We start from the raw sequence: 72,089 nt of genomic DNA, 5'->3' as shown, positions 1-72,089 counted from the left end.
TCTGGCATATAATCAACTATGTATCTTGTTACAGTGGTTCATGCAGTTAACTGAGGCCACAATGTAATAAATTCCAAACGTACACACGCTAGTCCAGCGCTCATGTGGAACACTCACATTAAACTCGTCTTCATAAAAGCCTTGAAAAGCATAAGTTAAGCAATTTTATACATCTCAATGATTCATAGAAGATAACAAACATATACTAGTTCATAGCAAAAGACAAAGTTGTGAGAAGGTCTACAAATCAGGAAAAAACAAGCAAGGCTTCTCTGAGCAAAGGGCCTCCCGGCAGGCTTAAATTTCCTGGAGTTCACTCTGGTTTTTTCTTGTTGCTACCATTCAGGGTTAGGTTCTCTCATTCCAGAATAACCAATTATAATTGTGGTCTCAGCTGGAATGCTGAACTGAACCATGCAGTGTACTGACCAGCTGAAATGCTTGTGCATTCCACTAAATTTAAGCACCGCTATTTGCAGAAATAAGCAGACCACAATGCCTCTTGTCCGCGCACCTGTCCAAAAAACCGCCGTGCAGCCGTGCCAGCTAGTCCTCGGTCCATGGATGAACTGGTAGAAAGTGCATTCCGGACTAGGATGCAGTTGTTTTCGCTCGTCCCTGCACTGCAATCAGGAAGTAAAACGTACGAATCAACTTCTTTTAGATTGCGTTCGTCATTCTACCTTAGTTACTAGTACCAATGTATGGATACCTTGAAGACGGGAGGTTAGACAACGACAACGAGGGATAGCCATCTCATTTTGCGCAGTTGTACTAAAACTGAGGTGTGTGCTTTTGATTGCGTGGATAGAAACAATACGGAGACAGACATCCCGAAACGATATGGAGATAGACATCCCTGTTTGCGCAAATACCAAATACAGTTATTTAAACAGTGACAGATATTACTACTTTCCCCCGTTTCCTCTTAGAACCAAGTCCTAGATTCATGCTACAGCTTTCCCACTTTCTTCCCTGTTTGAACCAACGCTTTGAGTCGACTGTATGAACTAGCTTTACTTGTAATAATAGTAGAAGTCTAGGTGGCTTTGGAACAGCGGACAGAAGTAGAAAAGGATCAACACGAAGGGAGCTGGGGCAGTAGAGCAAGGCAGGTTTCGAAGGAATATATACCTGAGGGTCGTCGGCATGTGGTAAAGACGGCGTTGGGAGGCCGCATCTTGGCCACAATACCGCAGGGAGGAAGAAGCGGTCGGAGGCCCTCCCGAGCCGGCGCTCTCTCGGAGAGAACGGCACGGCCGCCGATCGGGACGCGCGGGCAGCCGTTGGTCTCCTCCCTCGCCGCCGACGACAGCGTGAACGATGCACCTACACCCCTGCCCCGGTCGAGGTTGTCCGGCCGGATTTGTGACAAGTCGTGAGCTGAGAGAGAGTGTGGCCGCCTATGTGTTGCTTAGATCTGGAGAGCATGAGAGAGTGAACGAGAGGAACCCTAGTAAAGCAAGCGCTAAGGCTCCTGCTTTTATATATAGTGGGGTGATTTTGTTGTACCAGCTTTAAAAAAATGCGCTCCTATGTGTACCCGCGAGTGGGTGTGAGAGAACTAGTGCTTGCGTGCACCGCTTCTCTTTGTGAGAGTACAATATACTATGCCCAAAGAACGTTCGCCGCAAGAGTAATAGTATAAGTGTGCGACGTGTGAGCTAAAAAAAATGTGCGCGCCGTCTTTTGTTTTTTAGAAGTTCTGAGGGTAGGGTGTGAAGAGCACATATGTGCGTGACGTCTACCTGCAGATAGAGGGTGGGTGCGACGTGCGAGTCTGCGAGAGGACTCGGGAGAGTCGTGACTCGTGAAGGTGCGTGTGCGTGAGAGAGTGGGGGCACGTATCAATGCAATGCATGTGTTCATAAATCATTATCCGACAAACGTTCGCCACAAGCCTTTTCCTGACGAACGCCGTAAGAACCATTAGATCGGCATCCGACAGTGTCAGTTTTGCCATGTCATTTAACAGAACAGCCACTCCTCCTACACACAAATCTTCCACGTGAGTGTTAGCAACTGCCGTATGCTCCCTCTGTTCTGAAATGCAGTGCATATAGCTTTATTGAAAATTCGAACCTCGCAAACTTTTACCGAGTTTTCGTGTACCAAATTGCACATGTAGAATACCATGTATATATCATCTCATTCATCTTCGAGAGGTAACTATAAAGATGGGTGAGGAGTCTACAAAGAAAGACCATCGTATCACCCGCAGCAATTTCAAGCATCCTTTAGTGTCGAGGAATATCATAGGAACTCTATATGATATCATTTTTATAGGATTTTTTTCCTTTAGAGACAATTGGTTCATAGGAATAGATTCATATACTCCACATTTCAAAGGAAATAAACATGATATCATTTCTATAGCTTTAGAGCCACTTGGTTCATATGAATGGATTCCTATACTCCCTTAATTTCAAAGGAAAATAAACATTAGCGTATATTCAATAGAAAAGTTCCTATGATATGAACCAAATTACATCTCTTTTCTAATCCCTCCTCATAGGAATTGAGATACATGTCATCGCTAGATTCAATAGAAAATTTCCTATGATGTGAACCAAATGACATCTCTTTTCCAATCCCTACTCATAGGAATTGAGATGCTCCATGTCATCTCTTTCCATACAACTTCCATGTATACATCTTCTATTCCTAAATAGATAGTACAACCCACTAGTAGCTTCTTTCAAAAACATGCAACTATGGCACAAGAACTATATAGTGTGCCAATAACTTTGAAAGATGGTCGCTGGATGAAGCTAACCCGACAGTGCAGAGATAGGCAAATCCGAGCACTACTGGCCGTTGGATATCATCAACATTCCACCAGATCTGCCACATGTACAATTTAGAAGACTCCATGGTTGAACTTAAGCATAATGCACAAACCTCAAAACACAAGCACTTCTCCTTTGTTCTATAATCTTCTGTATCATAATTGATTATTTTTTTCTAAATGAATTGCCATTATTCATTTTTTACTTTATGATTTACAATGCACAACCCCATGAATCTTAACATTTTTATAAAACTAATTGATTTTGAATGAGATGAACTATAAGAACTAAATGAACATCTACATCATGCATATATGACTCAAAGCTTTACATGCTATAGTGTGTATTTGTTTGTAATTTGGTTTCGAAATCTCATGCGTTCAATACATGTGCACCTTACTAGTTTTGAGTAGAGTAGCAAATTTCACGCGGCCCCGGGTATATCAAAATGCAGGGCCCATGCATCATTGCCTTTTGGTCGAACCTACGTCCACAATTTTTTGTACGTACTATATCTCCACTGGTCCCCGAACCCAAAATGCTGCCTCGTTCCCGTAAAACCAACCGGCCCACACATATTTAAGGCGTCGACTCGAACCCGTTTACTACGACGTGGCCCCGCACACCGTAGTACTCCTACAAACCCTACCGCCGCACTCATCATCGGTTTTCTTCAAGAGGACGAGGGAGAAGCCGATTTGTAGTGGAGGCGCTTTCATAAAAAAAGATCTGTAGTGGAGACCCCTACCCTAGGGTGCCCTAGGTCGCTGCCGCACGCATCATTGTTTTCTCTTTTCTTTATGCTCTTGCGCCCTAGAGTGAAATGATGGTTGCTTCGTCTGTCCAGCTTAATGCGGGAAAGGTGGGGCTTTGTGATTTGACCCCTGCGGCGCTACGACCGGGGTGCCTCCAATTCCAACCGCTGCTCCGAACTGTACTTTGGTGCATCGCACGTGGAACAAGACGGTGGATGAGCCACATGTCAGCCAAAGGGGTCCTGTTAAGTGTGTCACCATTTCGTGTGCGGACTGACCCTGCTTGAGTTGCTATGCCAGCACGACAGGAGCAGCCTACCACTTGGTTTTGCTCCTTGGTGAATCCCGACTATATTGATCAAGAAAGATACGTGCTGAACTACCCTCTCCGTCTTGGTTTTTTTATTTTTAGGCATCTCGGTTTATAGGGCCTGCACGTAGTTCTAGGTCATCCATTTGACTAACTAAATATGAGTTACTATGTCACAAAAAGTATATCATTGGATTCTTAAGCGGATTTAGTTGTATTTAAAAGTCGAGGGCGGGGCTTTTCCTGCACGGTACGCGGGGCAGTTCCGCCTAGTCGGTTCGACAGAGACGCGAGAAGATGAGGGAGTAGGCTGCTGCAAACGTAGGGCTGTGTGATTTGACAGCGACTTACTGCTGGACAGGTGGGCCCCGTGATTTGACTTGCCATTATCATTTTAACTGCGGCGCTACGACCGGCGTGAGTCTCCCGATTCCTGACCACCTCCATACAGGTGCCTCTCCCAATGCTCCACCATGTAGTAGAGGCTGGCTCTTGCATGAGAGCCCACTTCTCCACTTTTTCCTTGCCTCTCTTTCCTCCACATATGCAAAAATGCCATGTAAAGCGCACTATTGTACTTACTTTTACTTGCTCCTACAAGTGCTTAAGCTTGCCACATAGGCATAAAGTCTGATGTGGCAAGTTAATCAAGAAGAGAGAGACTAGTTTGGTGACCCAAGGAAGAAACGGTGCTAAGCGCGTGTACCTAGGTGAAAAGACAATTTTGAGTCTATAGCTAATTAAATGAAGCAAACTTAGCAACACCATTTCATTGGAAGAGGTCACTCCTTGGCAAATGTAATAAATACTAGCAGTCCCTGTGTCCCATAATATAAGAACGTTTTTGGCACTACACTAGTGTCAAAAACGTTCTTATATTATGGGACGGAGGGAGTACGAAGAAAGAGATAGAGAGGAGTAAAAAAAATACACTTATAGCCAACCTTATAGCCAACCTTGTTGTAGTATGTGTGACTAAGTGATGACTATGTATGACATGCCAACATCAGATAGCCTAACGCACCGTGTTAAATCTCCAAGGGCGCGACCGCGCGAGCGACGCGACGGTCGTGGTAGGCGCGACCATGATACGGGCTGCTGGCAGCCCTTGGATCTGAGATCAAACAGTCGCATGCTAAGTTGCTGAAAATTTGCAGAATAACCCTCCAGGATAGGATATTCACCCATAGGTCTAGAATCGCGCCATGCAACCGTTCGATCTCAGATCTAAGGGCTCTCGAAAGCCCGTATCATGTGAGATTGGAAAACCACTACCCTGCTGTTCGCACGCTAGCAGTTCGCTCCTACTCGTCCCCGCATGTCCTTCAATACTACGGCGGTTCGCTCCTAGTCGTCCCGCCCATTCACATTACGGCAGTTCCACTAATCCTAACCCTCCTCCCAAATCCATGGCGTCCCAAATCTCCACGATCGGCGGTGAGTACAAGGTTAGAACCATCACCGGCGATGAGTTCGACGTCATCTATACCCGTTCTTCCGCGACGGTGAAAGGATGCCTTTCTCGCTTCAGACGCATGTTCGAAAACTCAGATGATGAGTGGGTCGCTGGGCTAGATGTTGAGTACACCACAGTCCTGGGACGAGAGAAGGATCTAAAGGACGAAGAGAGGAAGAAGCCCGCCGTGAACCAGGTTTGCGTACATAACGTTTGCTTGGTCTACCAGATATGCCATGCCGATGTTGAGTGCCAGGATTTTAAGAACTTCCTCAAGGACAAACAGTGAAATTCGTTACTGTAGACTTTAAGAACGACAAAGAAGTCCTGGGTCGGATAGGCCTCGTTGTAGGCAACCGCTTCGACCTCCAGAAGAATCGGCTGGTGCCCTCTCGTCAGCCTTCAATGCTGACCCTGGCAGGAGCCATGGTTCATCCTTCGTACCATAAACTGGAGAAACCTCATTACAAGTTTCATCGACATGCATGGCAGCGGAATGTACTAGATATAGACCACATCCACTACGCTGCAATGGATGGCTACCTTTGTTTCCATATCTACAAGGGTTGGATGAAGAGCAACAGCCAAGTGTGCGGTTCAAGCAAAGAAGTATCGGCCAAGAGGAAGAGGGCCAAGGACGAAGTCGAGGACGTGGACGAGGACTCCGAGTAAGGTGGCAGTGTCGTTGCTCATGGTGGTTCTAAACTTCTAATGCAGTGTCTACCGGATTAGTTGCATAGTTTAATTTCAGGTGTGCTTAGTTTAATTTGAGGGGTGTGTTGTGCTGAGCCCCCAGCAGAACTATGCTATGTTTCTTCTCGTTACTTTAACTCTTCAGTATGTACATACTACTAGTATTTCTTTAATAGAATTTAGCACCCCAATTAAGCACATAGTAGCTTTTTTAATAGTACTATATGCATAATTTGGCGACGAGCGCTCTCTATATGTACCACCTTTTTTTTTAATTTCAATTTTTGCTCCATGGCGCAATCCATCGATAGTACTACTGTACAAAAGTATACATTTTTAAAAGGCTAGAGTACTATTCATCACATATATAGCCAGTTAAATTCTCAACCTAGAACGACGTGCATGCCATGTAGTAAACCGATATGGAGGAAGTATAGTAAAAATGAGGTGATTTTACCGAGCGATCGGCGGGGGGGCATGGCCTGTCATGCGGTCCCACGTGTCATGATGTACCAAGGCGATGCGCGTGTCCCTGTTGAGGCAGAAGCAATACTACGTGGTTTGAGATGATGGCGAACCGAAGTGTGAAATAATGGTTGCTTCGTCCGTCTGGGAAGGTGCGGCATTGTGATTTGACGTCTCATTGCTTATTACTACTACTGGGCCGGTACGAGTGGGGTGCGTCCCCCCGGCTGTTCTGCACTGTTATTTGGTGCTTGACACGTCGACCCGGTTGCTATATGTCCCACATGTCGGCGACAGGAAGTACATGATTCATGAAAGGGAGCGTCGACGGAGGAGTATACTACATAATTCATGAAAGGGAGCGACTTAGTTTTGGAAAAATCTGTTTTTACGGAGTATGTACCCACTAGGGTTTATAGGGCTCATCTAAAAAACATTCGTTTTTCCGTTTGACAAGTCTCAATTCTACTATACTAGTAGTAGTACCATTACATGTTGGATTTCGAGGTGCGTTAGATCACCCGACGCAAGCAGTGTCAAGCGGAAACTAACCAATGCATGTACAAGTTCATGGAAATTTAGTGCTCATTCATGCATTCGTTCTAATTAATGCCTCGGTAAACATAATTTCTTGAGAAAAACGAGCATACTAATTACTTGTGCAAACTACGAAATTAATTCGACCACTCACCGTCTACCTTGGTTGGAGAGATTTTGAAATTGAGCCATAAACTGGAAAGGAGGGAGTAGTAACTTGTTTCTCGATTAGTATTTGTGGCCTTGTATAGATGCAAAATGTATTTTTTATAATGGCCTTGTATAAGTAAATGGAGGGAGTACTCCGTTCCAAATTACTCGTCGCAGAAATGGATGTATCTAGAACTAAAATACATCTAGATACATCCATACCTGCGACAAGTAATTCGGAACGGAGGGAGCACGTAGTAGGGACGAGGAGTAAACGGAGGGAGTAGTAAAATTTTCTCCTCGTGCTGCGAGCCACCGCGCGCGTGGGCGAGGGAGCGGGCGTAAAGGCGTACAGTAGTAGTAGTACTACTACTACTCGTAAGCAAGCTTCACCTCATCCTGCGAGCCACCGCGCCCGTGGGCGGGGGAGACGACGTACTAAGCAAGCTTCTCCTCGTTCTACGAGTGGACGGGACACATCAAAAGTACTCCAGTGTATAGAGCCTTGCCTCTAAGGTAGGCCCCACATGGTTTGCCTCTTTTGTTAATTTAACATAACGCGTCAAGTCGCAATTTGTTTGTTCACCCATGGTAGACGATCCTCCCTCCACCAAGTGGACAACCAATACACGTGCCAAATTACCACGTGGGCTGCCTTTTTCGTACAGAAATGAGCTCCACCGTGTACCCGCGCGGGTGTGGTTGGGAAAGAGACGGGAGTACGTGCGCCGTGCGTGCACCTCTTCTCTTCGTGCACGTCCCCCACCTACGTGGTTGTGTGTGTGAGAGAGATACAAACCTAGACATAATGCGCCGTCCATCCCCATGCCTCCGCCAAGTCCGACCACCAGTCACCACCACGCCCCACTCCTCCTCACCTTATCTCTCATCTTTCTCCCTCCATTTTTATATACAAGGGGCCACTATCAAAATTACAATTTGCAGATATACAAGTCCACTAACACTAATCGATGCAATATTAATGGTGTTTGCCTCGTGGTACTAGCAAAGGAGGACATTAATTATCCCTTGCATGCATGCGGGAGTTTGTAAAAAAATGCATCTTGATGTTCCGTGCAATCCACGGGCATCTTGCTAGTCCATGAAAACAACACATGGCAAAATTCCACGGCGAACGAGGGATTTGAATATGTTGGGAGGGGCTGTTTGCATCTTGCCCGGGGTAGCCAAAATATTGGCGACCCTTCTGTCCACCGGTGCCTTTGCCACCGATGAACGACGAATGGCTCGGGTGCTCATGCTGTCATGCATCCTCCAACGCGCACGTTGGAGACGAGCTCGCACGAGCTGTGTTTTTTTGTCCCACAACGCCGCCCGAGCTGCCCGCAGACCGACCAGCGACCAGCAAATTACGCCATCCAACCGAGCCGCACACATTATGACAGCAACTCAACCAACCGGACGAAATTCACGCAAACACGTAGACAAACTGATATTTCATATAAACAATGACGGAAATCATATAAAATACCGGATTTTCATACAAACATGACGGATTTCATTACATTCAAATGAACTACGCGGTGCTAGTTCTGGACAGCACAGGTATATAATACCTGGCCTAAAAGGTCGCCCGCCGATCAATTTGTGTTCCTCATGTCCGGCAGCACGATCACCGGACTGCCGGGAGCCCCGGAGGTATATGCTTCAGCGCAAAGGATGGCTCGCTTCCCCACTGCCCAACTGATATCATTGGCTAGTGCCGAAGATGATGGTGGCCGGCACCGGTTCGAGTTCATCACGGGCCACTACTTCGAGATGGCCGGCACCGGCTCGAGTTCATCCTAACATTCCCCTCTTCCGTGGAGCCCATGCAGGGTCGACGAAGGTCCTCGCAACAAAAGGATCCGGCAAGACACTTGCTGTGTACGCCGGCGTCGCCTCCGCGGTGGCCTTCATGGGACCCAAGCGGCGGTGGCCTCCCATGTTCTACTTCTCCTCGATGATGGCGGCGGCCGCGGAGGCGCTGGCCACGGACTCGTCGCTCTCCGCGCACCCGGCTTCTATCGCTGCTTGCATGGCGCGGCCGCCGGCATGGGAGTCTCGGCCACAGAAACGGGAGACGCGGTACGAGGCAGCGGCGTGGACGGCAGCAATGATGCCCGTGCGCCGCTCCTCGTCGAGCTGGCCTGGAGCGGCGAGTTGCTGAACCGCGCGCCGGCTTGGGGCGGCAACTGGCTCCGTCGGGCGAGGGGAGCGAGGTGGATCAGCGAGCTGCATAGCTCGTATCCGGCGGGCTACCCAGCCGGCTTGGATGCGGAATAACTACTCTTCGTAAGCCATTGTAAGAGTGGACAAAATGGTGGAGGAGATAGGGGAGCGGCGGAGGTGTGCGATTCTTGGCCGTCGTTTGGCCTCGTTTAAATAGGAGATTAAATAGACGGCGGACGGGAGGAGCTTGGCCGGCGTTGCGTTTAACGCCGGCCCGGTCATGAACGGACGTGTGTCCAGAGTGGGTTTCTCGGCTTCCACACGGGTGGGTTTCATGGAGGCGTTTGAATGCGGCATGGAGGCGTGTTCAGCCGGGCGTGCCGCGAGTGGCGCCCTTGACTCTGACCTAGGACACCGCACCGTTCTTCCACTGACGTGTGGGCTCTTTGGGTGCATGGCCTGCATGTTAGTGACCCAACGCAGGCAGCGCACAACAAAGGAACCTTTGGTGGGCCAAGGCGGTCAGAAGCGGGCATTGCAAAAACCGATGATTGTTCATTGAGTGTGACGTCATCTTTTTCATGTAGATAGCCCATTCGATACGTTGTGATTCATAAAGACTGCTGCAAACATCAATGTTCTGCTTATCACAGATAAGATTGATTAATACCCGTAACAATCCATGTCCCTAACAAAGGGTGCATTGTAACGCCCACGATGCGGCTATATCTCCCACGTGTCGAGGCACGACTTAGAGGCATAACCGCATTGTGGTTTTGTCGCAAGAATGGTCATCTTCACACAATCCCATGTAATGAACAAGAATGGGATAAAGGGTTGGCTTACAATCGCCACTTCACACAATACATAAATATAATTCATACATCATCCAAAATACACACATAGACCGACTACGGTCAAGATCCAAATGAAAATAAGATAACCCCAAATGCTAGGTTCCCGATCGTCCCAACTGGGCTCCACTACTGATCATCAGGAAAAGACACATAGTAACGACCACGTTCCTCATTGAACTCCCACTTGAGGTCGATCCCATCATCTGCACTGGCATCGTCGGCACCTGCAACTGTTTTGGTAGAATCTGTGAGTCACGAGGACTCAGCAATCTCACACCCACGAGATCAAGACTATTTAAGCTTATAGGGAAGGATGGAGTAATGAGGTGGAGCTGCAGCAAGCAATAAGCATATATGGTGACTAACATACGCAAGAGAGAGCGAGAAGAGAAGCAACGGAACGGTCGTCATCTAGTAATGACCAAGAAGTGATCCTGAGCTCCTACTTACGTCATTCATAACTCAAACCGTGTTCACTTCCCGGACTCCGCCGAGAAGAGACCATCACGGCTACACACACAGTTGATGTATTTTAATTGGGTCAAGTGCCAAGTTCTCTACAACCGGACATCAACAAATTCCCATCTGCCTCATAACCGCGGGCACGGCTTTCGAAAGATAATACCCTGCAGGGGTGTCCCAACTTAGCCCATCATAAGCTCTCATGGTCAATGAAGGATAAACCTTCTCCCGGAACGACCCGATCAGTCTCGGAATCCCGGTTTACAAGACATTTCGACAATGGTAAAACAAGACCAGCAAAGCCGCCTGAATGTGCCGACAAATCCCGATAGGAGCTGCACATATCTCGTTCTCAGGGCACACCGGATGAGCAGTCCGTACAACTAAAACCAATCCTCGAGTTTCCCAAGGTGGCGCTGCAAAGGGCTCTAGTTTGGACCAGCACTCAGAGGAACACTGGCCCGGGGGTTTAAAATAAAGATGACCCTCGGGCTCTAGAAAACCCGGGGGAAAAAGGTTTAGGTGGAAATGGTAAAACCAAGGTTGGGCCTTGCTGGAGGAGTTTTATTCAAGGCGAACTGTCAAGGGGGTCCCATAAATCACCCGACCGCGTAAGGAACGCAAACTCAAGGAACATAATGCCAGTATGACAGAAACTAGGGCGGCAACAGTGGAACAAAACACCAGGCATAAGGCCGAGCCTTCCACCCTTTACCAAATATATAGATGCATTAATTAAATGAGAGATATTGTGATATCCCAAAATATCCATGTTCCAACATGGAACCAACTTCAACTTCACCTGCAACTAGCAACGCTATAAGAAGGGCTGAGCAAAAGCGGTAACATAGCCAAACAACGGTTTGCTAGGAAAGGATGGTTAGAGGTTGACATGGCAATATGGGAGGCATGATATAGCAAGTGATAGGTAGCGCAACATGGCAATAGAGCGAACAACTAGCAAAGCAAAGATAGAAGTGATTTCGAGGGGTGGTCATCTTGCCTGCAAGGTTCTCAGAGTTGTCGAAAGCTTGATCCTCGTAAGCGTACTCAACAGGTTCCTCGAACTCGTCTCCCGGCTCTACCCAAGACAAGAACACAAGCAACGGAACCACAATCAATCACGAGAAATGCACAAGCAACATGATGCAAAACATGTATGATATGCGAGATATGATATGCGATGCATATGCGTGCTCCGGAAGGAAAAACATGAAAAGCCAGTAACTTGGCAAACCAAGCATGCCACTGGAAAGATGAGATGATTTCGGTCGAAATCGATATAAAGATCACCGGAAACGGATGCACGGTTTGCAAATGGCAAGCAAAACAATAATGACACGAATCTGCGATTAACAGCATGATAGCACTTAGAATGCAACAAGTAACAATGCAACAGCACTCCAACATAGCAACAAAGCACATGGCAGTAATCTACAGGAGAAGCTTGACAAAAGATGAACACAGAGCTACGGCTAGATCACATCATAACAAGCTCAAACAAGCATGGCAAAAGTGCAAAAGATAACAGGTTCACAGACTTAGTGAAATTACTGGACATGGCTGAAACACTATCAGGTAGCAATGTTCAGAGCACGACATCAACATGCTACAAGAACTTAACATGGAAAAACAAGGCATGGCAGTGTTCTACTAAATGCATATGACAAAAGTCCCTTACTGACCATAAGCCAAAAAGGACCAGAAGATATGATGGCAAGCATGTAAACATAGCAAGTTTCGTTATCAGGTTTCAGACAGCAGAAAACAGAGCATGGCAGAAACAATAATATGAAGGCATCTTGGTGAGCTTGATGCACTCACCACAAAGAAATGCATGACAAAACAATCATAACTACAGCAAGGTGGCATGTTTATGAATCTATCCATGGCAAGCACAAAAGCATAGCATGTATGGATCAACTACAAGCTTATCAAAAATGAATATCATGTTAAGAATCTGCCAGAAATATTTTATAGCAAAAGTAGAGCAAGATTGAGTCATGCTATGGCACTCCATAATTGCAAACAAGTGCAGTAATGGATATATTACAACAATATCTACAAAACATCCTTACTGAACATCACCAAAATATGCATGGATCTCTCTGTATCATCATGTTTACATGGCAACAAAATAACAGCAGACAAAGACTTCTCTAACACACTGTCCCTGAAATCAGAAACATTACGGAGCCTAGTTTGCATGCTTATGCTAGTCACCACAGAGACCACAAATATACATGGCATACACCCTTGGAAAGATGGCATGGCATACAACAAAACACATGTAGAGCTCATGCCCATCAGATGCACAGATTAAATGATACAAAAAAGACAAATCTCCAAGTTCTGCTAAGAACCAGCAGATAACAGCAACTAGCACTCTTGCAACAGAGATTTGGGCATCAAGATGGCCTCTAATGAACATGGTGCAATTGAACAAAATGAAGAGCATCACGAGGCGAACATTTCGATATATTACACGCGCGAAATGGAGCTATATACAGAGAGTTATGACATGATGAACAGGGGAATGTGATGTAGAATAAAATGACTTGGCAGTTTTCGGGGGGGGGGGGGGGAGTCAACGTACGGGGATCTTCCAGATCCGATCGGGCACGAGCCCTCGCCGGCGGTGGGTAGCGATCCCGGAGGACAGGAGGGAGAGGCCGGAGGGGAGGCCGGCGGCCGGAGGGGCGACGCGCTCGGAGGAGGCCGGAGAGGTGGAGGGCGGCGCGGTCGGCGGCGGACGAGGCGCCGGCGAACAGGGCGGCGAGTGGCGGCGAAGCACAGTGGGGTCGGCCGGTGCGGCGGCGCGGCGAGGAGGCGCCGGCTCGGGCGGAGGCGGCGGAGGCGCGGGCCCTCCCTGGGCTCCGCGGGCCGGCGCGGTACGGGCGGGCCGGACGCTGACGTGGCGGTGGCGGGGATTTCGTCCGGCCGTAGGCGGATACGTCCGGCGCGGCGCGAGGGGAGCGGGTTAGGGTTTGCCTGCGAACGTTTTTCGGCAGAGATGCACTTATATAGCTAGAGGGAGTTAGGAGAGTCCAAATGAGGTGCGGTTTTCGCCCACACGATCGTGATCGAACGACCTACAGCATGGAAGAGAGTTTGCTGGGGTTTGGGCTGGTTTTGAGGGGTGTTTTGCTGAAACACACAAATGGACTTTGCGGTTGCCCGGTTAACCGTTGGAGTACCAAACAACCTCCAAATGGAACGAAACTTGACCGGTGGTCTACCAGTGGTATACCAAGGCCACTTGACAAGCCTCGGTCCATTCCGAGAACGTTTGACACCCGCTCATGAAAGAAAACAAAAGGGGTGCACCGGAGGAGATAGGAGCGCCGGATTGCAAAACGGACAACGGGGAAAATGCTCGGATGCATGAGACAAACACGTATGCAAATGCAATGAACATGATGACATGATATGAATTGCATGACATGAACAAAATGCAAAACGAAAGACAAAACCCGACCACGGCGGGAATATCAGAACACATATCCGAAAATGGCAAGAGTTGGAGTTACAAATATGGGAAGTTACATCCGGGGTGTTACAACACTCCACCACTACGAGAGGATCTCGTCCCGAGATCTAGGACTAAAAGAACTCCGGATATTCGAAACGGAGATGGTCCTCGCGTTCCCAGGTGGCTTCCTGGTCGGAATGGTGCGACCACTTCACTTTCAGGAATTTGATTGACTTGTTGCGAGTCTTGCGCTCAGTTTCTTCAAGAATAGCAACGGGGTGCTCATGATAAGACAGATCTTCTTGGAGGTCAATCTCTTCGAAGTTGATGGTGCGCTCAGGCGTCTTGAAGCACTCGCGGAGCTGTGACACGTGGAACACATCGTGCACGTTCGCGAAGTTGGAAGGAAGCTCAAGTTGATAGGCGAGGTCGCCTCTTTTGCCAATGATCTTGAAAGGACCCACGTATCTAGGGGCAAGCTTCCCTTTGATACCGAAGCGACGAGTGCCTTTCATTGGAGGGACGCGGAGGTAGACATGGTCTCCGATCTCGAAAGCCACATCACGGTGCTTACTATCATAGTAACTCTTCTGGCGCGATTGCGCGGCTTTGAGATTTTCACAGATGACTTTACACATTTCTTCAGCTTCAGTGATTAAGTCATTGCCAAGAAGTTGGCGTTCACCAGTCTCTGACCAATTGAGAGGAGTACGGCACTTTCGGCCATAGAGAATCTCGAATGGGGCCTTGCCCGAACTCGCTTGGAAGCTGTTGTTGTAGGAGAATTCGGCATATGGAAGACAATCTTCCCATTTCATGCCAAAAGAAATGACACAAGCCCTGAGCATATCTTCAAGAATTTGATTGACTCGCTCGACTTGGCCACTAGTTTGAGGATGGAAAGCTGTGCTGAAGCGAATGTTTGTGCCCATGGCCTTCTGGAAGGAGTCCCAGAACTTAGAGGTGAAGATGCTTCCACGATCAGAAGAAATCAATTGTGGAATGCCGTGCAAGGAGACAATTCTGGAGGTATATAGCTCTGCCAACTGAGCTGCTGTGATGGATTCTTTGATTGGAAGGAAATGAGCCACTTTAGAAAGCTTGTCAACGACAACGAAGATAGCATCATTTCCGCGCTTGGACTTTGGAAAACCAGTCACGAAGTCCATTTCGATATGATCAAACTTCCATTCTGGGATAGCAAGAGGTTGGAGGAGACCAGCTGGTCGTTGGTGTTCTGCTTTCACTCTTCGACAGACATCACTTTCATTCACGAATTGAGCGATTTCTCGCTTCATTCGAGTCCACCAATACGACTGCTTGAGGTCATGATACATCTTCGTACTTCCAGGATGAATGGAGAGGAGAGAATTGTGCGCCTTGTTCATTATGACTTTCCTTAGATCACCTTTAGGAACCACAATCCGGTCCTCGAAGAATAAAGTGTCTCTGTCATCAATGCGATAGCACTTGTATTTGGAAAGACCCTTGTCGATACCATGTTTCACCTTCTTCACCACGGCATCAAGAAGTTGTGCCTCACGAATTTGATCTTCCAAAGTAGGAGAGACTATGAGGTTGGCAAGAAAGCCTTGAGGAACAACTTGGAGATTCAGCTTGCGGAAAGCTTCACAAAGATCCGGTTGGAATGGCTTGAGAATTAAGCTGTTGCAATAAGCCTTCCTGCTCAAAGCATCTGCAATGACATTGGCCTTGCCTGGAGTATATTCGATACTTGGATTGTACTCTTGAATCATTTCGACCCATCGAGTCTGTCTGAGGTTGAGGTTGGGCTGAGTGAAAATGTAGTTGAGACTCTTGTGATCGGTGAAAATGTCCACTTGTCTTCCCAACAAGAGATGTCTCCATGTTATCAATGCATGGACAGCTGCCGCCAACTCAAGATCGTGAGTGGGGTAGTTCTTCTCATTGGGCTTCAACTGACGAGAGGTATAGGCCACAACTTTCTTCTCTTGCATTAACACAACACCGAGACCTTGGAGAGAAGCATCACAGAAAAATTCAAATGGCTTGGATTCATCAGGAGGAGTTAAGACAGGAGCTGTGACTAGTTTCTCTTTGAGAGTGTTGAATGCAACGTCACACTCAGGAGACCAGACATACTTCACATGCTTCTGGAGGGGGTTGGAAAGAGGCTTTGCAATCTTGGAGAAATTCTCAATGAATCTTCGGCATTAGCTTGCAAGACCAAGAAAACTGCGGAGCTGCTTGACATTCTGAGGAGGTTCCCAATTCACAATTGCGGACACCTTCTCGGGATTAATAGTGATGCCCTTGGCAGAGATGATGTGACCAAGGAAAAGAACTTCATCAAGCCAAAACTCACATTTTGAGAACTTCGCATAGAATTGATACTCTCTGAGCTTGTCGAGCACCAATCGCAAATGTTTGGCATGGTCCTTCTTATTCTTGGAGAAGACCAAGATATCATCGAGATACACCAGGACGAATTCATTGGTATAGGGGTTGAAGATGAAATTCATCATCCGAGAGAATACTGGAGGAGCATTGACAAGGCCGAAAGACACGACAGTATATTCATAAGAACCAAAACTTGTTCTGAATGCTGTCTTGGGAATATCTTCTTCACGAATGCGAATCTGATGATAACCCATACGAAGGTCAAGCTTGGAGAATACTTTAGCACCTTTGAGTTGCCCGAATAGCTCATTGATGTTGGGAAGTGGATACTTGTTCTTGATTGTCTTCTTGTTCAATGGACGGTAGTCGACACAAAGTCGGTCCGTGCCATCCTTCTTCTTTACAAAAAGAACACCACAACCCCATGGAGATGAACTCGGTCTGATCAAACCCAGACGCTCTTGTTCATCGAGCTGTTTCTTCAATTCCTTCAGCTCGTTGGGTCCAAGCTTGTATGGACACTTGCAAACGGGTTCAGTGTCAGGCTCTAGATCGATAACGAACTCAACTGGCCGGTGAGGAGGCATACCCGGAAGCTCTTCTGGAAAGACATCTTGATACTCACAAACGACTGGAATTTGAGAGATGGCATTCAATTCGCCCTTCTCATTGAGAGAAAATAACCGAATGGTTTCATCACGAGCGGCATAAATAATCACATCCTCAGAAGAGTGTGTCAATTGAATTTCCCTGGCGGCACAATCAAGTTGAGCCTTGTGTTTGGAAGACCAGTCCATCCCGAGAATTAGATCAATATCCGAGTCACCAAGAACAACCTGGAATGGAACCCACGATGCGGCTATATCTCCCACGTGTCGAGGCACGACTTAGAGGCATAACCGCATTGTGGTTTTGTCGCAAGAAGGGTCATCCTCACACAATCCCATGTAATGAGCAAGAATGGGATAAAGGGTTGGCTTACAATCGCCTCTTCACACAATACATAAATATAATTCCTACATCATCCAAAATACACACATAGACCGACGACGGTCAAGATGCAAATGAAAATAAGATAACCCCAAATGCTAGGTTCCCGATCGTCCCAACTGGGCTCCACTACTGATCATCAGGAAAAGACACATAGTAACGACCACGTTCCTCATCGAACTCCCACTTGAGGTCGATCCCATCATCTGCACTGGCATCGTCGGCACCTGCAACTGTTTTGGTAGAATCTGTGAGTCACGAGGACTCAGCAATCTCACACCCGCGAGATCAAGACTATTTAAGCTTATCGGGAAGGATGGAGTAATGAGGTGGAGCTGCAGCAAGCAATAAGCATATATGGTGACTAACATACGCAAGAGAGAGCGAGAAGAGAAGCAACGGAACGGTCGTCATCTGGTAATGACCAAGAAGTGATCCTGAGCTCCTACTTACATCATTCATAACTCAAATCGTGTTCACTTCCCGGACTCCGCCGAGAAGAGACCATCACGGCTACACACACAGTTGATGTATTTTAATTGGGTCAAGTGCCAAGTTCTCTACAACCAGACATCAACAAATTCCCTTCTGCCTCATAACCGCGGGCACGACTTTCGAAATATAATACCCTGTAGGGGTGTCCCAACTTAGCCCATCATAAGCTTTCACGGTCAACGAAGGATAAACCTTCTCCCGGAACGACCCGATCAGTCTCGAAATCCCGGTTTACAAGACATTTCGACAATAGTAAAACAAGACCAGCAAAGCCGCCCGAATGTGCCAACAAATCCCGATAGGAGCTGCACATATCTCGTTCTCAAGGCACACCGGATGAGCAGTCCGTACAACTAAAACCAATCCTCGAGTTTCCCAAGGTGGCGCTGCAAAGGGCTCTAGTTTGGACCAGCACTCAGAGGAACACTGGCCCGGGGGTTTAAAATAAAGATGACCCTCGGGCTCAAGAAAACCCGGGGGAAAAAGGCTTAGGTGGCAAATGGTAAAACCAAGGTTGGGCCTTGCTGGAGGAGTTTTATTCAAGGCGAACTGTCAAGGGGGTCCCATAAATCACCCGACCGCGTAAGGAACGCAAACTCAAGGAACATAATACCGGTATTGTCGTGGAACTGTCACGGCAGATGTCCTCAAGCTAGGACTTAGTCGTGGGGCCATCACCGCTAGGAAGCTTGAAGGGGTTAACGGGACAAGGAACACGAGGGTTTATACTGGTTCGGCCCCTTACGGTGAAGGTAAAAGCCTATGTCCAGTTAAGGTGGTATTGATTAGGGTTTCGATGACCAGGGAGCTTAACTACTATGCCTGGCTCTCGATGAAATCTTTCTTGTCCCTAAACCGCTGCCGGGTCGTTCCTTTATATAGGGAGGCTGACGCCCAGCAGCTCTCAGAGTCCCGGCCGGCTCATAAGAGTGTCCGGCTCGGACTCTCAACTATTCTTGCCTTACACTACAAGTTCTATCATAACAATGATTGTAACTACGGGCCTTAAGCCATATCCGGGGCTTAAGCCCATCTTTGGCCCATCGTCTTCAAGCTTGGCGCCGGGCTTCTGGCAATGACCATTATGAGTAACCCGGCCCCTCCTGGCGGGTGACTCTAAGGTCTATATCCTCAACATTAGGCCCCAGATTGATTTGAGCCGGCTCATGTCAATCTTCAATCCTTTTGACAGAAAAATCTCCGGCTTACCATTATGTGAAGGCCATAACCCGGCGTGACGTCATCCTCTGGACTCCGGGTAATCCGCCGTGACGTCATCTTCCATTAAATCCGTTTTTACTCCACCAGATCCGCAACGGATCTTATCTTTACTGCCATCCTGATAATCGAGGAGTTTCATGAGGAGATAACCACGTCGTGGTCTCCTCGTTTCTCGCGCCCACTTATGAGCTCGCCCTTATAAATAGCCCGGCCCGACGGGCCTTCAGCCACTCGTCTTCCTCCTTGCGCCACTGTTCCTCCGCTCGAGCTCCGTTGCTGTCGCCGCCGCGGGTCTCCTCCTCCTCACCAACTCCGGCCGCTGCATCAACCTGTTGTGTCCAGAGAAAACGGCGGCGACCTCCGCGACTCACCAGCACCTGTAAGTCCTGGCCACCCCATAGAACAGATCTGCAGTAGGGTTCATCCTGTTCTTCCGTGTTCTTCGCCGTCGCCCGCAAGCTCCGGTAGTTTTCATTTTTACTGCCCTTTTTTTTATCTTAGCCTTGTATAGAACCACTGCGGCGGCTGTTTAGTACTCATTTGAAATGCAAGTAGACCTCTTTTTACTGCATAAAGGCCTCGTTTGAGCCCAAGAACTTCTCCTGCGTCTATTTTTAGGTCTAGAAACTTTCCTTTTGACCGACCATTTTGATCCAAATTATTTACTGCCATGTGTGAAACCTGTTTTCACCACACTTAGTCAAAAACTACACTTGTTGAGTCATGGCGGTTTACAATTCCGGTTTAAAGAAACCACGCGCCGTAGGACCTTCCGGCTCAAAGGAGACCATGCGCCATAGAATTTTCTGGCTCATCTATGATAAGGCCGTAGACAATCGAATTACTCTCAATACTTCGGGCGGCTTAAATAACCTGATGCACCTAGATATATGTCATTAGTCCCCTCCATAAGCCGCCACTTTAACATTAAACTGTAAATTTCCTCCGGCTTATAATTAAACCAGACGTTTCCTTTTATCATAGGCTGCCGACTTTCACCATGCCTCCCAAAGCTCCTAAAGCCTCCATCACTTGCAATTGGATGAGGTCCAATGTCACCAATGAGACTTTAGCGGATTTTGTCAAGTCAGGTTACCTGCCCAAGAAAGACGTCATGTCTTACCGTGCCCCTGACCCGTCAGAAGAGAGACCACAGCCAAAGGACGGGGAGGTAGTGATTTTTGCGGATCATATGAGCCGGGGCTTCGCACCGCCCGGCTCAAAGTTTTTCAGAGACGTGCTGAACTTCTTTGACCTGCGGCCACAAGATATAGGACCCAACTCGGTGTTCAACATATGCAATTTCCAGGTGTTCTGCGAGGTTTATCTTGGAGAAGAGCCCAGCCTGCTGCTCTTCAGAGAGCTCTTCTACCTGAACCGCCAGAACGAGTGCGCCAACGGGCCAAGTTTGGAACTCGGCGGAATCTCCATTTAGCGACGGAGAGACTACCTCTTCCCTTACGCCGAGCCGCCGAGTCACCCAAAGGACTGGAACCAGACATGGTTCTATTGCCAAGACACATCACTGGCTGACGAGAGCCCGCTACCCGGCTTTCGCCCTTCACGTCTGGAGCCAACTCACCCGCTGTCTGACAAGTTAACTCAGGCGGAACGCCAACCTCTGCTCCCCACCATCAACAAGATCAAGGCTCTCCTGGGCAATGGTCTCAACGGAATCGATCTGGTCCGGGTTTGGATCTCGTGGCGGGTGATCCCATTGAGCCGCCACCCCGGCTTAATGTGCGAGTACACGGGCCGAAAGGATGACCCCCAGAGACACAGCCGCAACGATCTCCCTGAAGATGTTGTTGAGGATATGACCAAGGCTCTTTTGAACGAGAGCCTGGCAGACCGCGGGAGGACCGGGTTAGCCCCCTTCTGCAAGACCAACCCAGCCCCAGCGGTAAGCCGCTGATCTGAACATTTTATCTTCTTCTGTAGATAACCGTCATCTGAATCTTTAAGAAATCATCCTTGTATTTTTCAGGCTGATGACAAGTTCTGGAAGGTCAAATATGACCATGAGGCGGCCAAGAAGGCCAGGAAAGCGAAGAAAGCCTCCAAGAAAGCCGCTCCCCATAAGAAGGGAAGTAGGCCTACTGCTTCAGAGCTGATGCAATTAAGCGACAGCTCCGAGTCAGAGGTAACCCCTGAACCTGTAAGCTCTTGCTATATCTGTTATTTATTTCTGTCCACCTTATCAATTCTATTTATCAACAGGATGACACCGGAGCAAGTAACCCAGTGGTTGAAGAGGTAATGTCACTTTCCTCCGACTCGGAGCCCTTGCCAAGGCTGAAAGTCCAAAGGGTAACCCGGAAAATAAGCTTTTCACATCCTTTATCTTATCAAGATCCTCAATTTATTTTGAAGCGACAAGTTCATGAAAGCCGGCGGCACACCCGGACCAACAAAGACACTGACCTCTCCTCCGGGTTACCTGACGCATCGAGGAAACGCCGGACCGAGGTGATCTCAAAGTTGTACCCTTTTCATCCTTTGGCAGGTGTTATACGTCAACCGCTCAACTCTTCTGACTCAAATTATCAGGAAACTTCCCCCTCTTCTGGCGACTCTATGCAGTCGAATCTGCCGGCTATCAAGACCGTGCCCGGGTAATGATAATCATCCCATGTTGTACTTTGTCTTTACTTACACTATTGTGCTTAACCTTTCTGTCTTTTCAGTGCCCAAGCAAAACTCAGCAAGAGGGCGAAGAAGAACAAGCTGGTCGATGAGCCGGACTTGGCTGAGCCAGAGGTAGCCGCTCAAGAACCGCCAGCTGCCTCTGCTCCTGAGGCCGCTGCTCCAACCAACAAGCCCATAGCAGAAGCTTCTGTTAACCCGCAGGCCTCCAGCTCGGCCCAACCAGCAGATGACCCGGATGTGGTAATCACCCGGACGGAATTTGTTGAGCTGGGGAGACCTACTGCGCTGGCCAAGTGTTCTGCCAAGGGGGAGCTGCTACAGCCCCGCCGAGTTAATCTGGACCTCACCGACTACGCCAACCTAAGCATCGGAGAGCTCGTCTCCGGCTACGTCAGCCAAGTGCACAAGAGTCGGGATGCAGAGATCGGCATGGTGAACCAGATTCAGCAGAAGTCAGAGGTATCACTCTTCTGTCTTCTTACTTACTGCATAGTTACCTTTACCATGCTAGCCCCCAAGTCGACGACTTATGATTGAATATGTTGTAGACTTAAGCTCCGGCTTACTTCCATGAACCGGTGATTTGTAGATAGGAACGTTCGATATGCATTAGCCCCCAAGTGCCAAGTGTCTTTGCTTGGAAAACGCTTGGGACTTTTAAATTTGCATAGTAACTGTTCATGCTATAACCCGGAAATTATGCAGGCTGCTGGCAAGAAGTTTGAAGCTAACATCGCTGATCTCAAGACCCGTCTGAAGACGCAAGAGACGGAGACCCGGAAAGCAAACGCCAAATTTGTGTCCAGCATTGCTGCGCAAGAAAAGCTGAAGACAGACTTTGATGCTGAACGGAGAGCCTGGGCCGAAGAGAAGGCCACTCTGGTGAGCTGGGCCGAACAGGCGGAGAAGGCTCTCTCAGAGAAGACCGCCGAACTCTCCGGCTTAAAGCGCCAAGTGTCCCAGATGGTTGCTGCAATCTTCGGTAAGTCATCTCACCAGCTTTCATCAAGTTTAGAATCTGTATATCTCATAACTCATCCTTGTCGGCGGCTTATCTTATTCTGTTAAATAGGTCCCAGAAACGCCAACCTCAACCAAAGCGTGGTAACCAAGCTGAAAGCCGTGTACACTCTGGTGGAGCAACTCTACACCGGGTCACAGCGTGCTCTGGCTGTGGTGGCCCTATCCAACGAGGTGCCGACTCACCTGGCTGAGGTTCTTCGCCGGCTCGCCGTTCTTCCTCAACGCATCCAAGAGCTGCGACGGGCCTCTGCAAGAGCCGGACGGCTCTAAGCCGGGCTAAGGCGTTCCTTCCAGAGCTAGACCCGGCGGACATCGCTCTGGGCTACCCCAGTTTGAAGGAAGACGGCACCGCCTTCGACAAGAAGGACTTCGCAGCTTGCGTGAAGATCGTACGCCCGGTGGCCACTCTGATTGGCAAGGATACAGATCTGACTAAGTATCAGCCGGGGTACGATGCAGAGAATCAGAGGATCCCCACTCCGCGCTATGAAGCCCTCAGCTTAATCCCGCCGACTCGCAAGCACACCTTCGCCCCGGAGATTGACCCGGCGGGGTTAAGTGACGAGGAAGCTCAATTCGAAGCTCTGAGCGGCATCGACTGGAAGTCGTCGACCTTCCAGACCTTGGGAACAGCCGGAGGAGAAGAGAGGGATGAGCCGGAGACTTCAACCCAGAAAGCGTCGTAACTCTGCTGGCGGCTTATCAAACAATGCCTCACCCTTTTGGACTCAATGAGTCTTGTAATAGAGTAGGGCCAACACTTTATCTTTGCCGTGCCATCGTGCACGCATTGAATGCTGAAGTCTATTGAAGTTGTCTCCTTTATATTTCTCCGGGTCGTAATCAATCATTTATTTTCCTTAAGCTCAAAATAGTTGCCTTCGACTATCCTGCATAGAAGGACAAATCACAAGTCTCTAGGCGGCTTACCGGACTGAGAATCATAGGTTTTTAGATATATAACCCGGAATATGAATCAAAAAAGACTGGTCCTCAATTATGTCCTTAATACAGCCGTAATAACACACTTAGCGGCCTGCAAGCATACTTTCGGTTTAAATAACCTGGGTAATAAGGTTGGTACCTCAATTTCGGCGTACCTGTCTGAATAACACCCATTGTGTTCAACTAACACTGTAAATCAAAGTTAAGCCGGCAAAGTGAGACCCGGCCGTACACACTTTGAAATAATCAGAAGAAACTTGCTATAAAGCAGAAGAACTTAGGGGCTTCCGGTTCGAATACGACCAGAGACCCGGCCCAAAGGGGTTATGCTAGGATTCGAATACGATAATATAGCCCCCAGTGGGTGTGGCGATGCCAATCAAGAGGGTACCGACAGCTATGTTCTCTTTGGTTCGAATACGACCCATGTTTGAACAGGAAGCCCCCAAATGACTTTAAGAATTGTTTAACGACGCTGATTCGAATACGATCCATGTCGGTTCCCAAAGGGGTTAAACTAAGATTCAAATATGATCAAAGAAAACTCCCCAATGAGCTCGGCACTTTGCCAATCAAATGGGTATCGACAACTATGTTTTCTTTGGTTCGAATACGACCTATGTTTGAACAGGAAGCCCCCAAGTGACCTTATTGCCTACGGCTAGATTCGAATGCGATCATAAGCCGGATTCTCCTTCAAGTTATCATGTAATCTTGCAATGAAAACAACACGTGCACATTTGGAGGAGAAAAAAGGACAGAGGTCCTGCTTTATTGCTTATCATAATATATACATGGCTTAGAGAAATATGTACATTATGAGAGCCGGTGGCTCAAGTGTAGTAAGGCCGAAGCTGAGCTATGTTCCACGGCCGACGGGTCTCTTCCTCCGACTTACGTGAATCTTTGTGCTCCCGAATGTCAATGAGGTAATATAACCCGTTGTGCAAATTCTTGCTGACCACAAAGGGCCCTTCCCAAGGCGGGGATAGCTTGTGCGCATCTGTTTGATCTTGGATGAGCCGGAGCACGAGATCGCCTTCCTGGAAGACCCGGGATTTAACCCGGCGACTATGATAACGGCGCAGGTCTTGTTGGTAAATCGCTGAGCGGGCTGCTGCCACATCAAGCTGTTCGTCCAACAAGTCAAGAGCATCTTGGCGCGCCTGCTCATTATCCGCCTCAACATAAGCCGCCACTCGAGGCGAGTCATGACGGATGTCACTGGGGAGGACTGCTTCTGCCCCATAAACCATGAAGAAAGGCGTAAAACCTGTAGACCTGTTAGGAGTAGTGTTGATGCTCCATAACACGGAGGGCAACTCCTCCACCCAACAACCCGGCGTCCATTGCAAAGGGACCAAAAGCCGGGGCTTGATGCCCTTCAGAATCTCCTGATTAGCTCTCTCAGCTTGACCATTGGATTGAGGATGAGCCACCGAGGAAACATCAAGTCGGATATGCTCTCGTTGACAAAATTCTTCCATGGCGCCTTTGGATAGATTGGTGCCATTGTCAGTTATAATGTTGTGCGGAAAGCCAAAGCGAAAAATCACCTTTTTCATAAATTGAACCGCCGTGGCTGCATCACACTTGCTAACTGGCTCCATTTCAACCCACTTGGTAAATTTGTCAACTGCCACCAAGAGGTGGGTCTTCTTATCCTTGGACCTTTTAAAAGGCCCAACCATATCAAGCCCCCAGACCGCAAAGGGCCAAGTAATTGGGATCATCCTCAGCTCCTGAGCCCGCACATGAGCCCGTCGTGAGAACCTTTGGCAACCATCACATTTACTGACCAAGTCCTCCGCATCAGCATGAGCCGTCAGCCAATAAAAACCATGACGAAAAGCCTAGGCCACAAGAGATTTTGAGCCGACGTGATGGCCACAATCCCCTTCATGAATCTCCCGCAAGATCTCTTGACCTTCCTCAGGGGAGCCACAACGCTGGAATGCTCCCGTAACACTGCGGTGATGCAAATCGCCATTGATAACAATCATTGACTTAGCCCGCCGGGTTATTTGTCTGGCCAAAGATTCATCCTCAGGCAACTCTCCCCGGGTCATGTAAGCCAGATAGGGCATTGTCCAGTTCGGTATGATGTGGAGAGCCGCCACCAGTCGTGCCTCCGGGTCAGGGACATCCAAGTCTTCCTCTGTAGGCAACTTAACAGAAGGGTTATACAGGACATCCAGGAAAGTATTAGGCGGCACCGGCTTTCGCTGAAAGCCTAGCCGGCTTAGGGCATCAGCCGCCTCGTTCTTCCTGCGATCAATGTGCTCTACTTGGTAGCCCTGAAAGTGCCCAGAAATGGCATCAACTTCGCGGCGATAAGCCGCCATGAGAGGGTCCTTAGAGTCCCACTTGCCTGATACTTGTTGAGCCACCAAGTCTGAGTCACCGAAACACCTTACCCGGCTCAAGCTCATCTCCTTAGCCATCCGAAGACCGTGGAGCAAGGCCTCGTACTCAGCTGCGTTGTTGGTACAAGGAAACATCAATTGTAGCACATAATGGAACTTATCACCCTTAGGGGAAGCCAATACGACTCCAGCCCCCGAGCCCTCCAACTTCCTGGACCCATCAAAGTGAATAGTCCAATATGTGTTATCCGGCTTTTGCTCGGGCAGTTGTGACTCTGTCCAATCATTGATGAAATCCACCAAGGCCTGAGATTTAATAGCAGTGCGTGGCACGTATTTGAGACCATGAGGTCCGAGCTCTATGGCCCACTTAGCTACTCTTCCTGTGGCGTCTCTGTTTTGAATGATATCACCAAGAAGAGCCGAACTAACCACAGTGATGGGATGACCCTAGAAATAATGCTTAAGCTTCCGGCTCGCCATGAACACACCATAAACAAGCTTCTGCCAATGTGGATACCGTTGTTTGGACTCGATGAGCACTTCGCTGACATAATAAACCGGCCGCTGAACCAGATGCTCCTTACCCTCTTCCTTGCGCTCCACCACCACAGCCACACTGACAGCTCGTGTGTTCACCGCCACATACAGTAATAACGGCTCCTTATCAACCGGAGCAGCAAGGACTGGGGGCTCTGCCAGCTGCTTCTTCAAATCCTCAAAGGCAGTATTAGCTGCATCATTCCAGACAAAGTTATCAGTTTTCTTCATCAACTGATATAATGGCATGGCCTTCTCACCCAGACGGCTTATAAACCAGCTTAAAGCAGCGATGTGACCCGCCAAGCGCTGAACATCATTTATACACGCCGGCTTAGCCAGGGAGGTGATGGCCTTGATCTTCTCCGGGTTAGCTTCAATGCCTCTGTCAGAAACCAAGAAACCCAAGAGTTTTCCTGCAGGAACACCAAAAACACACTTGGACGGGTTAAGCATCATCTTGTAAACCCGGAGATTATCAAAGGTTTCCCTCAAATCATCTATCAGGGTTTCCTCCTTTATAGATTTAACCACAATATCGTCCACATAAGCATGAACATTGCGCCCAATCTGGTTATGAAGACAGTTCTGCACGCGACGCTGATAAGTCGCCTGTGTACACTTGAGTCCAAAGGGCATAGATACATAGCAGAAGGCTCCAAAGGGAGTGATGAACGCCGTCTTCTCCTGGTCCTTAACTGCCATTTTGATCTGATGATAACCGGAATAAGCATCCAAGAAACTTAAGCGCGCACAACCTGCCGTAGCATCAATAATTTGGTCAATACAGGGAAGGGCAAAAGGATCAGCCGGACACGCCTTGTTTAAGTCCGTGTAGTCCACACACCTCCGCCAAGTGCCATTCTTCTTGAGTACGAGGACCGGGTTAGCTAACCACTCTGGGTGAAAGACTTCAACAATAAACCGGGCCGTCAAGAGCCGGGCCACCTCTTCACCAATAGCTTTCCGCCTCTCCTCATTGAACCGCCGAAGGAACTGCCTGACCGGCTTAAATTTCGGATCAACATTGAGAGTGTGCTCAGCGAGTTCTCTAGGTACCCCTGGCATGTCAGAAGGTTTCCATGCGAAGATGTCCCTATTCTCACGGATGAACTCGATGAGCGCGCTTTCCTATTTTGGATCCAGATTGGCACTGATGCTAAAATGCTGAGATGAATCTCCTGGAACGAAATCAACAAGTTTAGTCTCATCAGCCGACTTGAATTTCATTGCCGGCTCATGCTCCGTAGTCGGCTTTTTCAGAGAGGTCATATCTGTTGGGTCAACGTTGTCCTTGTAAAACTTTAACTCCTCTGTTGCAGAAACAGATTCTGCATAAGCTGCATCGCCTTCCTCACACTCCAGGGCCACCTTCCGGCTTCCATGAACCGTAATGGTCCCATTATGACCCGGCATCTTGAGCTGTAAATACACGTAACACGGCCGTGCCATGAACTTGGCGTAAGCCGGCCGCCCAAATATGGCATGGTACGGACTTCTTATCTTGACCACCTCAAAGGTCAATTTTTCCACCCTGTAGTTGTCCTCATCTCCAAAGGCCACTTCCAACTCGATCTTGCCGACTTGATAAGCCGACTTACCAGGTACCACAACGTGGAAAATAGTGTTTGACTGGCTGAGGTTCTTATCAATCAACCCCATACGACGGAACGTCTCATGATAGAGGATGTTGATGTTGCTGCCTCCATCCATGAGCACCTTAGTGAACTTATATCCTCCCACCTGAGGAGCCACCACCAAGGCCATGTGACCCGGATTATCCACCCGGGGAGGGTGATCCTCCCTACTCCACACTATAGGCTGCTCAGACCACCGCAAGTAGCGTGGAACCGCCGGCTCAACAGCATTCACAGCCCTCTTATGAAGCTTCTGATCTCGCTTGCACATACTGGTGGTAAACACATGATATTGTCCACCGCTAAGCTGCTTTGGATTGGTCTGATAACCCCCTGCTGCTGTTGATGACCCTGGCCAGACTGCTGATTAAAGCCCCCTTGACCGTTCTGAGGATTAGAATTTGAGCCGCCGCCCGGGCCATGAAAACCGCCGGCGCCTGAGCCGCCGCCCGGGCCATTGTAATTTTTAAAGGCCTTCATGATTGCACAATCCTTCCATATATGGGTAGCTGGCTTCTCTCTAGAGCCATGCCTTGGACAAGGCTCATTCAACAGCTGCTCCAGCGTCGGGCCTGACCCGCTAGCTCGGGGAGGGGGCCTCCCCTTGCGTCGCTAGTTATTACCCTGTGAGCTGGCGTTGGCTACAAACTCTAGGCTGCCATCGGCCTTGCGTTTGCCTCCTCCTTGGTTTCCCGGGTTATGCTGAGGACCCTTGCCATTGCCGTTCTTCTTTCCCTTCCCTGTCCTTTCATCATCTGAAGCGGGGTCCTTGGTACCATCAGAATCGGCGTACTTGACAAGAGCCGCCATCAGTGTGCCCATATCATTGCAGTCGCGCTTAAGCCGCCCGAGTTTCATCTTCAGGGGCACAAAACGACAATTCTGCTCCAACATTAAGACTGCAGAGCCGGCATCCATCTTATCCGAGGAATATATTCTCTCCTTAACCCGGCGAACCCAATGTGTCGTAGACTCACCCTCCTGCTACATGCAGTTAGTCAAATCCACAATTGACATAGACTGCCTACAGGTATCCTTGAAGTTTTGGATGAACCGGGCCTTCAGCTCAGCCCAAGACCCAATGGAATTCGGTGGTAGCCCTTTCAACCAAGTGCGGGCAGTCCCATCTAACATCATGGTGAAGTACTTAGCCATGGCCGCTTCACTGACCTCCAGCAGTTCCATGGCCATCTCATAACTCTCGATCCAGGCTGCGGGTTGTAAGTCTGGCATGTAATTAGGCACCTTCCTAGGGCCTTTGAAGTCCTTGGGTAGACGTTCATTGCGGATAGCTGGCACTAAACAAGGGACACCCCCAGTCCTGGTAGGGATACCCACGTCGACGGAAGTCGTCGGATAAGCCGGGGGAGTCTGGTAAGCCGTCAACTGAGGCACCTGCTCCGCCTCTTGCCGCGCTCTGTCTTGGTCTGCTGCGTGAAAGGCTCCGTTATGAGCCGGGCCATGGCCAGGGGGCGGGTCATGGCATCGGTCGTTACTTGAGCCGGTCGCTGAGACCATGTGTCTGCTGTAACTCGGGCTCCGGCCTGGACGAGGGGTCGAGTGGATCCTGTCCCGGCTGTAGGAGTACGCCTCTTGCTGCGCCAGTGCTGTCTGAAGGAGTTCCCTGACCCGGCGGGTTTCAATGGCCGTCGGAGAGTCGCCGTCAATTGGGAGAGCCGCCAGCCGTGCTGCCGCGGCGACCATGTTCTCCAGCGGATTAGCATAATGACCCGGTGGTATTGGCACGTACTGAGGCGGGGCAGGGTGCACCTGGGGAGGCCCCATCACTTGTGGCTGAATAGGGGTCCCGGACCCGGGCACTATGACCCCTGGCGGGTTACTAGACCCTGCACCTGGCGTGTTGAAGAGGTTTCGTGGATCGTAAACCGGAGGGATTCGAGATTGGGCCTTTTGATGCCTCCTTCTCAAGACCTCATTGGATGCGTTTTGATCCATCGTGAGCCGGAAGGACTGCCCTTGAATCAACTGGGTTTGGGCGTCGAGAGCCGCCCTCTCCGCAGCCATCCTGATCCCTTCTGCTGCCAGATCTTCCCTAGCTTTCACTAGATCTAATTTTAACTGTGCCACCTCCGCATCATGCTGAGCTTGATCCGCCGGGTCAACCGTGGCGGTTAGCAGGGCCGTCATCTTGTCAGTGAGATCCATTAGCACCTGAGCCGGCGAGGGCACCGGGGTTCCCGCTCCAGCAGCAGGGTTTTGAACAGGCTGCGCACCGGCCATGAAGATTCCAACCCGGCTTGGCGGCTCAAACGGGTCCGGAATACTGCCACCATCGGAACAACCCATGAGCCTGCCATCTTGAAGTTGATACAACGAGTTTGACTCATCGGTGGATGACTCGCCATCAGGGCCGGCGGCCGTCTCATCACCAGATCCAGATCGATCAGAGAGCCCTCCATGGATACATCCCACAAAAGCATGCTTTAAGGCAGGCCGGGCCCGGGCGGGTCGTGCGCGCGTCTCGATCAGATCGGCGCAGAGATCCGGCTCAGGGCCCGGCTCACCAATCTTGCCAATGAAAACATGAATTCCGCCGAAGGGGACCCGGTACCCGTACTCAATTGAGCCGGCGTTGGGGCCCCAGTTTGCATCGTCGATGTAGAGCTTGCCACGACGACTCTTGGTCATCCGGCCCACAGCGTATCCCTTGAGCCCTTCGAAGCTGCCCTTCAAGAACTCAAATCCACCGTGCGCTGGCCCCACGTGGGCGCCAACTGTCGTGGAACTGTCATGGCAGATGTCCTCAAGCTAGGACTTAGTCGTGGGGCCAACGCCGCTAGGAAGCTTGAAGGGGTTAACGGGACAAGGAACACGAGGGTTTATACTGGTTCGGCCCCTTACGGCGAAGGTAAAAGCCTACGTCCAGTTAAGGTGGTATTGATTAGGGTTTCGATGACCAGGGAGCTTAGCTGCTATGCCTGGCTCTCGATGAAATCTTTCTTGTCCCTAAACCGCTGCCGGGTCGTCCCTTTATATAGGGAGGCTGACGCCCAGCAGCTCTCAGAGTCCCGGCCGGCTCATAAGAGTGTCCGGCTCGGACTCTCAACTATTCTTGCCTTACACTACAAGTTCTACCATAACAATGATTGTAACTACGGGCCTTAAGCCATATCCGGGTCTTAAGCCCATCTTTGGCCCACCGTTTTCAAGCTTGGCGCCGGGCTTCTGGCAATGACCATTATGAGTAACCCGGCCCCTCCTGGCGGGTGACTCTAAGGTCTATATCCTCAACAGGTATGACAGAAACTAGGGCGGCAAGAGTGGAACAAAACACCAGGCATAAGGCCGAGCCTTCCACCCTTTACAAAATATATAGATGCATTAATTAAATAAGAGATATTGTGATATCCCAAAATATCCATGTTCCAACATGGAACCAACTTCAACTTCACCTGCAACTAGCAACGCTATAAGAAGGGCTGAGCAAAAGCGGTAACATAGCCAAACAACGGTTTGCTAGGAAAGGATGGTTAGAGGTTGACATGGCAATATGGGAGGCATGATATAGCAAGTGATAGGTAGCGCAACATAGCAATAGAGCGAACAACTAGCAAAGAAAAGATAGAAGTGATTTCGAGGGGTGGTCATCTTGCCTGCAAGGTTCTCAGAGTTGTTGAAAGCTTGATCCTCGTAAGCGTACTCAACAGGTTCCTCGTTCATGAACTCATCTCCCGGCTCTACCCAAGACAAGAACACAAGCAACGGAACCACAATCAATCACGAGAAATGCACAAGCAACATGAAGCAAAACATGTATGATATGCGAGATATGATATGCGATGCATATGCGTGCTCCGGAAGGAAAAAGATGAACAAGGCAGTAACTTGGCAAACCAAGCATGCCACTGGAAATATGAGATGATTTCGGTCGAAATCGATATAAAGATCACCAGAAACGGATGCACGGTTTGCAAATAGCAAGCAAAACAATAATGACACGAATCTGCGATTAACAGCATGATAGCACTTAGAATGCAACAAGTAACAATGCTACAGAACTCCAACATAGCAACAAAGCACATGGCGGTGATCTACAGGAGAAGCGTGACAAAAGATGATCAACAGAAAATAGGCAAAAATTCTGAGTAGTCAAATCATAAATTTATGATGACCAACAGAAAATAGCTACATTTGCAAAATGGTGAAAAAGCACTAAAGACGCTAATAACCGATAAGCGGTCGCACCTAGTGGCTTCCTACAGTCGGCCTGGCTCTGATACCAAGCCTGTCACGACCGGCTTTTCAATAAAAATATTTATTGAGAAAATGATCCCTTTTACGGACCAGTAGAGAAGAATTCCTCCTCACTGGTAGACAATGTCTTGATCACAGAAGAAAAACCAGGAGTACTAAATATAATACAAGGTTGAGCGGAGACGGCTCAACAATTTATTACAAGCACGCCAATAATACATAAAGGCGGATAGGGTGGCATGCTACTGACTCGCAATAAAAGCGGTGGTGGATATGTCACAGTGAAGTGGGTGACATGACTCCTGAATCCAACAGCTCTTCGAGCGTCGGAGTGAGGCTCGAGGATACTTATTGTGGGTGGCGGAAGCGTATATAATACAAGTGACCAATATCCAGGATCGCACGGGACTGACTGGGATTCCTCTAGGCGTCGGACTCACTATCAAACTCTTCATCCATGAGATCGCCTTCGTCAACATCTGGCCAAATCAACAAGCCAGGTGAGTACTATGAAAGTACTCGCAAGACAGTTCGGACATAAGATATAACAAATGTAAACATGATGCAAATGATCATATTAACAAGCGCACTCAGACAATGAGATAGCAATGCATGGAAAATAAAAGGGAAGTCGGGCGGTAGTCCTCCCGAAATCCCAAAGTAATACTGAGGGCCAATCGAGTGTCTGAATGACTCCTCGAAAGGATACAAAAGAAATAACAATGCCGCAGTCGGGCGTCAAGGCGACACCACATAAAGGGCTTATAATAGAATATAAATGACAGTGCGTGCCACAGTCGGACGTTTGGGCGACATCACCTAAAGGGCTTATATCAAAAGTAAATAACAAGAGTGCCACAGTCGGACGTCTGAGCGACATCACATAAAGGGCTTATATCAAAAGTAAATAACGAGAGTGCCATAGTCGGACGTCTGAGCGACATCACATAAAGGGATTATATCAAAAGTAAATAACAAGAGTGCCACAGTCGGACGTCTGAGCGACATCACATAAAGGGCTTATATCAAAAGTAAATAACGAGAGTGCCACAGTCGGACGTCTGAGCGACATCACATAAAGGGCTTATATTTCATAACTCAATATCTCAGTAGCTCATGAATTTAAATCATTTCGAGGGAATAATCAGGTATGAGATAAACAACAGGGTTAGTCCATCCACAGGAATAACGTTCAACCAGGTTTACCACTCAAGCTTGTGCACCGGGGATTTACCACGAGGACTGACAAAGATATGGATACACTGGCCACGGTCCTTGACCATGGGTACGATGACTCGGAAGGATTTGACTCTGCAGAGTTTGTACTATTTTAACCACAGCCAACGGATTTCAGTAGTCACAAGGGACTAGTTCCGTTTACGGTGTTTTAGGAGAAACACATCTAACCAGTACACACCCATTCAACATTCCGATGCCAGGAATCACCCTCGGCAACGTTCAAGAAAAACCTTGAGACGGGGAGGCTACAACCTCGCGTAGCATGGGATCAAATTTATACCGCGCGCTCTAAGGGGTGCCCCCCTCTCGGTCCCAACCGGAAACACCCATGCCCCCTGACCGGATGACTGGCTTTAATCCAGGGCCTTGGAACCCTCATCCCGGCCCCTCTATTTGGTGTGTACAAGGAAAGAGGTTAACAACTTACTAAACCGTATTCTTTGCAGAAAACATGTGGCAGCACGAAAGGGAAGGAACGGTAACGTGGCTCAGTCCATGTTAACGTCGGAGTTTATCGGATGACGTAAGACTGGCATGCTACAACAATACCATCTTACTACATCTCATGTGACCACATGATCAGGTCATCTTTCATCAAAGATCACGGAAACTTCAAAACACACGGTTAGTTGCCTTACATGCAACGGAATACTCACCGATGCTCATATGCCATGCACAAACCATTCAAGCAAACACACAAAACACCTGTCATATCAAAGGTTCAAACATGCTTGCCTGGTTCGGAGAAGTCGGAGTCTAGCTCAGCGAAGTTCGCGGCTCCGTCACCTCCTCCGGAACCTACGGTATAGCGAAACCGTACACTAACGTGAAAATCATCGCGTGCATAAAAATTGTTCCAAATTTTTTCCAAATAAATACTATAAAAAACTAGACAAAAATATAAGCCTGACAGAAAAAGAATCAATCAAAAATCATCTTTTATTAAAAAGATATAACGGTTTTAGTCTAGGGACTAATCTGTGATGAAACAGAAAAGAATCAGGGACTTAACTGAGAAAACAGAAAACGATTCGGAAAGAAATGTGCCAGCCCAAAGAGAAGACGCATTTTGCCCGAAGGCGCCATCAGAAAACGGTTCGAGAGGGAAACAGAAGAGAGGCTGACGGGGGGGTCCACACGTCAGGTTTAAAAACTCCAGCGGAGCTCACCGGCGCCCGAAGGTGGCGGTGGTCGCCGGCGTTGAACCACGGTGAGGCAGAGAGATCGGAGGGTACCAAGAGGTTCAGTGTGTTCTCCTGCGTCGGTGGGAGGTGGACTTGGCCGTCGGAGAGCACCACGTCGACGGCGACACTTTCTCCGGCGGACGGTGGTTCGGGCGATGGTGGAGAACTCCGGTGGGTGCTGCAAACTCCAAATTGAAGCGCGGGTCAGTAGAGTGGATGGTCTAGGAGGCTACTGGCAAGAGTTGAGGGGTAGAGGTGCACACACAGGAGCGAATCGAGCTGGGTCCCGTGGCGGGTCGAGGCGGCCGGAGTTGGGGAAGAAGGCTCCCTCGGGGTTCTTCTAGTGGCTCGGCGTGGTATTGGTGGTGTGTAGAGGTGGTGTGGGTTCGAGTTCGAGCTCGGGGCCTCCTTTTACAGGCGATCCGAGGGGGTGGCCGTGAACGGGATTTCTCCGGCGAGCGATTACGGCGAGGCAGAGGTTGGGTAGGGGGTTTAGGGGGCTAGGCACCATCAGGGAAGATCACCGGTGCCGTTCCACCGCTAAACCTCGGTCGGGCAAGGCGTAATGCGCCGATCCTCGACGGGGAGGCCGTACGAGCATGGCGGCGGCAGAGAGCGCGCTCCGCGCCTAGCAGTTCACGACGACGGACCGCAGCGTTCACGGGTGAGTGGACGGCCACGCGGCGGCCTCGGGTGGCTTTGGCGGCGCTGGACGGCGCCGTCCACGCTGCGCCTCTCTCTGGCAGCCGCAAAGCCGCTGCTGCTGTCGCTCACGGGTGGCGCACCTCCTCCTGCTCGTCGCCGACGCCCGCAAGCCTCCAGGAGATCGTGCGGCGCAGGGATAAGAAGGAGAGAACAGGGAGCAAGGCGCCACCGCGGTACTGGCGAGATCGAGAACGGACTCTGAAGAAAACGACAGTAGTTCCTGAAACTGTTAACTGAACTTTCTGAACATGACAGAAACAGTGCCCTTCAAGTGCTCGACGAAATGATTTGGCATGAAGAATTTTTTTTCTGGAGCTGGGACTTAGTGAGGTGACCTCTCAATGCACCCAGAGGCTGCCTGAATTTTCTCAGATTTTTAGGAGGAGAAATCAAATTAATTTCATCAAATTTGGCAAATATGGTCCAAACTTGCAGTAAGCGTAATTTGAAAATTTTGAACTGGAGACCAGTGGATCATCATGGATCTAGGTTGAGGGCTCTAAGGACTAGCTAGGGAAATTGGTTTGGAGGCAAAAATCAAAGTAGAAAGCGTAGCTCCTTTGTAAAACTTCAAGAGCCAAAGTAGAAGGCAGAAATTATGTTTGATAAGAAATAAATGGAAGGAAGAACATGGGGAGGCTCAACTTGCTGGATTTGGAGTATAACTTGACACAAAGATGGGGAAAGGTTTTTGGGAGGGGATTTCCACTCATGTCATGGCAGGAGGAGATTTTGAAAAGGGGAGAAGATCACTCCAAATGCCATAGGGCTATTTAAAAGATTTTCAAAAGCTTAATTTTCCCAGATGAAAAACATTTGGTTTTGAGCCCATATAAGGAGGAAAAAAACCCCCAAGACCAAAATCAAGTCTTGGGTGAATCCAAATAAAACACTTGTCATAAAAGATAGTTTTTGAGAGGGAGAGTTCTTTAGAAGAAAATTTTAAATCACATCCCTCAAATCAAATAATTTTTTTTGATGAAAACCAAAATAAAAATTTTGGGTGTCACAGCGGCCGCAGGGGCGACGCGCTCGGACGAGGAGGCCGGAGAGGTGAAGGGCGGCGCGGTCGGCGGCGGATGAGGCGCCGGTGACGGCGGCGGCAAACAGGGCGGCGAGTGGCGGCGAAGCACGGCGGGGTCGGCCGGTGCAGCGAGGAGGCGCCGGCTCAGGCGGAGGCGCGGGCTCGCGCGGGCCCTCCCTGGGCTACGCGGGCCGGCACGGTACGGGCGGGCTGGAAGCTGACGTGGCGGTGGCGGGGATTTCGTCCGGCGCGGCGCGAGGGGAGCAGGTTAGGGTTTGCCTGCGAACGTTTTTCGGGAGAGATGCACTTATATAGCTAGAGGGAGATAGGAGAGTCCAAATGAGGTGCGGTTTTCACCCACACGATCGTGATCGAACGACCTACAGCATGGAAGAGAGTTTGCTGGGTTTTGGGCTGGTTTTGAGGGGGGTTTTGCTGAAACACACAAATGGACTTTGCGGTTGCCCGGTTAACCGTTGGAGTACCAAACGACCTCCAAATGGAACGAAACTTGACCGGTGGTCTACCGGTGGTATACCAAGGCCACTTGACAAGCCTCGGTCCATTCCGAGAACGTTTGACACCCGCTCACGAAATAAAACAAAAGGGGTGCACCGGAGGAGATAGGAGCGCCGGATTGCAAAATGGACAACGGGTAAAATGTTCGGATGCATGAGACAAACACGTATGCAAATGCAATGCACATGATGACATGATATGAATTTCATGACATGAACAAAATGCCAAACGGAAGACAAAACCCGACCACGGAGGGAATATCAGAACACATATCCGAAAATGGCAAGAGTTGGAGTTACACATATGGGAAGTTACATCCGGGTTGTTACAACACTCCACCACTATGAGAGGATCTCGTCCCGAGATCTAGGACTAAAAGAACTCCGGATATTCGAAACGAAGATGGTCCTCGCGTTCCCAGGTGGCTTCCTGGTTGGAATGGTGCGACCACTTCACTTTCAGGAATTTGATTAACTTGTTGCGAGTCTTGCGCTCAGTTTCTTCAAGAATAGCAACGGGGTGCTCATGATAAGACAGATCTTCTTGGAGGTCAATCTCTTTCAAGTTGATGGTGCGCTCAGGCGTCTTGAAGCACTTGCGGAGCTGTGACACGTGGAACACATCGTGCACGTTCGCGAAGTTTGAAGGAAGCTCAAGTTGATAGGCGAGGTCGCCTCTTTTGCCAATGATCTTGAAAGGACCCACGTATCTAGGGGCAAGCTTCCCTTTGATACCGAAGCGACGAGTGCCTTTCATTGGAGAGACGCGGAGGTAGACATGGTCTCCGATCTCGAAAGCCACATCACGGTGCTTACTATCATAGTAACTCTTCTGGCGCGATTGCGCGGCTTTGAGATTTTCACGGATGACTTTACACATTTCTTCAGCTTCAGTGATTAAGTCATTGCCAAGAAGTTGGCGTTCACCAGTCTCTGACCAATTGAGAGGAGTACGGCACTTTCTGCCATAGAGAATCTTGAATGGGGCCTTGCCCGAACTCGCTTGGAAGCTGTTGTTGTAGGAGAATTCGGCATATGGAAGACAATCTTCCCATTTCATGCCAAAAGAAATGACACAAGCCCTGAGCATATCTTCAAGAATTTGATTGACTCGCTCGACTTGGCCACTAGTTTGAGGATGGAAAGCTGTGCTGAAGCGAATGTTTGTGCCCATGGCCTTCTGGAAGGAGTCCCAGAACATAGAGGTGAAGATGCTTCCACGATCAGAAGAAAACAATTGTGGAATGCCGTGCAAGGAGACAATTCTGGAGGTATATAGCTCTGCCAACTGAGCTGCTGTGATGGATTCTTTGATTGGAAGGAAATGAGCCACTTTAGAAAGCTTGTCAACGACAACGAAGATAGCATCATTTCCGCGCTTGGACTTTGGAAAACCAGTCACGAAGTCCATTTCGATATGATCAAACTTCCATTCTGGGATAGCAAGAGGTTGGAGGAGACCAGCTGGTCGTTGGTGTTCTTCTTTCACTCTTCGACAGACATCACTTTCATTCATGAATTGAGCGATTTCTTGCTTCATTCGAGTCCACCAATACGACTGCTTGAGGTCATGATACATCTTCGTACTTCCAGGATGAATGGAGAGGAGAGAATTGTGCGCCTCATTCATTATGACTTTCCTTAGATCACCTTTAGGAACCACAATCCGGTCCTCGAAGAATAAAGTGTATCTGTCAGCAATGCGATAGCACTTGTATTTGGAAAGACCCTTGTCGATACCACGTTTCACCTTCTTCACCATGGCATCAAGAAGTTGTGCCTCACGAATTTGATCTTCCAAAGTAGGAGAGACTATGAGGTTGGCAAGAAAGCTTTGCGGAACAACTTGGAGATTCAGCTTGCGGAAAGCTTCACAAAGATCCGGTTGGAATGGCTTGAGAATTAAGCTGTTGCAATAAGCCTTCCTGCTCAAAGCATCTGCAATGACATTGGCCTTGCCTGGAGTATATTCGATACTCGGATTGTACTCTTGAATCATTTCGACCCATCGAGTCTGTCTGAGGTTGAGGTTGGGCTGAGTGAAAATGTACTTGAGACTCTTGTGATCGGTGAAAATGTCCACTTGTCTTCCCAACAAGAGATGTCTCCACGTTATCAATGCATGGACAACTGCCGCCAACTCAAGATCGTGAGTGGGGTAGTTCTTCTCATTGGGCTTCAACTGACGAGAGGTATAGGCCACAACTTTCTTCTCTTGCATTAACACAACACCGAGAGCTTGGAGAGAAGCATCACAGAAAACTTCAAATGGCTTGGCTTCATCAGGAGGAGTTAAGACAGGAGCTGTGACTAGTTTCTCTTTGAGAGTGTTGAAAGCAACGTCACACTCAGGAGACCAGACATACTTCACATGCTTCTGGAGGGGGTTGGAAAGAGGCTTTGCAATCTTGGAGAAATTCTCAACGAATCTTCAGCATTAGCTTGCAAGACCAAGAAAACCGCGGAGCTGCTTGACATTCTGAGGAGGTTCCCAATTCACAATTGCGGACACCTTCTCGGGATTAACAGCGATGCCCTTGGCAGAGATGATGTGACCAAGGAAAAGAACTTCATCAAACAAAACTCACATTTTGAGAACTTCGCATAGAATTGATACTCTCTGAGCTTGTCGAGCACTAATCGCAAATGTTTGGCATGGTCCTTCTTATTCTTGGAGAAGACCAAGATATCATCGAGATACACCAGGACGAATTCATTGGTATAGGGGTTGAAGATGAAATTCATCATCCGAGAGAATACTGGAGGAGCATTGACAAGGCCGAAAGACACGACAGTATATTCATAAGAACCAAAACTTGTTCTGAATGTTGTCTTGGGAATATCTTCTTCACGAATGCGAATCTGATGATAACCCATACGAAGGTCAAGCTTGGAGAATACTTTAGCACCTTTGAGTTGCTCGAATAGCTCATTGATGTTGGGAAGTGGATACTTGTTCTTAATTGTCTTCTTGTTCAATGGACGGTAGTTGACACAAAGTCGGTCTGTGCCATCCTTCTTCTTTACAAAAAGAACACCACAACCCATGGAGATGAACTCGGTCTGATCAAACCCAGACGCTCTTGTTCATCGAGCTGTTTCTTCAATTCCTTCAGCTCGTTGGGTCCAAGCTTGTATGGACGCTTGCAAACGGGTTCAGTGCCAGGCTCTAGATCGATAACGAACTCAACTGGCCGGTGAGGAGGCATACACGGAAGCTCTTCTGGAAAGACATCTTGATACTCACAAACGAAAATTTGAGAGATGGCATTCAATTCGCCCTTCTCATTGAGAGAAAATAACCGAATAGTTTCATCACGAGCGGCATAAATAATCACATCCTCAGAAGAGTGTGTCAATTGAATTTCCCTGGCAGCACAATCAAGTTGAGCCTTGTGTTTGGAAAGCCAGTCCATCCCGAGAATTAGATCAATATCCGAGTCACCAAGAACAACCTGGAATGGAACCCACGATGCGGCTATATCTCCCACGTGTCGAGGCACGACTTAGAGGCATAACCGCATTGTGGTTTTGTCGCAAGAAGGGTCATCTTCACACAATCCCATGTAATGAACAAGAATGGGATAAAGGGTTGGCTTACAATCGCCACTTCACACAATACATAAATATAATTCATACATCATCCAAAATACACACATAGACCGACTACGGTCAAGATCCAAATGAAAATAAGATAACCCCAAATGCTAGGTTCCCGATCGTCCCAACTGGGCTCCACTACTGATCATCAGGAAAATACACATAGTAACGACCACGTTCCTCATCGAACTCCCACTTGAGGTCGATCCCATCATCTGCACTGGCATCGTCGGCACCTGCAACTATTTTGGTAGAATCTGTGAGTCACGAGGACTCAGCAATCTCACACCCGCGAGATCAAGACTATTTAAGCTTATAGGGAAGGATGGAGTAATGAGGTGGAGCTGCAGCAAGCAATAAGCATATATGGTGACTAACATACGCAACACCGAGACCTTGGAGAGAAGCATCACAGAAAACTTCAAATGGCTTGGCTTCATCAGGAGGAGTTAAGACAGGAGCTGTGACTAGTTTCTCTTTGAGAGTGTTGAAAGCAACGTCACACTCAGGAGACCAGACATACTTCACATGCTTCTGGAGGGGGTTGGAAGGAGGCTTTGCAATCTTGGAGAAATTCTCAACGAATCTTCGGCATTAGCTTGCAAGACCAAGAAAACCGCGGAGCTGCTTGACATTCTGAGGAGGTTCCCAATTCACAATTGCGGACACCTTCTCGGGATTAACAGCGATGCCCTTGGCAGAGATGATGTGACCAAGGAAAAGAACTTCATCAAACAAAACTCACATTTTGAGAACTTCGCATAGAATTGATACTCTCTGAGCTTGTCGAGCACTAATCGCAAATGTTTGGCATGGTCCTTCTTATTCTTGGAGAAGACCAAGATATCATCGAGATACACCAGGACGAATTCATTGGTATAGGGGTTGAAGATGAAATTCATCATCCGAGAGAATACTGGAGGAGCATTGACAAGGCCGAAAGACACGACAGTATATTCATAAGAACCAAAACTTGTTCTGAATGTTGTCTTGGGAATATCTTCTTCACGAATGCGAATCTGATGATAACCCATACGAAGGTCAAGCTTGGAGAATACTTTAGCACCTTTGAGTTGCTCGAATAGCTCATTGATGTTGGGAAGTGGATACTTGTTCTTGATTGTCTTCTTGTTCAATGGACGGTAGTTGACACAAAGTCGGTCTGTGCCATCCTTCTTCTTTACAAAAAGAACACCACAACCCATGGAGATGAACTCGGTCTGATCAAACCCAGACGCTCTTGTTCATCGAGCTGTTTCTTCAATTCCTTCAGCTCGTTGGGTCCAAGCTTGTATGGACGCTTGCAAACGGGTTCAGTGCCAGGCTCTAGATCGATAACGAACTCAACTGGCCGGTGAGGAGGCATACACGGAAGCTCTTCTGGAAAGACATCTTGATACTCACAAACGATAATTTTAGAGATGGCATTCAATTCGCCCTTCTCATTGAGAGAAAATAACCGAATGGTTTCATCACGAGCGGCATAAATAATCACATCCTCAGAAGAGTGTGTCAATTGAATTTCCCTGGCAGCACAATCAAGTTGAGCCTTGTGTTTGGAAAGCCAGTCCATCCCGAGAATTAGATCAATATCCGAGTCACCAAGAACAACCTAGAATGGAACCCACGATGCGGCTATATCTCCCACGTGTCGAGGCACGACTTAGAGGCATAACCGCATTGTGGTTTTGTCGCAAGAAGGGTCATCTTCACACAATCCCATGTAATGAACAAGAATGGGATAAAGGGTTGGCTTACAATCGCCACTTCACACAATACATAAATATAATTCATACATCATCCAAAATACACACATAGACCGACTACGGTCAAGATCCAAATGAAAATAAGATAACCCCAAATGCTAGGTTCCCGATCGTCCCAACTGGGCTCCACTACTGATCATCAGGAAAAGACACATAGTAACGACCACGTTCCTCATCGAACTCCCACTTGAGGTCGATCCCATCATCTGCACTGGCATCGTCGGCACCTGCAACTGTTTTGGTAGAATCTGTGAGTCACGAGGACTCAGCAATCTCACACCCGCGAGATCAAGACTATTTAAGCTTATAGGGAAGGATGGAGTAATGAGGTGGAGCTGCAGCAAGCAATAAGCATATATGGTGACTAACATACGCAAGAGAGAGCGAGAAGAGAAGCAACGGAACGGTCGTCATCTGGTAATGACCAAGAATTGGGTCAAGTGCCAAGTTCTCTACAACCGGATATCAACAAATTCCCATCTGCCTCATAACCGCGGGCACGGCTTTCGAAAGATAATACCCTGCAGGGGTGTCCCAACTTAGCCCATCATAAGCTCTCACGGTCAACGAAGGATAAACCTTCTCCCGGAACGACCCGATCAGTCTCGAAATCCCGGTTCACAAGACATTTCGACAATAGTAAAACAAGACCAGCAAAGCTGCCCGAATGTGCCGACAAATCCCGATAAGAGCTACACATATCTCGTTCTCAGGGCACACCGGATGAGCAGTCCGTACAACTAAAACCAATCCTCGAGTTTCCCAAGGTGGCGCTGCAAAGGGCTCTAGTTTGGACCAGCACTGGCCCGGGGGCTTAAAATAAAGATGACCCTTGGGCTCTAGAAACCCCGGGGGAAAAAGGCTTAGGTGGCAAATGGTAAAACCAAGGTTGGGCCTTGCTAGAGGAGTTTTATTCAAGGCGAACTGTCAAGGGGGCCCCATAAATCACCCGACCGCGTAAGGAACGCAAACTCAAGGAACATAATACCGGTATGACAGAAACTAGGGCGGCAAGAGTGGAACAAAACACCAGGCATAAGGCCGAGCCTTCCACCCTTTACCAAATATATAGATGCATTAATTAAATAAGAGATATTGTGATATCCCAAAATATCCATGTTCCAACATGGAACCAACTTGAACTTCACCTGCAACTAGCAACGCTATAAGAGGGGCTGAGCAAAAGCGGTAACATAGCCAAACAACGGTTTGCTAGGAAAGGATGGTTAGAGGTTGACATGGAAATATGGGAGGCATGATATAGCAAGTGATAGGTAGCACAGCATGGCAATAGAGCGAACAACTAGCAAAGCAAAGATAGAAGTGATTTCGAGGGGTGGTCATCTTGCCTGCAAGGTTCTCAGAGTTGTCGAAAGCTTGATCCTCGTAAGCGTACTCAACAGGTTCCTCGTTCACGAACTCATCTCCCGGCTCTATCCAAGACAAGAACACAAGCAACGGAACCACAATCAATCACGAGAAATGCACAAGCAACATGATGCAAAACATGTATGATATGCGATGCATATGCGTGCTCCGGAAGGAAAAAGATGAACAAGGCAGTAACTTGGCAAACCAAGCATGCCACTGGAAAGATGAGATGATTTTGGTCGAAATCGATATAAAGATCACCGGAAACAAATGCACGGTTTGCAAATGGCAAGCAAAACAAGAATGACACGAATCTGCGATTAACAGCACGATAGCACTTAGAATGCAACAAATAACAATGCTACAGCACTCCAACATAGCAACATAGCACATGGCAGTGGTTTACAGGAGAAGCTTGACAAAAGATAACACCGAGCTACGGCTAGATCACATCATAACAAGCTCAAACAAGCATGGCAAAAGTGCAAAAGATAACAGGTTCAGACTTGGTGAAATTACTGGACATGGCTGAAACAGCATCAGGTGGCAATGTTCAGAGCACGAAATCAACATGCTACAGGAACTTAACATGGAAAAACAAGGCATGGAAGTGTTCTACTAAATGCATATGACAAAAGTCCCTTACTGACCATAAGCCAAAAAGGACCAGAAGATATGATGGCAAGCATGTAAACTTAGTAAGTTACGTTATCAGGTTTCAGACAGCAGAAAACAGAGCATGGCAGACACAATAATATGAAGGCATCTTGGTGAGCTTGATGCACTCACCACAAAGAAATGCATGACAAAACAAGTATACCAACAGTAAGGTGGCATGTTTATGAAGCTATCCATGGCAAGAACAAAAGCATAGCATGTATGGATCAACTACAACAAGCTCGGCAAAAATGAATATCATGTTAAGAATCTGCCAGAAATATTTTATAGCAAAAGTAGAGCAAGATTGGGTCATGCTATGCACTCCATAATTGCAAACAAGCGCAGGAATGGATGAACTACAACAATATCTACAAAACATCCTTACTGAACATCACCAAAATATGCATGGATCTCTCTGTATCATCAAGTTTACATGGCAACAAAATAACAGCAGACAAAGACTTAGAGAAAACACCAAGTCCCTGAAATCAAAAAACATTACGGAGCCTAGTTTGCATGCTTATGCTAGTCACCACAGAGACCAAAAAAATACATGGCATACACCCTTGGAAAGATGGAATGGCGTACAACAAAACACATGTAGAGCTCATGCCCATAAGATGCACAGATTAAATGATACAAAAAAGACAAATCTCCAAGTTCTGCTAAGAACCAGCAGATAACAGCAACTAGCACTCTTGCAACAGAGATTTGGACATCAAGATTGCCTCTAATGAACATGGTGCAATTGAACAAAATGAAGAGCATCACGAGGCGAACATTTCGATATATTACACGCGCGAAACAGAGTTATATACAGAGAGTTATGACATGATGAACAGGGGCATATGATGTAGAATAAAATGACTTAGCAGTTTTCGGGGGGGGGGGGGGGGGAGAAAAAGTCAACGTACGGGGATCTTCCAGATCCGATCGGGCACGAGCCCTCGCCGGCGGTGGGTAGCGATCCTGGAGGAGAGGAGGGAGAGGCAGGAGGGGAGGCCGGCGGCCGGAGAGGTGGAGGTAGGCGCGGTCGGCGTCGGACGAGGCACGGGCGACGGCGGCGGCGAACAGGGCGGCGAGTGGCGGCGGAGCACGGCGGGGCCGGCCGGTGCGGCGGCGCGGCGAGGAGGCGCCGGCTCGGGCGGAGGCGACGGAGGCGCGGGCTCGCGCGGGCCCTCCCTGGAGAGGTGGAGGTAGGCGCGGTCGGCGTCGGACGAGGCACGGGTGGCCGGAGAGGTGGAGGTAGGCGCGGTCGGCGTCGGACGAGGCACGGGCGGCGGCGGACGCTGACGTGGCGGTGGCGGGGATTTCGTCCGGCCGGAGGCGGACACGTCCGGCGCGGCGCGAGGGGAGCGGGTTAGGGTTTGCCCGCGAACGTTTTTCGGGAGAGATGCACTTATATAGCTAGAGGGAGCTAGGAGAGTCCAAATGAGGTGCGGTTCTCGCCCACACGATCGTGATCGAACGACCTACAGCATGGAAGAGAGTTTGCTGGGTTTTGGGCTGGTTTTGAGGGGGGGTTTTGCTTCAACACACAAATGGACTTTGCGGTTGCCCAGTTAACCGTTGGAGTACCAAACGACCTCCAAATGGAACGGAACTTGACCGGTGGTCTACCGGTGGTATACCAAGGCCACTTGACAAGCCTCGGTCCATTCCGAGAACGTTTGACACCCGCTCACGAAATAAAACAAAAGGGGTGCACCGGAGGAGATAGGAGCGCCGGATTGCAAAACGGACAACGGGGAAAATGCTCGGATGCATGAGACGAACACGTATGCAAATGCAATGCACATGATGACATGATATGAAATGCATGACATGAACAAAATGCAAAACGAAAGACAAAACCCGACCACGGAGGGAATATTAGAACACATATCCGAAAATGGCAAGAGTTGGAGTTACAAATATGGGAAGTTACATCCGGGGTGTTACATGCATGCACGTATAGGTTGAGCGTGTGTCTTGCGTCGTGTGCTGTGTGCATGCAGGCGTGCGAGTGTTTCGTGCGTGCAAGGGTACGTTTTAGTGTTGCATGCATGGGTGCGTACGTGCGTGTGTTCGTGAGTGCATGTGTACGTGTCAGTGTTGCACGCCTACATGCGTGTGTGTCTTGCGTGCGTGCATGTGTACGTGCGGGGTGAGGCTACACGTCAGTCGACTGACTTTTTCATCTCTGGTCATTAGATTTTCCAGGCGTTGGATACGAAATCAAGGGCCTCCAGTTTATCATCAAACTCCACCCCCCTTGAGCCGCCAGCCACCACCGGCCGAACCGCCAGCCCCCGCCGCCCGTGGCCGGCCCGCCCTCCCCGAAACCACTACCCACCGCCGGTCCGCCGCCGCACCGGCCATCCCTCTAGCCACCCCCCACCCCCACCGAGCTTTTTCTCCGGGGATCCCCACCCCACCGGCGAATGAACGCCCCCCCAACCGCCGGTGACTGCGAACCAGAGGTCTCACGACTTCGAATACCCACCGACCACTAATTTATTACCATTTCTGTCCTTCATATACACGCTGACGGGTGGGCCCTATGGTAATGTGCGCTGCTGAATGTGGACCGTTCGACTGGTTAATTGATCATGTTATCAACAAATTACGGAGCTGTATCGTGAGCCAGTGACCGTATGATCACCCTAAAATGTACTCCTATTTTATTAACACAGTACAGTCTCAAACTATCATTTTTCTTTCATATACGGGCTGACAGGTAGGCCCCACGGTTACGCGCCCTGATGGTGCAACACTAGTTGCGCCGCGTGGAACGTTTGACTGGTCAATTGATTGTGTCATCAACAAAATACGGAGTTGTACGGGTGAGCCAGTGACCGTATAATCATGATATGTATTTGTTTAACACGGTACAGACGCAAGGGCTCATATATACGCGCAAGCACTCACCGCTATAAGCACACACACGCGAACTCTACACCTATGAGCACCTTCGAGAGAGTGGGCCAGCATATATGATCTTGAGATTTTACGAAGTCACCATAGGTGCCTCGTAGTCGAGTGGAACGTCTCCTCCCACTGAACGTACATCGCCGGAAAATACTGAAATTAGAACTAGATAAATGCGAGCACCGGGACTTTAACCTTGGTGGGCTCGAGAAACCACTGTCCTCTAACTATCCAGCCACATGTTGGTTAGTACGACAAAATGTATGTGGTGACCGTGATGAGCTTATTGTGAATTCCAGTGACCATATCGTGCTTTCACTTCAAATACAATGACCGTAAGTGTCGTCAACAAAATACGGAGCACGCATCAAATGCAAAGTCCGTCAGCGTCATCAACAAAATATGGAGACGTATCGTGAGCTAGATACCGTTGTACTATTGTATATGCTTATTTTCTTAGTGGCCGATTGAGTGTGTGGTGTGGTGGGCACATCATTTCTAGTTGTCGTGGGTCAACATGAAGACTCATGGGTCGGTTCCATCCTACGCCACATATAGGTTGGACTGAGACGTGTTATACGAAGACCCATGTGGAGGACTCGGCGTACAACACGAAGCTACCAGAGTCGCGGAGGACTCTATCCCCACTGGTGATAAGACGACTATATATGATTTGTGACCCTAGGCCCTTAGTATGTTATACAAGCTTGGGGGCTAGTTCCTCAATAGTATACACACACCCACAATGCATGCTATTCACGTGTACTTTGTACACACCCCTATCACTAATATACAGTACTAGGAGTAGGCTCTTTCTTCAACTGCAAGGGTCCGATCCGAGCTAGGGTATAACTTTGCCTCGTATTACGATCCAGCCTAACAGCCAGGGGTATCCTACCGAATGATATGATGAAATCATATCTGCCAACTACTAAGAGAGAGGTGTGTCGGGGGGCGCAATGTGTGCGAGAGAGGCCTAAAGATAATGTGCGTGCGGGAGACACGTAGGCACATATATGTGCGTATAGAGGGCTAGTAGAGACCGTGCATGTGTATATATGCATGTGAGAGAAATAGTGTTTTCCAACTGAGATTAGTGAAAAGAGTGGTACATAGTAGTCAGAAAGAGAGAGAGAGAAACAGAGAGAGCATGTGCGTGAGACACCCCGACACCCTGAGAGAGATTGTGAGCATGTGTGAAAGAGAAATGCCGATGCATATAAAGTGTGTGCACTTATGCGTTAGATAGAGAGATATATAACGCGTTTGTGAGAATGGGGCGAGGCATAGTGCATCTACGTGTAAAAGGCGGTTCTACGCATTAAATTAAAATATAAATGGCATTATTATTTTTGGATGAGATCATGAATTTTGCAAATTGCGTATGGACGAAATTGTCTATCAGACACCCATACTCTATTGAATTCTAGCATGTCCATGTGTTTATTTTATATTATCGATCCATAGAGTGAGAACGGTTTGAAATATAGGCAATGGATGCTTTTGCAATTCATATATAAACATTAATTAGTGCACTCCATGTTGTTAGTGTGAAGCACTTTATACATTTGTCACTTGCATGGATACATTCCAAATTGCTAGCTACGAAATAGAATACATGTCGAATTCAACATAAAGGGGGTTTCGAAGATTCGAATTCATTGGAAGAGCATTCATCTATTTGAACCCGAGATAATGGCATTTGTAAATCAGATGTAAAAGGGGGCATCAATCTTTATTGTGAGTTTGAACATGCTATATATATTCATACGCATATCTAACTTTTTTTTTGCAACCAAGGAGATTATATCTGGAACCATGCATGAACTCAGGTAAGTTGCATATTTTTTAATATATACTCGTGTACAATGTATATTCAAATGTACCCCCTCCATTCCAAAATAATCGTAGCTTTAGGATTTTCAAGAGTAAAGATTTGTGAAGTTTGACAAATCATGAAAGTTCAATTCAAGAGAACCGAAAACGTTAATGCTTCTGCTCCCAAATATTGAAGGAAGCGCCAAATAGGCCTCTGATCACCCGAAACCGCGCGAGACTAATGTTTTGGTGGTAGGAAATTAATGTCCTGACTCTGGCCCGTGTAGCCTATCGGCCCGATGTCCAAAGGTCTAAACCGGGGTAGGTTTGTAACTTCACCAAGACGCCAGTCTCAACCACCTCCGACAAGCATTCATACGCCGTGGGCGCCTACCTATGCGCTCGGCCGAAATCTATCCCGCCCACATTTGGGACACCTGACATGACTGTCCTACCCCCAATCCGTAATATGTCCGAAATTTTAGATGGGGGCAAAGTTTGTAACTTTCCCCAAATTTCAAACAAGCGCGTCTCAAACTGAAACATTGTTCCCCCTTAGTTCCCTGCCTCCCTCCGTTTCCCCATTAATACTCCGTGGGCGCGAAAACACCCTCTCCACCAGCCGCGAAACCCCAGCCTCCTCCGTCCTCCACCCCATAGCGGCGAATCCACCGCCGCTCTCATCCAACACGCCAGAGCCGGTACCCCGACGTCGTCGTCCAATGCAACCGCAACCGCAACACCCTCAAGGACTTTGCAGCTGAAGCCGGGGCAGAGCTGCCTCCACGATGCCGACGTACGCCGTACCAGAACCACTCCGACCACGCCGTCCTACGCCTCACTGCTGCGGCTCCACTGTCGCAACCGTCCACCGCACCGGAGCAGTTCCCGCTACGCCGTCGTTCGCCGCCTCGGATCTGCTTCCCCGCCGCCGATAGACGGCCACCGCACCACACTCAACAACTTGGCCATGGGTTCGTCCAAGGCTGCACCGTCCTCCACAACTTCTGGTTTCTGGCGAACAACAAGAAGATCGTCGAAAAAACAGAAGGAGGACACATCACTGCCAGCAGAAAGAGGTACTCCTCTTCCCTTATTCGTGCAAATCTGACGTCTCCGCTCACGCCGTATTCAACCCAGGAAAGAAACTAGTTGAGCGCTTCATACTGCATCTTCTTCGTGATACTAAATGCACAAGGTTTCCTCCCTTTTACTATTTCACCTTTGCTAGAGGTCAGTAGCCCGCCTGGATTTCAATTCAGGGTCAGTCGAACCGCAATTAAAAGAAGCAGCACCCGCTTAGGCGTGCGGAGCACCTAGTCCGCCTGTTCCCCGGGGAAGCGGCGCATCGGTGTCTATCATAGGGGTGTGGGGCGCAGGAGCTTCTTGCGCCAGATCTGGAGGTCGGCGGGGCTTGAATGGATGGCCGGGGGGGCGGTGCCAAGCACGGCGGTGCAGTGAGGTTGAGGGGAGGGCGCAGGCAGGGGAGGAATACTGGGCCGGTGGTCACTGGCGTTTCGAGAAAGATCGTCAACACTGACTGGCTGGAGGTAGATGAAGGCGATCTGCCCGTTCTTTGTACATCGGACGATGCAGAAAAAATGGACTGACCTATTTGCTTTCAGTCGACTGTTATTTTCATAGAATCCTGTAGTAATTTAGTGTGCCATGCATGTTGTAGAGCTATCATATGTCTCCCGTCATTTATTTCTCACCGACCTGCTATCTGCTACCTTTACACTGTACTAATTGTGCACACACTTCACCCATACTCACACTATTGTTTTTTATGCATGGGTATTTCATACTCTGACGCAGTGTTGATGAATGCAGAAAAGAAAAGATAGAAGTCGCTCCAGTGTAATTCGAAGATAAGCACTAAGCGTTTCAGCGCTCTAATGGGTGCAGTGTCAGCAGTTGGAGACAGTAAACGTAGCTCTGCAGTTGATGATCTCAATTGTCACACACAACCATCCCAGGTGCTTTCTTTAACTTCGCGCTGTCAAATGTGGTTGCATGTTGCATATGGTGTCTAGCTTGTATTGCTTCCAATTTGGTTAAATTGCATCTGCTTACTTTACACATTATACCTTTGATAATGACATGCCTTCCTGTTTTTGATACATACTACATATGTCTATTAACCATGTTCGTACATCAAACTAATGCTCTTTTGTATCCCTCGTCAATCACTTATGATGAGAAAGTCACCCGAGTGGGTTAGTGTGAGACGCCCTACTCGTTTAAAGAGTGAAGTGTCATCCTCCCCACATGATTCTCAAGAAACAACAAGGCTAAATGAAGATAGTCAACGTAGCTCTCTAGTTGATCACCGCAATTCCCCCACACCACCATCGCAGGTGCTTGCTCTTACTTGGTAGTGTTATATGTGGTTGCATGTTGCATATGGTGTCTACCTTGTAATGCTTCTAATTAGGGTAAATTGCATCTGCCTAGTTAACACATTATACCTGTGAATATGACATGCCTTCTTGTTTTTGGTACATACTACGTCTTTCTATTAACCATGTTCTTACATCAAACTACTTTTCTTGTGTATCCCTCATCAATGCTCCTAATTTGTTAAATTGCATCTCCTTAGCTTACACAATATACATTTGAATATGACACACCTTCCTGTTTTTGGTACATACTACATCTGCCTATCACACCATGTTCTTACATCAAACTATTGTTCTTGTGTATCCTGCGTACCTCCCGAAGTGCAAGATTCACACGAGTACGAACTGTTGAACCTCCCGAAGAGGCAAAGAGCCAAGCGCAAGGTTTTATAGGAGTTGTCGTCCTAGTAGGAGTGTACTACAACTATAGCGAACGATGCTATTGTATGATGCCGCCACGTCACGTATATCCAAAGCTGTGCCACCTTTTTTTCTCAAAGAGCGTGTTGGAGCCCGTGCAACAACCACACAAGTTGCACATACACATAACACATTTACTAGTAATAAATTCTAAAGGACAAATGCCAGTATGCCACACAAGTTCATGTCCAATTCATGTGATAAATTTGTGCACGACTAGTCTACATATATTCATAGCGCTACCGTTCACAATTACCGTACTCCACTTACACGTTATAGATGGGCCACATGTCCTCCTCCAGGTTCCAGTCCCAGGTGTTCTTCATGGATGGCACGATCCATAGCGGTGGGCAACGGGAATCATTGTCGCAGATTTCTAGTCCAGTTCCACACGATGGAGAATCATCCAAGCTGAAGCGGCATAAATCAGGGATAGCGTCTCCCAGCATGACGTTCATCCGGTGGTGCGCACTGAAGACACAACCATGCTTCATGAACGGCAGGCCTTCCATGTCATTCACGGAAGGTGGCATCCGCTTCACAATGGGGTAGATGTCCCCGATGAAAAGCGAGTACTCTCCAAGAGTGTTCCTCGGCACCCACGTAGCATCACGGGGGTCGAACTCGGCGCCGTTCATCTGGTACACGCGGCATCCCAAATCTGGACACATGGTGACGTACATAGTCAAGGTCCATGCATAATAATGTTGTGCTCAAATATGGCGGTCAGTAATACTGTGCAGCAAATAGTACTACTCCGGTATAGAGGAAGTAAAATAACCGGCTTATTATATATAGCCACTCTTGGCTACATGGATGAGATAGTAAGACATGGAAAAACAAAAATGGTGGCAGCTAGTGGGTTCAAGTCTTCAAGGGCCTAGCTAGCTATACGCGTCCTCCATGGTAAAAAGTACTCCTACTAGTACTACAAAGTATACTACTAGTACAACAATGAAAGAGAAGGCGAGAGGGTTAAAAAATGGAATACCTGGGTAGATGGTGACGGTCCGATCATGGTAGATTGTGTGACCATGTTGCACATCAGTGGTACCATGGGTAACGACTACTAAGATAGTTGATCCCAATATGCCAAAGTCAGCTACAAGGTTCCAGGTTAGACCGAATCGCGGATGCAAATGCACATCCAGGATCGGCGATCTTATTTTGATCGGGGGATGACTGTCCCTGCAAAATAATGGAGTACCGTTAGGGATGCAAATGATGGTTTGTGCATTCCATTTGTAATCTCCCGTACCGTAGGATGGCAACCAGATGAAACAAGTCCCCTGGCTTGTCACCGCGAAGATGCGGCCTAGATGGCGCACGACGTCTTCGAACATGTAGGGGTACAAATCTGCCGCCGCCAACATGCGCGAGCCTCTGCCGTTACTGCCTCTTGCATTGATGGCAATCCTTATGTCGAACACCGTGATGAGATAGTAATCGTCGTAGCCACGTCGCTTTGTCGGCGGGTCCGCAATTGCTATCTTCTTCAATCTCATGTAGGCATCATCATATGTATTCAAGCCCAGCCAGTCCGGAAGGCCGATCCCAATGGTGGAGAAGGGGTCTACCGGAACGGCCGCACTGATGTGGATGTTGTGCAAAATGATGGTGGTATCCGGCCGGAGGTATGCAAGCCAATCTTCGTTGGCACCGACCCAGACCTATACATGTGGGCAGCGGAGAAATTACGGGATGGAAATGGAATAACTGAGTACTACATGATCAAACTCCATTACTGACCTGCTAATCGGACAAAATCCGACTACCTCTCAACGTTGGCAACTCTAGCGGAGTCAACGTGCAACCATGGCTAGGGAGCAGTGGACTGTTCGAAGGATTGTCCCATAGAAGAACCTTCTCCTTGAGGACGCATGGAAGACCAACAAGCATGGCCTTTTTCCAAGCATGTTTAAGCAGCGTCTTGAAAAAGTTGGTGCAGGAAGCACCGAGTCTTGCGGCGGTGAGGACGTCGGAGTGGCGTGCGATTTCTCCCAAAGGATCGTCGTCCAAGCTCTCCCAGCCCCGACGAGGAGGAGAACCGCCTGGCGAATCCATGGGTGCAGCGACGAACTGCCTTCTCTTCGGGGGGAGGGGAACTGGCGAGGAGGAGATAAGAGCGTAGTAACCGCAGGGCCTCGTCCCTTCCAACTGTAGATCGTTCCTCAGCGAAGGGGTGAGGCTATTATTTACTACTAGTACTAGCATTATGGAACGTTATGGGATTGCATTATACTGTAAATAATAGCACTAGTAGGAAAAATTTGGCACTAGGTAGTAGTTTTTGGCGTGGATTAAGAAATTTTGGGTATGTTTTTGCCATTTTTTGTACACGCCAACTAGTGTCAAAAAACGTCTTACATTATGTGACGGAGGAGTACGTACTCGTACTGTAGCAGTACTAGTACTACTTTTCTCAACTAGTAGTGTGATGTACTGTACTTCTAGTCTAGTCTAGTATAGTGCACCAGTTTTGAACTCTTGAATCTCAGGGCCAAGGAGCTACAGTTGGAAGTGGCGGGTACTACTGTTCTCTAGAACCATCGCTGTACTATCAATGCAGGGGAAGTACACCTGCGTAGTGGCCTAGTGGGTACTCTCGGTGCTCTATTCAGTCGCTCCTCTCACGTAGCTGGCCTACTCAGCCGCTCCTCTCACGCACATACTAGCAGCCTGTTTATCAGCGATGGTTACTGCGGGGGCAGAACATTTGAGTTATTTGATACAGCGAGACTAGGCTTTTCGCTTCCATTTGTGGAGGTGTAATGGATCTCGTCGAACTTTGTTAGTAGTTCCTTCTTTATGAATGAGATGAAGCAAAGCTTTTGCCTCCATTTCAAAAAAAACACGCCAAGAGGAATTTCTTTTATAGTAGAGCCGATAATGGAGTGAAGTCCATGCATGCAACGCCACAAGCGACAGAGTAGTAGTAGAGCACTTTACGTATAGAGCCATATTGCACAGTTCCCAATGCCCCGCCAGGCTTTTCCGGCTCCTCGGGCTTAATTGGGAGGCACTAGTTTAAATATGCTACTAGCTGGAAGCTGCAAGCGAGGTGCGGCTAGGGCGAGCACGCGAGCCACGGGATGCTGGGAAGGAAAACCCGTTCACGTGGCTAGGCTGTCCAGTGCACCCAGATTATGGGGCCGCACGTCCGTTTGACTTCAAAACTCAAACTACCCGTGTAAAATATTGGCTCGCAGCGAAGTGTAGTAGCATTATTTAAAAAAAAGGCCGCCGTGCGTTCGGCCGGGATCGAACCCACAAAACGAGGTATACACTCCCGCGACCACTAGTAGTACTCGTTGGAGTACAACGCAACCTAGAATCGCCTTTTGTCGCTAGTAGTACGTACATTGTTCCGTACAAGAAACCCCTAATGGTTAATAGTATAGCCAGCTGCTGGCTATAAGCCAGTGCCATGTCATCTACAGCCCATCTTATAGCCAACATGTACAATAATAGATCAAAAGAGTGTACTAATTTTTTATTATGTGGCCCACTTCTCATTCTCACAAAGTGCCTAGGAGCACGTGCTAGAGCTGGCTCTTCACGAAGAGCCCGCTTACCTTCTCTCTCCTCTTCTCTTTCCTCCAACTAAGCAGAAATATACTAGTTTATTTCTTATAGCCCGCTGACTCAGCTCTATTGTACTGGCTCTAATAATGCAAGAAATCACTAAAATGCCAAGAAACTACTACCACTTGCATACGTGGCGGACTTAAGATAAGACTACCTTATCAACCATTGTACATGCTCTTACCAACAAAAATCCTCGAGTGACCTCCTACCTCCGGCACGTCCACCTAGTCATCCTCGGCCATGGGATGCAGCTACCGCCGCCGGCAGAAGGCGAGGTAAAAACCGCCGGCGGTGCGGAGCCCATGTAGCGGCAGCCCGGATGCCAGCTCCGTCCGGCGCTCGCGGCCGCTAGCTAGCCAAGATAGCTCCGTCCAGCTGCTTGTCTGCAAGGTTTTCTAGCTAGATTGGCACGGCAGCGCGGCGGCTTGCTCGCGCGCGCCGCGCTAAGGCCAGCCATCTGGCTCGAGCGAAGGCCAGTGCGGCGGCTTGCTCGCTCGTGAGTCACGCTCGGGCCAGCCTGCCAACCCGTGCGGAGGCCACCGCGGCGTCCAGCCCGTCCGGCGGAGCGGCGGCCAACTCGCTCATCATCGGCGCCACCGACGAACACGCATCAGTACTGTTTCAAGTAATGTTCAGGTAAAATAATGATTTGAGGGGGAATAGCAGGATAGAAGGTCACATGTGGGTCCCTCGTGTCAACGTTCAAACAAAATGTGTTGGTTTAAGCTGCCTCTCAGCACGGACGTGTGGGTCAACCCTGTCATAAATGGGTTTAAACGAACCTAATCGGTAGGAGTACTAGGTAGTTTTTGGCGTGGATTAAGAAATTTTGGGTATGTTTTTGCTATTTTTTGTACAATAGATTCTTCCTAGGGCTGGTTGAAAGTGGTAGTTTTTTGTTAAATACTCTACATATTGTATGTAGGAGTGAAAGTTAAGCTTTGGAAGCCAATAAGCAAGGCTAGTTACATAGTGCATATGTGTACATGATTGAAAGTAAATATCAACCATGAGTGACTAATATCTTGATGGAAAACTCGAAAATATGGAATACTAGCTAAAAAATGCATGGTTGGAAATACTAGCAATGTTCATGTCCGTTGCAACGAATAATAATTAGAATAATACTTATTCACAAACTTGGTACAAAACACTCTAATTTTGATATACATATGTCACTAGAGATATATTATGTTTCAATTAGAATATATTCCTTGGGCTGTTTTCGTGAGGTCAGGGAGGGATGTGGTTGGTTTTAAGATACTAATTATGGGTTTTTCTGCAAATTGGTAGACAAGTGGGATGTTGGTGAGAAAAGGCAAAAACTTACCTCACAATCGTTAGATGTAGATCTAATGGTCAGAAACGACGGATGGCAGACACACCAGCATCACCAACTTAGTCTTGTGTAGGAGTACTAGCAAGATCCGTGCATTGCACGGAACATCAAGATGCATTTTTTTAAAAACACTTGTTGTGATTGACCCTTGCGGGAGTAATCCCATGTGTAAAAACTAATGATATCTCGAGAAATATGAGATAAGGTGAAGAGGAGTGGGGTGTGGTGGTGGTTGGTGGTCGGACTGAGCGGAGGCATGGGGATTGACGACGCCGGCAGCGGCCACCAGGCCAGTTTGTTCCAGAGGCTTCCTTTCTTAATTGCTCAACAATGAGGTTTGTTGGAGATAAGGATGAATGAGGGAAGGCCTTGTCTGCAAATGTGGAGAGGGGTGCGGGTATCTTTTAGTTTAATTTCCATCCGTCAGATATAGATTGGACAGTCTATATTGCAAGATGGCACACATACCATCATCACCAACTCGGTTTTTTATAAGAGAAGAAATATAAGTATGGAGATACAAACGTATTATCGATACTTGCTTCCGTAAACTAGCATCTACATTCTATTCAACGCCTCGGCATGTGGGGCCTTAGCACAATGACTTCTCGACTGTATAAAACAAAGATTTTCCCGTCGCCGACTAGGAGGGGGTGACAGCGGCGCGCTTTTTGGCTTGCTCTAGTCCTAGTAGTCATACTAGCTAGGTGGTCTAAGCACGGGTGCGGGCGGGGGGAGCAGACTATTTGGAAGAGACATCGAGTGTGTGTGTGGGAGAGGGGTGTGAGAGCGAGAGAAAGAGAGAGCTAGCGACGGAGAGAGAGAGAGAGAGAGGAAGAGAGGGGTCGTTTGTGTCCATAAATGGCGTATAGATAGGGAGACAATGTTGATGTTGTCCGAAATTGGCCTATGAACGGAGACGCAAGGGAAGCGAGTCATCGTGTGTGTGATAGGGACTTCATGAGAGATCTAGAATAGATGGTGTAGAGAACAATGTGCGAAATCGAGGACGATTATACATTAGGGAGCTATGCAAAGAGTCACGACATATATGTATACAGGGAAGGAGCTGGGGCGGGTCCGCATGTGGGAGAGATAGAAAGAGGAGAGTGATGCACAAGGAGACAAAGTGTGCTTGTTTGCAGTGGGGGTGGTGTGTGAGGTGAGTGCGCGAGAACCACATGACTAGGGAGATAGACGTTTGTGGGCGACGTTTTGTGTGTATGGGAAATATACACTCTACATAGTGCATGTGCTTGGGTTAAGAGATAGCGGGAGACCTAGAGAGTGAGGGAAGAGATGTGTGCATGCCCGACAGACAAAGTGATAGAGACCTATGTTGGGGTCCGGACTTTACAAGAGAGGGGGGTGTTAATGTGCTCGTGTGTTGGTGTTTGGGGGAGAGAACGACTTCTCTATGTGTGTGTGTGGTGGTGGTGGGGGGGAGGGGGTTGACTTCAGATAAAGAGTGAGGTGTCTATATTTGAGGGACTTCAGCGTAATTGAGATATTGTGCACTCATGGTTGACCAATTTGTTTCACAGTTTGTACTATGAGATAACGATACTTTTGAACATGTGTGATATACCTTGATGTACCAGAATTACAAACCTAAGATTGGAATTTTGGAATTCGACTCCATCATTAGCTTTTGTAATTCATTTAAACGGAGGTACATTTTTTAAGCCGGGATTTCGTGATTTCAAATTCATATATCAAACCTAGAGATATACACATACGGGCATGTTCGAACTTTATAATCATCCACTTTATTCATGCACATACACATTTTTGCTTTTGTCATCATATTTAGGATAAACACATTTGGAATTTCATTTGAATTGGACCGTATGATGGTATTTGCTTGTAGTAGCTCAATGATCCATATTTGAATTGAATGGACAATCTAAGTTTCGAGTTGGAGACATTGATTTTCAAAACTTGCACTTTTTTTTTGCGTGCAAAACAAACAAATTGTCGGCCATGATATCATAGTCGGCCGTACGAGAGCAGAATACTTATCATTTTAGGCGCCAAAAGCTTTCAAACTTCCCGCACACATCGAAATATCACGCGCCCGAAAGTTTAGCCCTGCGATATTCCTGTTTTACCCCTGCCACATGAACGGAAAAGGGCTGCTTTGGTAACTCCATTGTTTTCCCCTCTTTGCCCCGAACATTCTTCCCCAGAGCCCCTTCCCTTCCCCTCCCTGACCCCAACCACGGCAAGCCGCCGAATCTAGTCCTTCGCCGCAGCGGTGGACCTCACACCCCGCCGGATCTACCTTCCGCACCTTGGAACCCCCAGCTGCCAACTCACCACTTCACTGGAGCCGCTTCAGCGACTGGCTTGTCCACCGCTCCAGATCTCCTTGACCGCCATCATGGTCCACCGCATCGGATCTGCTTAACCGGCGCCCTCGTCCACCACAGCGTAGGCCCTTCACTGACTCCCTCGTCCGCCCCTTCGCTGGCCCTTCATACAAGCCCTCGTCCGTCGCAACAGATCCGCCTCACCGAAAGCACTGTACAACGCGCCCGCCGAAGCCTTCGTCCACTGCACCGGACCCGCTCCACGGACGCCACATTCAACTCCACCGGCCCTGCTTTACCGACGCCGCAGCCTCATAAGGTTATTTCGATTTGTACTCCTTCGGTTTTTCTCTTTATCATGCAACTGTTCACTTACCACAGATGAGCTTTCTTGTATGTCGACAGGCGCCGCAACTATAGCACCGGAGCCGCTTCAGCGACGGCGACAGCCGGCCCAAACTCAACCACAACACGAGCACCATTGACGATCCTTAGCTATCAAGTATGACAACGATACCCATACGCCGCCAAGAATCAGGTACTATTATCCAACGGCCGGTGCCTACGTTCACTTTCCTAGCATAAGCACCGCACCTTTGAATTTCTTCAGGGCATCATTCAGTTTTTCATGAGACGCGTTATTCTGCTTCCACCTGTAGGGCCATACTTCTGGCAGTGAACATGTTACATGTGCTAAATTACATACCAGTGCACATATAGTTAATATTCTTTAGTTTTGTTCTGATGCCACCTGTTGGTTCCATCAGACTGCTTAATTACACATTAGCAAACTAGCATGTGGTTCCGCTGCTTTTTGTTTGTTTTACCCTACATTTTCTGATGCTAGCTATTACATCACTGCTCCGAGCCTCTGTTCATTACTTGTTTGTGTGTTCTTGATCTTCCCAAGTTGCATGACTAATTTGATGCTTCTATTAATTATGGAGCTGCCAACCCCATCAAGCAAAATATTTGTTCTTTTGGGGCTGGCACCTCGAACAAGCATAAAAATAGAGGGAAGCAGATATATTGTCGTGTATGCACACACCCTTCTTTCATTAGTTTAGATGAACCATTGATGATCAATTCGGACCAGTGCATGCGATTAAAATTAATTTTACCTAAATAGATGGTGCAGAATAAACTACAACAACTAGATTTGCAACCACGGGATGCTGACGATATCTTCAAAGAACATTGCAACAGCAGCTAGGCTTCACAGCAACATATGGTAAGCCAGTGTGTTTTAGTACATGTGAAATGTAATGCGAGTGGGCTGCTTTCTTGGCTTGTGCCCTCAACGTGTAATCCTACCGAATTACAAATAGTTCAGTTGTCTGCATTGCTGTATTGCTTGATCCGAATGCTTATTTGTTGTTACGCTATACCTGAGTTGGCCAATATGTCAGCAGTGCCTACTGTACTATCATAAAGAAATGCATTCCTATTTCATTTGAGTCCTTAACTTTTCCTCTCAACTTCATCACAAGACTCTTTTCATAGTTTATATGAGGCCACATTGTTAAGTGCTTTCTCAGATTATTTCAACTGCTTAGATGCCTTGGCAACTTAAATATAGTAGTTGTACACTCCCTTTCAACTAGTGATGTCAACTGGGCCCCGTTTAATCACGATTAAAGTCCACTAGTGGTTTGATAGTTCAAAAGAGTTTTTGTTTTTTGAGGAAAATGAAGTAGGGAGGTAGCAAAAACTAACTAGATGGGACTGGCAGATGCCGTTTATTTTCCACTTACATCCCTAGTTTCATCTTACCATTTTAATTTCTTTTCGGCTGATGCTGCTTCGAACCATTTAAATATAGTTTGCCATGCTCGGCAATAATTCGTCCGTCGTTTACCATGTAAGCTTACTGCGTGGATCATACGATAACTATCTCTTACTGATGTCCAGCAGAAACCTTTCAGGATGCCGTTCACACTAGGACACAATGTACAACCCCAGAATCTATTTGTGGAAGCAGTGCGCCATCCATGTTACCAGATGGTAGCAGTTCAGAGGCAACACCGCCGGAGAGCAGTCTGAGCACAGATATTATAGTGCTTGAGGCTCTACTAGAGGCAGAAAGAGATGGTGTGGCTGCCATGAATGAGGTAATCTTTATCTTGAGGCTGGAAATTACGGAATTAGCGGCACGCATTATGCAAGCAACCCAAGAATTGGAGGAAGTAAGAATGTTGCATTTGAAGACGGAGGAGGTCCTGCTGTTTCTGCTATCTGAAGCCCAAGGTAATCCTGGATCTTCTTTAGATACCAGTGGAAATTGTCATTAGATTATTGTACTTGCATGTTGTGATGTCTCTGAATGGATTATGTTGCAAGACCCCCTATGTTGTCCATGTGTTGTAATGATCCGAATTTTTTAGGCGAGGTAATCCTCAGTACTTGTATTATTGACATAAGGTGAACTATTTTTCGTGTGAGCATATTGTATTGGATGAAATAACTGTTTGACTCAGAGTGTATCCAACCTACTGAATTCGAAGATCACGGCATTTCTAAATCATAATCATATATAAAGGTGGAATAAATCTTTGTTGTGGTTTTGAAGAAATAAATAACAAAACGTATAATTATCTGTGGATATTCGTAATCGAATACAAATTGGATTTGAATTTAGTTTGCCAGGTCCCAGGGCAAACGTGAATGCTAATTCTCCCAAGTTTTGAACGAAGTGGCTAAACACCCACTATAATTTGTGGGCTGCCCGAAGCAAGTGTTTGCGAGATGGAAATTACTGTCTGCCCCTGACACTTGACATCCTTATCGACCGGATTTACACTCCTGTCGATAGGGGTAGATTAGTAACTTCAATCAGACGTGACACTACGGCCTTTGAGCCCATTCAGACACGGTGGGTGCCAAACGTGGGCGGCAAAACACATTTGATTCAAGCTCGTCCGAAAGACATGTGTCTCTTCCTCCATTTCCCCATTCATACATGGTGGGCGGCAAAACAAACTCTCCTCGTCCGAAATCGATGTAGGCTAATATTTTAAATAGGGGTAGATGTGTAACTTCCATCAGATGTGACGCAACCACCATACCTGTCAGGCCCGTTCATACACCGTGGGCGCCAACCGTGGGCGGCAAAACACCCTCTCCTCTCCCGAAATAGTTACCGGCAAATATTTGGGAGATGCGAGATTACCGTCCTATCCCCAACCGACGCGATGTCCGAAATTTTAAACGGGGGATAAGTTCGTAACTTTCCCCCATTTCAGAGAAGCGCGTCCCAAAGTTTGAGATCCCCCCTCCCCTCCATTTCCCCATTCATACACCATCGGCAGCACGACAACCTCCACACTTCGGCCAGCCTCCTCCGTCCGCCACCCCATCCTCCACCTTGCCGGAGCCGCTACCCCTACCCCGTCGTCCACTGCAAGAGATGGGCGTCTCTCATCCACGGCGCTGGACCAGGATCCTTTCATCGCCTCCTCTCGCTTCATCGGCGCCGTCATCCACCTTGCCGTTGCCGCTCCTACGACCGCCTCGTCCACGGCAACATGATATATCCCGCGACCCGGCCGTCTGCCGTCTAAAGTCTTCTTCCCTGCCGCCGATAGCCATCGCACCAGCAGCACCCTCAACGTATCAGCATAGGCCTACACGGCGTCGCAAGAGAGGTGGTACTCTGCCATATGTGCTTAAGTTATTGATCTCACCCAGAAAATAGATCGTAATTTGTTTACTGTACTTTTCTTGTCCGTACCAAATCGTAGTGGCTAGTTGAAAGCAAACATTGGTTGCAAAGTAACTTTGTCCGGTTTGCACCTTCAGATCCGCCATGGCACCGGCACTATACTCGTAAAGCTTATGGTTTCCCCCCTTTATATTCACTACCATCATCGTAGGTGCTTCGTGTCGTGCTAGCACTGCTCCTCAAGACCTCAACCCAAAGCTTACGTGTTGAAATACGAATCTGATATGATGCTCATATCACTAAAAGAGAGAACGTTCAATTGGTCACCTAATGTTCCTATATTCGTTTCGGAAAGCATGTGCGCCACCCACTGGTCCAGCTAGTTCCACTTTCCTGATTTTTCTCTTGATGCTTAGGGTTTTCCCCTTTTATCTACTCTACTATGATCTGCGTAGGTGCTTTCTGTCGTACTAGCATTACTCCACCCTTCAAGCTAAACAACACAACACTCAGAATTCGAAATCTTAGTTGTTCAAATATGATTGTGATATGATACTGACATTAGTTAACCGACACATTTAATTGGTTAGCTAAAGGTTCCACTTGAGTTTCCAAATGCATGTCGTGACATATAGAGAGACAACATTGCATTTCTTTGTCACTTGTTGACCGTACTTTCTTGTCCATACCAAATCTTAGTTGTTATTTCAAAGCAAACATCGGTTGCTAACTACCCTTTGCGCGGTTTGCAGCTTCAAATCTGCCATCCCACTGCCACGGTCAACACTGTACTCATCATGCTTATGTTTTCCCCATTTTATGATGACCACAATCAGCCTACGTGGTTCGTGTCGTAATAGCACTGCTCCACCCATCGAGCTAAACAAGCTTAGTTGTACAAATTCATATATGATATTATTGCTAATATTAGTAAAACTGAGAGATGTTTAATTGGTTAGCTAAATGTTCCTACTTTAGTTTCGAAATGCATGTGAGCCACATATGGAGAGACCGGAAAGAATAGTATTTCTCTGTGCGCTCTGGTTCATCATGGGTGGCCAACCGACATTGTATTGAAAGAGTTGTAATATCTTCAATCTGCTTGCTCTTCTGCTCTTCTTTAAGATGATACTCTTCTCTTGCGGTCGACTAGTCAGGTCGAGTTGTTCTCCCTTAGTATATTTTGAATCTATCAGGTCAGGTCGACTTGTTCTTCTTTACTATATGTTGAAGCTATCATCTGCGAAGTGTCATCACTTCTGGAGCTCTCATATTTTGAGTAGTAGGCCACATTATATTAACGCACACAACAAATTACAGCATGCATGGCATCTTTTAAAAGAATTGCAGAGATAGCACAAAGGGGTTTACAAGGAGGCAGTATCGGATTAGAATCACTTATGCATTACAAAGAAAATCTCACTTGTTTTTATGTTTTCATGCATGTCAGATATTGAACATTATCAAAATGAATATGAGAATGGGCGCACGAGAGGAATATTGCGGAACGATCCACTGGCTAACAAACTTGGCATGGTGGAGGATGGCCTATCTTATTCACCCATCAAGGTGCTTGCTCTAACTTTGCAAAGTTGTATTGGTCGCACATATTTTGCATCTGACCTCTTGCATTACTTCTACTTTGTTACATCATCTGCTTAGTTTAAGCATCATATATGAGTATATGCCATACCTATCCATTTTTTGTACCTATTCCATCTGTCGTCACACTATGTTTTTCCAGTCAAATGTTGTTCTTTCGTAATAGATGTCCAAAAGGAAGAGGGTGAGTGCAGATCCTCAAGGAGTACAAACTAGGCAGTGATACCTGTTAAATCAGATAGATCAGCAGCCATAGAAAACACAGGCCCAACTGTACCACACTTTACCCCTACTCCAGTGGCCAAACCCCTATTAGAACTGCTAGGAGCCCAGCGTCAGGTACTGTCTATGATATCAATTCAAAATTTGAACTCCTAAATTTTTGCTTGTGCCTTACCTCCTCTCTTGTATGAAAACTAATTTCAGATGAATCTCCTTGCTCAAAGGATCATACGATCTCCAAACAATAATGGGCTCTGCATTGCTCTTGTTAGTACCTCTCTCCCTTTTGCCTTGTAACGCTGTACTTAATTAATTGCTATTTGATTATGTATTATCAGTATGCACCTGAGCTTCATTATCCTCTGTTTCTTCCAATATTATTTGATCTATATTTACTCTTTGCAAAATGTAGAATAATGGCAATGCTTATAAAGGATTTTCTTTGGGGAATTTATTGAATTATCCTTCCATCAACATGGAGAAGGGCTTTGTCTAGCCCGTGTTAACATGTAATGTAAGCTCATCCTTCTCAAGCCTTCAAACTTTGTTCTAGTATAGATTTGGATAGGCATCATTTCCTCCATTGCTGTTTGCTTTGCTGTTTACATCTGATTGGATGTTTGCAACAACTACCAGTTTCAAATTATAGTTGTAAAAACATGTTCCTTATGCAGAACAGATCCATTTATTTGCTTATATAATTGTGAAACCTGTTACGTGTCTCCTTGTTTCTCATTCAGACTTGTATCTCTTACGCCATGCAGAACTTTAGGGAAGATAGTGAGCCAAACCATCTTGAGGACAGTGAGATGACCCCAAGGTCATGTCTTGATGAAGACAGTGAGTTGAAGCTACTCACCAGCAGGTGTGAGACAACCTCTGTGCTGTCGCTGCCTCAATCAGTTCGACTTCTTCAGTCTCAACTTAAAGCGGAAAGGCTTGCTTCAGCTCAGCTCCGACTTGAAGTCAAAGATGCAATGAAGATTTCAGAGGACTGCCGTGCGCACCATCATGCCTTAAATCTAGTGTTGATGCATCTATCGTTGACACAACTGAGGTCTACTCAGCTTCTTCAGCTGTTTGGGGGGCCCGACGTGGCCAGGCCTTGTGCCTTCTGAAATGCTCTCAGTTTTGTATATTCTTTTGTCGGCGCGTTTATTTGCACTGGTGGCGAACTTTGATGCCCAGTGGATGTAATATGTGTGATAGCCGTGATAGCCTAGCATAAGTTGCTTGCTTATTTATTTCCTTGTTGTCTTGTTTATTTGTTTGCTTGTAGTCATTGCAGTTCTTTTTCCGCGGTTTGCTAGTGGCTGCAATAACCTATTTTTTAAAACTAGGCCACAATAACCATGGGCTAATATTTACTGTAGTGACACTGGGCCTCCTACGGGCCGTAGAAATAGTGGGCCTTCTACGGGTCATAGAAACAGTGGGCCTTCTACGGGCCGTAGAAACAATGGGCCTTCTACGGGCCGTATCATCAATGGGCCTTATACGGGCAGTATGATCGATTGGCCAAACATGGGCCAATAACAGGCCGCATTATGGCCGTAAACGGGCTAGAGATGGAATCGTCCGTTCATGGGCCGACCATAGCGGGCCATCGTTAATAGGCCATATTTGATGACGCTATGAAAACGGCCCAATGTATTAACGGACCACAAACGGGCCGACTGTAACCACGTGCTGAATTTGGCCCACAAGCAGAAAATGACAGTAACGGGCCGTAAGTAAACGAATGCTGGAAATGAGCCCAAGAATAAATGGGCTCTGAGAAGGCCGAAAGATAACATGGGCTGGAAACGGCCCAACGGAATAACAGGCCGTTAATGGCTATAAAGTGATACACTGTTCATTACGGGCCAGTTTCACCATGGGCCGTTAATGGGTGTAAAGTGATACACTGTTCATTACGGGCCAGTTTCACCACGGGCCGTTAATAGGCCAAGAGTTACATAGGGCCTCATATGGGCCGAAAGACGTCATGGGCCATACATGGGCCAGAAGTGAAAATGGGCTGGAATCATATTGGGTGGCCCAGATGACGCTACTGGGCCTAATTCGGATAGGGCGTAACGGGCCTTGGGTTAGCGGGCTGTAAATGGGCTATATGCGAATAGGCCGTTAACAGGCTTTACATGGGCCGGCCCGCCACCTTTTGACCAAGTCAAACGGGCCGGCCTTTTCACACGAATGGGCCTCAGTTGGGCCATGCCACATGTCGGCGTATCATAGGCGCCTTTTGTCCAATGAGTGGATGACATCTGTCCCAACGATGAGCCGACACGTGTTTCCTCCAGCCAATGATGATTTTACACGTGGAAAATCCCCATTGGTCGGGGCTGTTAACGGGTTATCGGATCCAAAACCCGACCCGATAGCTTAATGGCGTTCCGTTACGGTGGATGACACATGTTGGTCACCCTTGACGAAAGCACTTCTGTGACGCGGGATTTATCGTCATGGAAGTGGACACTTCCGTGATGATAATTTTGGTAATGTCATGGAACACTTCTACGACAGCACAGGTATGACTATCTTGATTCTGTCATAAAATCGTCATGGATGTACATGAATGATAGAAAATGCGACCTACTGTGACAAACACGTATCATCACGGAAGTGTATTTTTTTGTAGGGAAGACCCTTGGCGGGGCGGCCTCCGCGGCCCCGGCAAGAGCCTTGCCGAGGCAACTTGCCCAACGCTAGCAGAGCGAGCCACCCTTAAGCCCAAGGGTTCCAAACGCCGCCAACAACTACATTGGACCTAGGGCTCGGGAGGCACCTCTATGGTGGCATGCAGATCTTTGTCAAGATCATGAATATATGACATTAGATGAGAACCAGAAGACGACGACCCTCGGCGGGATTCTAGCCGAGGAAATCCACAAGACCCCCCGCAAGCGCCTTGCTGGGGACGACCGCAGTGCCACGGCAAGACCCTTGCCGAGGCCCCCGGCAAGACCCTTGCCGAGGGCATCAGCAGGGCCACAGCCAGGCCCGCACCTGCCAAGACTCCACCGCCGTCCCCAAGCAGCTGTTAGCTCAACTAGCTGGGCAGGCACCTGCGTGGCAACGGGCGGCCTCTACACCGACTCAGCAAGCACTTGCGTGGTGGCATGCGACCCTTCGTGACGGCTCCACCACCGCACCAGCCCAGCAGCCAGCCAACGTGGCGCAGCAACGCCTCGTCATCTCGGACGCGCGTCGGAACCGGGCGAGGCAGCGACAGCGGGGACGTGCTTCCTTGCCGTCCCCGAGAAAGTGAGAGGGGCACGTTGGCAGCGCATTAAATACGTTTGTCCGATGGTACCAGAGGATAGGCTTATCGACTGTAGACCTTTCCACCTCCTGTGTGCCACTGTGGCGACCCCTTTTGCATATAAAAGGAGGCCCGAGGCGACCAAGGGAAGGATTCAGATCTTTTAGGCAGATTACACCCCGTAGCTAGCTGAAGAACACAAGAACACTCAATACATCCACCAAAGCGGGACTAGGGTTTTACGCATCCTCGCGGCCCAAACCTAGGTAAACGATCCATGTGCTTCGTGTCAGACCCGCTCTTTGCACAACCTTGCGCCCGCCAACCGTAGAAGGGATCCGAGTGATTCCATAAGTGTCGATTTCCCCCCGACAGATGATTCTCCACTTCACCTTGAAATTCTTTGAACTTTTCAAATGTTTCAGACATGTGTTTCATCAAGTAGATATACCCATATGATGTCTACTACACAACCTACTTCTTGTAGATGTTGTTGGGCCTCCAAGCGTAGAGGTTTGTAGGACAGTAGCATATTTCCCTCTAGTGGATGACCTAAGGTTTATCAATCCGTGGGAGGCGTAGGATGAAGATGGTCTCTCTCAAACAACCCTGCAACCAAATAACAAAGAGTCTCTTGTGTCCCCAACACACCCAATACAATGGTAAATTGTATAGGTGCACTAGTTCGGCGCAGAGATGGTGATACAAGTGCAATATGGATGGTATATATAGGTTTTTGTAATCTGAAAATATAAAAACAACAAGGTAACTAATGATAAAAGTGAGCACAAACGGTATTGCAATGCGTTGAAACAAGGCCTAGGGTTCATACTTTCACTAGTGCAAGTTCCCTCAACAATAATAACATAATTGGATCATATAACTATCCCTCAGCATGCAACAAAGAGTCACTCCAAAGTCACTAATAGCGGAGAACAAACGAAGAGATTATTGTAGGGTACGAAACCACCTCAAAGTTATCCTTTCTGATCGATCTATTCGAGGGTCCGTTGTAAAATAACACGAAGCTATTCTTTCCGTTCGATCTATCATAGAGTTCGTACTAGAATAACACCTTAAGACACAAATCAACCAAAACCCTAATGTCACCTAGATACTCCAATGTCACCTCAAGTATCCGTGGGTATGATTATACGATATGCATCACACAATCTCAGATTCATCTATTCAAACCAACACAAAGTACTTCAAAGAGTGCCCCAAAGTTTCTACCGAAGAATCAAGACGAAAACGTGTGCCAACCCCTATGCATAAGTTCACAAGGTCACTGAACCTGCAAGTTGATCACCAAAACATACATCAAGTAGATCACGTGAATATCCCATTGTCACCACAGATAAGCACATGCAAGACATACATCAAGTGTTCTCAAATCCTTAAAGACTCAATCCGATAAGATAACTTCAGAGGGAAAACTCAATCCATTACAAGAGAGTAGAGTGGGAGAAACATCATAAGATCCAACTATAATAGCGAAGCTCGCGATACATCAAGATCGTACCACCTCAAGAACACGAGAGAGAGAGAGAGAGAGAGAGAGAGATCAAACACATAGCTACTGGTACATACCCTCAGCCCCGAGGGTGAACTACTCCCTCCTCGTCATGGAGAAAGCCGGGATGATGAAGATGGCCACCGGAGAGGGATCCCCCCTCCGGCAGGGTGCCGAAATAGGGTCCCGATTGGTTTTTGGTGCTACAGAGGCTTGTGGCAGCGGAACTCCCGATCCAGGTTATGTTCTAGGGGTTTCTGTATATATAAGAGGTTTTGGCGTCAGGAACAAGTCAGGGGGGTCTCCGAGGCGGCCACTAGGTAGGGGTCGTGCCCAGGGGGGTAGGGCGCGCCCCCACCCTTGTGGTGGCCTTGGGACTCTTCTGGCCCACCTTCGGTATTCCGTGGGCTTCTTCTGGTCCAAAAATGGTCTCCGTGAAATTTCAGGTCAATTGGACTCCGTTTGGTTTTCCTTTTCTGCGATACATAAAAACAAGGAAAAAACAGAAACTGGCATTGGGCTCTAGGTTAATAGGTTAGTCCCAAAAATCATATAAAAGAGCATATAAATGCATATAAAACATCCAAGGTTGATAATATAATAGCATGGAACAATAAAAAATTATAGATACGTTGGAGACGTATCAAGCATCCCCAAGCTTAATTCCTTCTCGTCCTTGAGTAGGTAAATGATAAAAACAGAATTTTCGATGTGGAATGCTACCTAACATATTTATCAATGTAATCTTCTTTATTGTGGCAAGAATATTCAGATCCATAAGATTCAAGACAAAAGTTTAATATTGACATAAAAATAATAATACTTCAAGCATACTAACTAAGCAATCATGTCTTCTCAAAATAACATGGCCAAAGAAAGTTCATCCCTAAAAAACCATATAGTTTGGTCATGCTCCATTTTCGTCACACAAGAATGCTCTCATCATGCACAACCCCGATGACAAGCCAAGCAATTGTTTCATACTTTAGTAATCTCAAACTTTTTTCAACTTTCACGCAATACATGAGCGTGAGCCATGGACATAGCACTATGGGTGGAATAGAATATGATGATGGGGGTTGTGTGGAGAAGACAAGAAAGGAGAAAGTCTCACATTCACGCGGCTAATCAATGGCTAGGGAGATGCCCATCAATTGATGTCAATGCGAGGAGTAGGGATAGCCATGCAACAGATGCACTAGAGCTATAAATGTATGAAAGCTCAACAAAATAAACTAAGTGGGTGTGCATCCAACTTGCTTGCTCACAAAGACCTAGGGCATTTGAGGAATCCCATTGTTGGAATATACAAGCCAAGTTCTATAATGAAAAATTCCCACTAGTATATGAAAGTGACAAAATAAGAGACTCTCTATCATAAAGATCATGGTGCTACTTTGAAGCACAAGTGTGGAAAAAGGATAGTAGCATTGTCCCTTCTTTTTTCTTTTTCTTTTTTTGGGCCTTCCTTTTTTCTTTTTTTATTTGGTCTTTTTTATGGGACAATGCTCTATTAATGATGATCATCACACTTTTATTTATTTACAACTCAATGATTACAACTTGATACTAGAACAAAATATGACTCTATATGAATGCCTCCGGCAATGTACCGGGATGGGCAATGAATCAAGAGTGACATGTATGAAATATTATGCATGGTGGCTTTGCCACAAATACGATGTCAACTACATGATCATGCAAGGCAATATGACAATGATGAAGAGCGTCATAATAAACGGAACGGTGGAAAGTTGCATAGCAATATATCTCGGAATGGCTATGGAAATGACATAATAGGTAGACGGTGGCTGTTTTGAGGAAGATATAAGGAGGTTTATGTGTGATAGAGTGTATCATATCACGGGGTTTGGATGCACCGGCTGTGCTTGCACCAACTCTCAAGGTGAGAAAGGGCAATTCTCGGTACCGAAGAGGCTAGAAATGATGGAAGGATGAGAGTGCGTATAATCCATGGACTCAACATTAGTCATAAGGAACTCACATACTTATTGCAAAAATCTACAAGTCATCAAAAACCAAGCACTACGCGCCTGCTCCTAGGGGGTAGATTGGTAGGAAAAGACCATCACTCGTCCCCGACCGCCACTCATAAGGATGACAATCAAAGAACACCTCATGTTTCAAATTTGTTACACAACGGTTACCATACGTGCATGCTACGGGACTTGCAAACTTCAACACAAGTATTTCTCAAATTCACAACTACTCAGCTAGCACAACTTTAATATCACTATCTCCATATCTCAAAACAATCATCAAGTATCAAACTTCTCTTAGTATTCAATGCACTTATATGAAAGTTTTTATTATATCCATCTTGGATGCCTATCATATTAGGACTAAATTCATAACCAAAGCAAATTAC

The sequence above is a fragment of the Aegilops tauschii genome, chromosome 5 (assembly GCF_002575655.3).
Source record: "Aegilops tauschii subsp. strangulata cultivar AL8/78 chromosome 5, Aet v6.0, whole genome shotgun sequence".
NCBI lineage: Eukaryota > Viridiplantae > Streptophyta > Magnoliopsida > Poales > Poaceae > Aegilops > Aegilops tauschii.
Note: the sequence above shows the minus strand (reverse complement) of the source record.